Consider the following 59,096-nt stretch of genomic DNA (forward strand, 5'->3'; position numbering starts at 1 on the left):
ATAATATAAAATTTAATTTTTGAAAAACTTTTTAGAAACAAGAAAATTTAATATTTTAAATTTACATGTAAATGAACCATCTTGCCCCACCCATGGGGTAAGATGGGGATATTATTTTTATATACAAGATGGACAAATTAAAATGGTTAAATTGTCGTTTTCTTTAATATTGGCACAAGAGCAGTGTGCCCATTTATCACAATGGCTACATTTAGCTTAACTCTCTGTAGATGCAGAGTATATAACCCTCCACAATAGAGGCATTCTGTATCATTTGTCTTTTGTTTCTTGTTAGGCCTATTCTTGCTGATGCCTGTAACTTTTGATTTTACAGAATTTCTTTTGGTAAACAATGATTATTTTCCTGGGGGTGCCAAATTGCTGTTTATCGTTTTTGTTGTTCCATCAGCTGCTGCTTGTATGGTATATCTGTTAGGATTGCTGTTTTCCCTCTCCTTCTGCTATTTTGAATTTTTTTCTTGGTTCCAACATGTGGAATTGGCATTATTTCTATTGAAGAGACTTGAGTAAAAACTGAATTAGTAGGCCTACTTGTAAGTGGTGTAATCAGTGATCATTTCTTCACCCAGATTAGGCATACCTCCACCTTCATGGTTTTGGTTGTTTTAAAATAAGCATCCTGGATCTTACTTCCAAACAAAGAGAGCGATTCGGATGTTCTCTCGTTCCCTTTCGAGGTTGACATCTCAGTTTTCCCAAATAACAGCTAGATGAAAGCACGTTAACCACGAATAAACAGACGTCCCCATGGCCCCATCTTGCACCACCTTCCCCTACTCTAGTTTTCTGAATTAGCGAGACTAATTGATCAGAGTGTGTATTTTTCTTTTCTGAACAACGGGTGGCTGAAGTAGCTAGATTGCAGACTTTTTAGTTGGACTAACTTTTCTGGAAAGATGAAATTGAAGTGCCAAAACTGTAGAATAAAGATATGTAGATGTAGAATTTCATCACTCCCCTTTTTCCTCTTATCAAATATTTGTTAAAAATTATTTTTTTATACAAATAAATATTAATGTAAGTTAAATATTAAAAATACTAACTATAAAAGTATTTGGGTAAATGCCCAGGGTCCATTTAGAGTTCAGAGTAGGGTAATCCCCTATGAGCATCTCCACCTCCCATAAAATGACTTGGTGTTTAATTTTGTCGGAATCAGCCTACTAAAATTATCAGGAGTCGGAGTTGAGTGTTTTTTTTACCAATTCCTGCAGCCCTGCCGTGTAGTATATTCATATTCATTAGAAAAATCACCATGCTAACTTTCAAGTTAGACAATCTTCATCCTATATTAGTCTGAATTAGTGGGGGTTTACTGTATTTACTTTAACAAATTATTTGTGATCAGTGCTCTTTAATTTACCAAAAATAAAATTAACTTGAAAAATACTCAATTCATTCAGATGATTCCACAATTCCAGATGATCTTAAAGGGTACAGACTATATATCATATTGATAGTGGCTATACTTGAAAACTTAAATGTTTTATCAGTGTTTAAATAGTAGTCTAATGATTTTATTGGAATTAACTGTATGCCTTCCTTTATCACACCTAATGAATATCAAAATTTCTGAAATCTGAACTTTATGATAAACAAAAGAAATATTTTTTTCTGGAAATAATGTTGGTTTTAAAATGATGTCTAAATATTTCCAGAATTATATTTGCAGAATGGAAATGCTATATATCTCCTGCCAGAGTCATCAAGCACAGAAATATAATTTAAAAGTTTTTGCATTTTGATCATTGCATATTAGTTCTTTTCTTTAAATATAGATATTACAGGTATCCTTTGTACAACACAGTATCACTCTAACATGGTTTGAGAATTGGAGACATCTCCATGCAGAATGTCACAATTTTTAAGTGCAAACACTGTCATTTGATTTTTTATTATTCAAGCAAGCACACATATTGTCTCATATTTGCCCATGGATTTTAAAATGTTGAAGTTTTCAATGTTGTTTTGTGCCTTTTGCCTAGTTTTCTTTAATGAGAACTGATTGTACAACTTTTCTTCCTTGTCCTTGCTTCCTGTTCTATTGATGGCTTTCCTAGTGCTAGTTGTTGGTGATAGTGATCTAAATTAATCCAAAAGACTGTTGCTATGTTTTGTTTTTGTAGATTAAATTAAAAAGTACTACATAAAAAAACAATTTTTAAAGATCTCCTATGCAAATGCAAGCACATGATAATATCAGATTTTATGAAAAAAGTAGATAAAACTCAAGATTATTGATTCTTCAGATTACGGTCAACAGGAAAGTTTGGGTGATAATATTTTGCCAAAAAGATAGTATCCTCATTTAACAGTGTTTAGCAATGAAGAAAAAATTAATATTTATGTTCAATTTGATTGTGATTGTTATTCATATAATATTCATTGCTTTAATAAACATTTCTCTTAATCACAAAAAAGAATAGTATATTTTTGCTAACTTTTGGAACTTAGCCCTGTTTAGTGTAGCACAGATTTGCATAACACAGCACTTTTTAGGACGTAATTACTATGTTATATGGAAGATATCTAAGTTTATAATTTGATATTTAAAAATAAGGTCTGAAAATTAGGTGAGCCACTCTTTTGAAATTTTTCTTCAAGTTTTGTGCAAATCTGTCCATTTTATGTAAGGCCGAGACAAGTATCTGTATAATTTGTTGTATACAGATGTTTTCAAAATAGTGGGGCAAAGTTCAAGAGATGATTCTTCACTAGAAAATGAAAAAAAAAAAAACACATGTAAATATATGTCTGGAAATGTGCATGTTTTGAGAAATCAAACCTTTTATGACAGTGTCAGGTGCAAGACAGATTTTATTGCATAACTCTTGAAAGTTCCAGCTCAGTTTAGTATATGTCTCTCTCAATGACAGTGCAGACATGCTACTCCAGCACATCATTGACATCTGCACATTTGAAGGTTCCAAGCCCATTCACAAGGCTTGGAACCTTCAAAAGTATGTGACAGTCCATGCTCCAACGTCTACATGTGGATAGATGCATATGACTAGCATTCTAAGTATTTCTTACGAGATCTATATAACTCAGAGTTATGTAACGAAAACTCTCTTTCATCTGACACTATCATAAGAGGTTTTGATTTCTCAAAAAAAATGATTTCTTGATTTTCCTGGAAGAATTATCCTCCAAAGTTTGTCCCACCATCTGTATTATTATTTTGGCTTATTATTGTTATGTTAAATATCTTTTCCTGTAACGTCAGCATAATTTAGCAGAAACTGAACTGCTGATTGTGATATAAATATATCATATCAATATTATATTTCCTGAATAATATAATATTTAAGTTTTAGTGGAATGAATGATAACATGAAATTTCAATATTAATTATGATATGATCTGATAATTATATTTTTTGGTTCTAGATCAAAAATTAAATATCATTTGGATAAATTGATTATTGATTAGGAAAAATACATATTAAGTTAAATTGTGGTGCTGAACATCTTTGTTTTATGATGTGTGAATATTTGCTGAAACTATTTGTTACTAGGAGGCTATGACTAAAGAAAAGAGATATAAAAGTTATTTTATATCATAAATAATTTTGCGAATCATAACTTTACAAAATCAAATAATTATTGCTCAACTTGATTATGTAAAATTATCATCAGTAAGTTCTATTAATTACTTAAAACATTAATTCTATGTTGACAAGAAAGAAGAAATTCAAAAATGAAATGTTTATTCTGGAGTTATGACTACAACTTATTATAAATAATTTTAATTATAGTTTTAATGGTATATATTTTCTTACATGTCGCTCTCTCTAGAATAAACAAAATTTAAATGTATTGTTCAATATTAATTAATGTCATATTATTATTATTATAGAAAAGAACTCTGGGACATTTTCGTCATCGGCGAATGGCTCCAGCGGTAAATTTAGTCTTTCAAATTTATCCCGACGAGAGCCATCCCAGCAGATTGCGCCCGCAAATAACAATCAGCAAAATATCTTTAATAGCGGAAGCAGTGCCAAGTCGTTTTCTTTTACTTTAGCCGCAGCCGAAACGGAAACGGAGATGAATACTTTTTCAACAGACGTGCCGTCGTCAGAAGTTACTTTATTAAATAACTTCAACAGCAAATCCGAACAAGCTTTCGGAGAGAAATCGACTTCATCTAAGGATAAATATACAGAACTAAGTCAATTAAGCAAGATGGAAAAAGAACAGTTTATGGCACCAAAATTTGTTTTGGGTATGATTCCAACAAAACCTCCACCGATCGAATTGTGTTATTAAATTGAATTTAAAATCACAACGATGTAAAATGAATTCACTTTTGTTTATTAATGATTTAATAACTTCCGAATTTTACATCAACGAATTTGATTTATGTTTTAATTGATTTAAAATTATCAGTTGAATATTCTGAAGTACATGTTTTTTTTTAATTGTGTATATTCTTGTTAATAAATTTACTCGCAATACTTTATACAAAAATAAACTTCAAATTCTAATTTGTAATTTATTTTCACATATTAAAGAATTTATTAGAAAAATACATTTTTATTATTGTATTATTAATAAATACAGTCATATCCTGCAAGATTACCAAGACAAACAACTTTATTCACAAAACAAACATTCGAAAACTTGGAATTATTTTATAATTTATCCTAATATAACTTAAGTCCATCTTAAACTGGCGATGACCTCTACCCAAAATGAGATTTTTCCGTAAAAGTTTTGGCGTCGTTCCATACGTCTCAATAAATATAAAATTTGACTGCGCTAAGTGGCAATTTTTACCAAATGCTACAATTTTTAATACATTATTATTCGTATTTCAAAACATTTGATTATATGCTTAAATTAGTACTTCATTGGAAGTTTTGTTTACAAATTACACTGCTGTAATAATAATAAAGCACCTGACAAAACAGAAAGACGAATAATAATACTGCTTTTGTTAAAAATTGACCTGGAACACACATTACCATTCATAGATTTGAAGAACAATTATTCGAATTTTTTTTACTTTATATAGTGAAATATATTTGGAGTCTAGTGCCTTCTGAATAAATCTTGTTTTGCTACTTCATCGCTAAGTTTAACTGTAGACATATTTTTGTGGGATTTTTCTACGCACAACTTGTAAATTTTTGTGTTTCAAGTGGCCTCGCCCAGACGGCTGGCCACGTGGAGTTTTCCGAGTTTTCTCCGTGTCTGTTGTAATAATTTGTAATGAGTACCACAAACACGTAGTAACCGACCAAGAAATTTACTATTGAGAAATACTGCATGTCTGATAAGTAATCCTTTTTTAATTTAATATTAAATAAATTTTACTTTAAAAAAAGCAAAACATAGCAAGTTCGAATATTTTCTGAGTATTGCACTATTTTCAGTTAGTTTAATGTTAGCATTGGATTAGCTATTAATTAAAATAACGTTTTTGCCACAGAATAGATGGCTATTTACAGTTCGAACACATGACATAAGAAGAATTTATTAATCAAAATTAAGAAAAACAGATGAGATTTACTGTAAAAATGAATATGAAACATTTCTGTTCTACTCGATTATCTATTTTATTTATTATTAATTTAATATTGTTCTCTATGGATAGGGTTGCCAGGTACTGTACTTGGAGATAAAATCCAGGACAAAGTGAGTCCTTCCCGAAAGATATCCATAACATGCAGGATATGTATTTTTAATCTACCAGTGACATAAATACATTTAAAATGTTTAACGATTTTAAAATAAAGTCCTGTTTCTAGATGGCAGTCCGGACAATCCCGGAAAACCGGGACATCTGGTAAGCTTATTTATGGCTCCAAGAATATTTCATCTATCGAAAAATTAATTCAACAAAAGATTAAAATATTTCCGAAAAAAACTTAACTTTTTCAGATTTGATTTTGGTTACAATCGATAAAGAGAATTTCTACTTATTTGAAAACGAAACGATTTTCGAAACAAAGTCTATACGTTCAGACAAACAGTAGAATTTATATTCAAAACGAAGAATGGTCGAATTTTAGGTCTTGAAACAACAAAAAATCATGTGAATCCTGATCTTGGAGTAAGCCAGACATGACACCAATTATTAGGCACTCTAACGATTAGGAATGCTATCTAAAAGTTATAACTACAGTATACAACGAATCTGTAGGTAGCGAGAGTCATTGCTTATGTTTTCCTAAAGTTTCTACTATTAGTTCGAATTCACAAGCCGCCTCAAATATATAAATTAAATAATTTATTCCTACATATTACGAAAATAAACAATGGCTTCTAGATTGTTGTCAGGCGAGCAAAAAAAAAAAAAAAAAGTCAAAGACGATAAAATAAATTTCTGGTTTACAACATCATCAAACAAGAAAATAGCCTTAATATTCATCCCTTCTAGTTTATTATAATCTGATTTCTGCTTATTTTTTTCAACTATATTCTAGTTAAATTTAGTGCATGTTTTAGTTTAATTTTGATATTTTTTGATATAAAGACGCAGATGTTAAGAATCGGTGATTTAAATTTTGATAATAATAATAAAATAATTACTTTTATCACCGATAGATGGCATCGTAAATTAACAATTGTTCTCAATTATTATTATTGTTATTAATTTACCTTTAAGAAAACTTGAAATAATTTTTAATGTTATACTTTTGATATAAATATAGAATTTATAATAAAAAGTTTCCTCTTTTATTAATTATTTTAGATTAAAAATATTCTTATATGTGGATTATAATTGTTATTCTAAACATTGAATAAATTACTTTTATTATTTTATACTGTTTTATGACTTTGTTACTTGATAAAAAGCATTTTTCGTAATACAATAACAATCTGAATAATCACCAAAAATTAATCTATAAATATTTTTTACTTTTCTAAATGGATAAATAACATGTTAATCAAAAAGATGCATTTAAATATTTGGAAATGTAATTTTATTAATAACGATTAAACGAATAAAAATATAAGATTATTTTAAATATTAATTTTACAATTATGTTACAATTATTCAAAATGAAAAATTGTTGAGTTTTAGTTGGAGGAAGCAACAGATAATATTTTAATTACTTAAAAAATTCATTAATATTTAAATTTTGTTTTATCAGAATGATAATTGAAAATAAAAACATTAAAACAAATCCTGTTAATGATTAAACAAAACAAATAAATTTGAGCCCAGCAATGGCTGAGTGACTAATACCCCTAAACACTGATATTAGTCACTCAGCCATTGGTTGCGGGTTTGCGCCTGATGTGGAACGGGCTGGTCACGTGGAATTTTCCGGAAATTTTTTCACGTGTCTAACATCCGAATAGGGCCAGTTTCCCATAGAAAGCCCTCCCAAGGGGCATCCCCGCTTGGCAGATCGCCTTTGTGTTGCGTCACATTATCCCATCAAACCGAACTGAACCAAACCAAATAAATTCGGATTCTACTAAAAAACGTACAATAAATTATTTAATCATTAAAAATAATTTATTTACAATTATATTAATTGACCTAGTCGTGAACTATTATTGTTATAATATTACATTATAATTAATAATTTATAAGTATAATTTATAAATACTAAAAAAATTAAAATGTTAAGCTGTTAACTATGAGTATTTAAAATGCATAATATCGATTTTTGATTATTTGTACTAATATTTAATTAACGTTTACAAAAGTTTTACTCTTCAAATATATTTGGCCAGTCGCAACGATTATAAATAATAAAATTTACTTTTTTTATTTAATTTAATGGGATAATTATTTTTACTTTTTTTGGTCTAAAATGATTTGCCTGTTTGTTGGAATTTTAATAGTTATATTATATTGATGGCCATTTAAATATGAAGGTTTGCTCAGTCTTCGTTTATTTAGAAATACAATTAATCTTATTTCTGAAGATTAGTAACGTACTGCTCTATAATCAGAGGTGTGTCGTGGGGTTGCGGCGCCCGGAGACACAATATATAGGCCTACGTATAGAATAACTGTACCTGTTTCGACAATATTCAGTGATGACGAATAAAACAGTTTTTTTTTTTTTAATATTTTGAATATTAAGGTTAGCATAATATTTAACTTTTCGTTGAATTTTCTATATTATTCTCTATTCACAACGTTCTTCCTTATTTAGCACCCAAGGAAATATGTTCCTTTCTACTTCTTCCTCATTATTTTCTCTCCTGTGTACATTTAGTCTACAGCCACTATAATTTCTAAATTAGTAAATTTATTCATCAAATAACTAAACAACAGCATTTATTTAAGATGAATGAAATGTTATAGATTTTATTTTTGTATTTGTTAAATAAAAATATTGGATTTCCTTACATTTAAATTATAATAACTAATTAAAGCTAGATTTATATAATTCCTATTCCTAGATAATAATTCGTCATTATTAAAATAAATATTTAATATTATGAAACCGATATTTGGCGATTATAATTATCTAATTAAAGTAGAAATTAATTTTGAAAGTACTAATCAAAGAAAGACTGAAATATCTATTAGGAGTACTTCGAACAATAGAGTACTTTAAAACAAACAATTGCAGATTTGCTATGAGATTATATTCGTAGATAGTTTTGATTTTTGGAATGTTTTTGAGTATTAATGGCTTCATATTTGCAGATATAAAAGATTAGCCCGAATTTCTTTTAATATTTTACTCAGAAGCTAAGAATCGAACCATTATTAATTTTCACTATAAACAATAGATACTATATCTTCTTACATGTAGGCCAAATTATCTATAAACACGCACTTGAGTATCCACAATCAGTTTAAAATGGATTGACGTCTACATTAAGATCGTGAACTAATTCTTAAGAGCAGACAATAAATTATAAAATCGTTTGTTATTTATGATTTTTCTCGAAACAGAAAAGTTTATAATTAAAAAAATTACGATGGAGATTAAGAATAATCTATTGATCCTTACTTTAAAAGAAGGAAATCAGAAAAGGGGGAGGGAAATGGTTAAATGAAGAAAATTTCAAGGCATTTTCTACTGTCCGATTATCCGTAAAAGAGTTAAACGACAATTCATTAACCTTGACATGTTGCCAAAAAGGCAAACAATAAGACTTGTCAAGGCCGGAATATTTTTCATTACGTACTTCCTACTTTCCATTTTTCATTATCATCTTTAAGAAAGACAGTACGAATCATTAATATATTATTATATTAAATGAAAGTGAAGTTGCGTACGAATTTAATAATACCTTTTTACTCTAACTCTTTCACGTGTATTATTAAAATATTAACAATTAAACATGCTATAATTTAAGATAACTTACTGTTAAATGTATTTATTATAACGTACAAGTTAATAAATGTTTATATTATACTTATTAATCATTATAAACTAAAACTTGTTATTAGAACGTTTTTAATTCACTACAGATCATTAATCTGTCTTCAGAACAGAAAAACTCTTGTTCTGTATTCATGAGACGTTGCTCTTCTGCTCCTCCAAGCTAATTTATTTTTTTGTTATAATCCTAGTTTTTATTATAAATATAGAAAGTTTACGTATTAAAAAATAGCTATAAAATAATTTTATGTGTCGCCATTATTCAAATACACCTGCATAGTTAGGATTAAGTTTGGTAGGAGCTAACAAATAAATTTGAATTACAGTAGTCATACGCAGTATGCTCCTGTGTTTTATAAACACAAACGATTTTAGGTCAAAGAAATGATTTAAAAGAAGAAAAATGCTGTATTTGTATTATAGTTATATATACATATATAATTAATTTTGAATGCTATGCTAAATTAAACTGCAATAGAATGCGGAACGGTAAGCCTCAAAGAAATTCTCTGTAAAGGCGACGATAAATTCAGACTAGCGAAATCACTTTTTTTGGGTAATTTCTAGCTTACTCATTAAAGTGAAATGCAGCAAGCGAGTTATAAATGGAATAAACACTTCAAGAATTCATTCCTTTATAAAAATGATTTCACGCAATAATATAACAAGGACAGAAATGACCAAAAAAATTTGATGTTTGACCTATTTCTAAAAGCGAATGATAAGCATTTACAATTAAAAACATAACATTATGCGCTCGGTTCGTGTCATTCGACGATTGGTCGTTTCGTTTGCTTATCAAAAACGTTTTGCACTAATAGAACTAGTTTTTGTATAATTAAACACGCCCACTTAAAATCGACCAATATTCGTTCTCTATAGAATTCTTCGCTTCGAGTTTTAAAATTTGTTTATTTTCCTTGATCGGTGTGTGATACACTACTATAAATCAAAGTAAAAGATGTTTTACAGATGACATACGAGTTTATAAAGTTATAATGAATGCATTTCTGTTATACTTTTCCCTGTATGAGTGTAGAATGCTTACGAAATAAATAAAGCATCGTTTAAAATATATCTTTTAAAACTATCTATAATAATTTTTAGATTAATAGAATATCTTCAGTTAATATATAACATTAACTACACATAAGAGTATCTTATATAGAACTAAGATTTGGAGAAGATAGGTTTATAGGAGTGTCTTTTATAAGGATAAAATAGAAAAAAAATGATATTTTATAACTTTTATACTTTGAAATATTGTTATTATTATAATATATGACTAGAAATTAAATCTGTTCATTGAGTGAAAGCGGTTGAATCTAATTACGTTACTAAAATAATCAGCTACTGGCAATTCATGTTCGAATTCATTTTGAGTTTGTCAAGCTGTCAAATCATTATCATTTATCATTTTCTATAGAATCATTTTTTACGAATTTCAAAAATATAATCTCGAATTAAAACATAACTAAAACACTGCAATTGTCAATTTAAAGTGGTTAACTTAATTCTTTTTATAATATGTAAAAGTTAATTAAAAATAATAGATTATTAATTTAATATTAATGACTTACTGCTTTTATATTGTAATAATTAATTTTCTTTTTGGTTCACAGATTGTATCAATAAATTTAATGGCCTATCAAAGATAAATGGCTTAAATTTATGAATTTTTGTTGTTATTTACGCAAGAAAGTTAAAAATAAATCTTTAAACTTGATATAGTTTTTCAAATAATTTAAATTAATATTTTTAAATCGAATTTAATAATATTATGAGCTTGTTTCTTGGCACGAAAGAGTCATTTAACTAAACATAAACTAACTCGTATATTGTTTCTTTATGAAGCTAAATTTCAGTTAATTTTTATACCTATATCTGCATTTAAAAATTTATTATTATTATTGATATAGGCCTATAACTTTGCAAAATTACAAAGAGTTCATAAGCATTTAATATATGATGCTTATCTATTTATGGTAGAGTAATTAATTAAACGTAAACATATTTATTAATTAATTAAACATAAACATATTCATTAACAAATAAATATAAATATTTATTTTTATAAATAGAATACTCTATTAAATATTTACCTTAAATATTTTAATCTATTTTTTAAAATAATTATATAATTAAATCATAAAATTCTCATTTAGTCGATGAAATATCCCATTAACAATACTAATTAAATATAAATTAAATTAATAAATTTTTTAAAAATTGTTCTTATTTAAATAAAATTAAATATTTTATTTTATTTAAATTATTTTTATTATTTTATATACAATAAAAAATAAATTGTAATATTTAGTTTTATAATCACAATTATAAATTTAAATATTATAATTTAATTTTACAATTAACATCCTGGATGATGCAATCAATATTCAGGATGTTTTCAATTTTGGCAAATTTCCATTGTAAAAAAATTTTTAGAGGTTTTATCGGGAGTTTCTCATTTTTAAAAAATTGGAGCATGATTCCCCCCTTATCAGTTGTTTAATATTCACGCCGCTTGTAATTCTCGTTAGAATTGGGTGTGGAGGCGGAATTATTTATCGTTCTCTTGCATTCTCGTAATTCTATCATCTTTATCTACAGAAATCGGAAAAAATTGCTTATACCGTTGAATTTCAAGGACTTTAATGCTTTCTCTAAGGCCTTATTGAGATGTTCAGATTTCCTTAAAACACTTCTGGATATTTTGCAAAATGCTTTATTAACATAAATGCGAATATACGAATAATTGGCATAAATTTTATATATTTGCATAGTCGGTGGCGCGTATATATATCCTACAGGCAAAAAGGGCAATTGCTTAGGGAGTCTCAAACCAGTCTTTTATAGAAAAATTTTCCCTCGAAGTAAAATATCTGAAATCAACACTGTATAGTACTATACATGGAGCCCTAATTCAAATTTGCGTAGGTCCCATGAAGCTATAACGCACCACTGTGCATAGTACTAGAGTATTGGAGTTTATATTTATGTTTTTCTGTTGTTTTCATTCTATTCTGTGCAGGCTTGCAAATTAATGTGTAGGTATTCTGTACTATAGGCTACATAATGCGTTTTAGCATGTTTCACTTGTGCATAAGCTTAATTCTATTAGAGCTATGTATTTCATTGAATAAAATCATTTCATAAACATATAACTTACCTGTGCTTTATATTTATAATGACCTACAACTGAGTTTTAACTCGACTTCTAACCTTAAACTTTAACGAAAGTGAAAATTTAAGATTGTAATCTTAAAGGTCTCTCATTATTGTTTTTTCTAATAAAAATACGCCGATCATTACTACATTTTTGAGGGCATTTACATGGAAACTTTCTTTATTTTATAAAAATAATTGTATACACTTATTATTTTAGTGATGTTGATTTCATGTCAGATAAGTAAATTAACTAGGAAAACTTCATTTTTATGAATTGCTTATTTACATAAAATCAGCATTGAAACAATAATAATTGGTTCAAAAGTAGACCAATTGAATGCGGGAAATTCCTAGGAAACATCGGTAGTTATTTTAAAAAAAATTGTAGGATGGACATTGAAGTTCATCTGAAATCAGCCGATGTCACTATTGTCACAATGAGTTCAAGGTTAAGCGATAAATCGCAATTCATATTCAGAATTTGACAGGAGAGAGGGTGGATCAAATCTATATAAATAGGAGAGGTTTTCCTATGATGGCCACAGTGAACTAAATTCACTTAGCAATATGTACAGAGTAAGTAATTTACTTATTAAATTTTCCGTTTAGTTATAATTTTTATATACTAACTAAATTCATTTCGATTTAGATAATTTTACTTTTGGGTCTTGCTATTGCTGTAAGAGCAGAACCTCTTCCTGTTCGGCCTTATGGAACCCTTGCTCTTCAAACTGTAAGAATTTTACTTCATGTATAGACTGTGTATACTTTTATTGATATTTTGGTATATAATATGATCATAATTGTCATTCTTAGGCGATAGATGAAACACCCAAACCTTATCAATTCTCTTACCAAGCAGAAGCAATTGGAGGTGTCAGTTCTCGTCAAGAAACTGCCGATGGTGCTGGTACAGTTGTAGGTTCTTACAGCTTGTCTGATGAAGACGGAAGGTCTCGTGTGGTAGATTACGTAGCCGATGCAGCCGGATTCAGAGCTAGCGTTAAGACAAACGAACCAGGAACCAAAAACGAAAGTCCTGCCGATGTAGCGACTGTTTCTGATGCCACCGACACCTCCATTACTCACGTAGCTCCCGCTACTTACAGTCATCCTCTCCGTTACGGATCCCACGTCGGCCATCGTTATCCATACAACTATGGTAGCTTAGGATATGGATATGCCGGCCGTTATGGACTTCATGGTCACGCTGGTCGCTATGGGCTTTATGGTCACGCTGGTCGCTACGGCGCTTTGGGTTATTACGGTTCATACGCTCCCGGTTACGCAGGCCACTACGGTTACGGTGGATATCATCCATATACCCATGGCCACCCACACGGATATTTGAATAGATATATTTAATCATAAATACGTCAAAATGTGTATAACTTCTTAAGCTATGTATTTCTGCTTTATGTATGGTTACCTCTTAGGTTTAGGTTTCTTCTGCTCTCAACAAGCTTTATTTCTGTACATTTATATTAAATGTTTAAATAAAAAAAAACAATTATATGAATTATTTGTTGCAGTCAATCTCTTTTAGATTTAAATGTATTTTATGTTTTTGTCTTATTTCAGAAGACAGTACTTCTAGTATTCATTCAGTTCTAAAATTAAAATATATATATATATATATATATATATATATATTCTATTCATATTTATTGCGTAAAATATTGTGTTTAAAATGCAGTAGTTCATGCAAATTATTTAAAATCCTATTAACTGTGACATGTTCAAAAACACCGCCCATAACGGGCAAAATTGATGTCTGCCTGTTATAGTCCATTAGATTTGCTTCTCAAGATCCCTTTTTAACGTAAGCTGACATTCAAAGAGATAAAAGCAAAAATAAATTTTTTGGAAAAGTCTCATAATTCATCTCTACAAATATATAATTTTTCTTTGGCGCATGATTTTTTTCGCATTTTATTTGAAATAAAACAAAAATATAGACCTATTTCTATTTTTTAGATAACGTTATTAATACACGAGGACATAAATTAGGATCTACAACGGTGTCGTTCAACCTTTACCGAATAGCAGAGGATTCTAAACGTATGAAAAACTGCGAAACACGACAATTTTCTCAAACACTTCCTTTATAAATAGAGAAACATTCTGATATAAAACTTCATACGCGACAAAATTTTGTAAAAAATCAGCCAAAATATAGCCTACTTGTGGTCCTAATTTAAGAAAAGTCATTAGACTTAGTAATAGGGTGTTTGTGCTGTTTTCCCTTGTTTCTTTATTAACCGCTAAACAAAATGAAGACATCCAATAGCACAAGTAGAAATGAAATAATAATTAGTCAAGTTAAACAATTATAATAAATTTGTAAAACTATTACAAAGACCTAAATTCTTTATTTGAAATACTTTTGTATATTTTGTTAATAATTGTCGTATGCTAATTTGTAGTGAAATATATATGATAGGGCCGTATATGTATTAATGCAAATGAGTAGCTTATATCTCAGTAATATATTATATTACTGAGATATAAGCTACTCGTTTGCATTATATAGGCCTATATACAAGTGTATGTTATAGACTTGTATATAGGCCTATATTCTATACAATATAGATTTATATACTTTGTTATCTAAAATGAAATTTCCTGTATTTGGATAATGAGAAAATATAAATTATATTTTCTTCGTACTTGATTTGCATTTTCGTAGTTATTTTTTATATTAAAAATAAAATTATACAATAGAGTGTTGTTATATTCATTCTAGAAAAATTGCATACAGAATTATCATGAATTCTACGATTATTATATTGAAGTAATTTAAGTAGAAATTAAGAAATATTACATTAAATTCAATACCTTAGGGAGAAAATATCTGTATTGAGAGAAACCGTTTTCGGTTCAATACAACAGAAAGAATTTATCGTATTTATATTAAATTAAAATGCATATTTATCGATATCAAATTGATATTTCGAAAATCTTTCCCGACTCCTACAATTAAATATAATAATTTTAAATAAGATAATTGTTTATAGTAATTAGTATTATAAAATGTGATTATCATAGGCCTATATAAATAATAATGATTAATTCTTGACTATAAGAATAAATGAAACTATTCTAAATTCATAAACTTTCTTTCACTGGATCCTTTTCTTATCTTTGATTTAGATTTTAAATAAGTTATTAATGTAAAATAATATGTATACATTTAGCTATTTTATTTTATTTTTTAAAAGATGATTTTATATATAAAAAGTTATTGAATTTAGAGGCTAATACAAGCATTAAAATATTATTTATTATAAATTATAAGGTAATATGGTTATAAAATATATTTCAGTTAAGCAAAGATGAAGAATTTAATGTTTGACGACGATAACCAGCAATGTTTTTGGATATGAAACCAAAAAGATACTATAATTCAATAACATACACCATATTATGTTATTTTGTTATATAAATGAAGAGTTGAACACGAATTGAGGATAACTGAAATAACATTTTAATCGTAATTAAGTTTATTTAACGGTATTATAATAAAAAGATGGAATCCGGATTATGAAAATATGTATCAAAAGCGCACTTCTTCAGATCCGCCTAATTTTCACACATCTTAAAATTTGTTTAATTACCGTATCGAGGTTAAGCCAACCTTCGTCTCAACACCACAATACGAATCTGAGGGAGGACATCCCTCTTTCTGTCATCTCATGGCAACAAATTCGTTGAAAGAAGAATAGCTAGATGGGTGTTTTAACCGTGTGGGGTCAAAGGTTACTTAAAATATGCAAAACGGTGGATGTTCCTTTTAAAAGATAAACTTATTAGAATTCCAGACATTTAATTTAATATCCATTAAAATAGACTAAAGTCTTTTGATAAACTTGTTATTTACAAACATAAAAATATTTTGTCTTTCCAATTTTTATCTTCAGTCATTATAGGCTAGATACTCGTATACTTTGATAAACTGCAGACTTTTCTTTCATTCAAATATTCTACGACCTATCCCATTGTAATTTTGATTCATTAGTATGGAATTATAACCGATTTTCTTTATCCTCTATTCACTATTATGTTTAAAATTAGATTAAATCAATCATGCTAATTCATAAAATTCCGAAGTGAATTTGAGACAAGGATGCTAATTTTAAAATGAAAAGAAGGGGGAAAAAATGCAATGTTACTTTATTAAAAGAAATCTTGCCTTAGCGACAATTTTTTAAGGCCTTGAAGCTAGAGCGACAGATCAAGGAATTAGTTCAATCTTTCACTTGTAAAGATGTTATAAATCACTAAAATCTACGTGAGGAACACAATAAACGTCCGCTTTAATTAGAATATTGAATATTTACAAGATGAGGGGAAACCCCTTCAATTTTTAATTACCTTTTTTTTAAATTTTTGTACAAATTTATCAGTTGGATATCAGCTATTTGTATTGACAGAATTTACAAATTTCCAAAGCTAAAATTTAAAAAAAAATACTATTAATGTATTATACATTATGTATTCATGAATACAGAAATAAAATTGTATGATATATTATCGTGAATCATAAAAATATTTCGAAAAAGGAAAATTTCATGGTTATCTGCTTCATTAGAAGGATTCAAAATTTGACAAGGTGAAGTCTTATCTGTAAATTCTTATTTCAGATAGAGACAAACATTGACAGAATTGTCAATTGCTGCTAATTGAAAAAATAAATCGCATTTTCTATTCTTAACAACATTAATTAGCATATTAAAAAATAAGATGTTTCGTATCTCCGTTATGTTAGCAGACCATATTTGGATAAAGGGCGTTTGTGATGTTATTTTATCTCGAATTCTTTGGTTGTTTAGAAAGAGCAAGGACAACACGGAAGTAATGATAATAATTAATTCATTAGCATACAAGAGGGATTGGAAACATTGGACGAATTAATATATGGACAAAGTAGGACAAAAATAGGAGGGAAATACCAAAGTTAAAAAACTATAGGAGGATCCTGAAGGTCATCAAAAATTGGTGGACGGTGGTATTGTTGCAATGAGATCAGGGTCAGTTGTAAATTTTGTTGATTTTCTTTAATGGGAGGAGCCGATTCAAATAACTATAAATACTGATGCAGAACCGAAGGTGCATAAGCCACTCTGGAATAACACAATATTCGCTAAGATGTATAAGGTAAGCCCATTTTGTATTGTAAAAATAAGTATTCTTATTAGAATAAGCTAAATAGAAAATAAAAGTAAGACTCCAATATAGTTACATTGCCAAACTTATAGAGCAATTTGCTCTTGGTCTTAACAGTAAGAAAATTGTGTTGTACTGTACAATTATGTAATTGAAAATTGTAAATAATTCAAAATTTTAATTATTATTATTAGGCTATTATATTGTTGGGTTGCTTATTGGTGGTAAAGGCTAGAGTTCCTCATCACCCTTGGCATTACGGAGTTTCACCATATTACAGAGTGAGTATGGCAAATTTTTATTAATAAAAATTAAATATTTATAAATATAATAAAAATATATCTTCCTCCAGTCTGTTGTTCCAGTAGATGAATCGCCTAAACCATATCAATTCGCTTATCAAGCAGAAGCCATTGGAGGCGCCAGCGCTCGCCAAGAATCCGCCGATGGTTCTGGTACCGTAGTTGGTTCCTACAGTTTATCTGATATCGATGGAAGATCAAGAGTTGTAGATTATGTAGCCGACGAAGCTGGATTCAGAGCCACTGTTAAAACCAACGAACCAGGAACCAAAAGCGAAAGCCCCGCCGATGTGCCAACCATCTCTTCAGCCGGTGATGCTAGTATTGTTAATGTTGCATCTTCCGCCTACGGTGCAGGTTTGCACCATTATGGTATTCATCACCGCGGTTATGGATACCCACACGGATATTTAGGACATCACGGATATGGTGGCTTGCATGGTTACGGATACGGCGGTCTGGGATATCACGGAGCTTATGGGGGTCTAGGCTATCGTGGATATCATCCATACGGCCATAATTATTATGGTCGTCATTGGTAATTAATAAATGTAGTTTCTTGCTCTTGTCTGATGTGCTTGGATTGCTTTGGGTTTTTCTACGTTTACTTAGATTTGTTTTATTTTGTCTTGTATGTTTTAAATATCTTCCGTATCGCTAAAAATTGTTAAATGTCTGAACTGTAATTCTTCGTGTACTTGTAATGTGGGGATATCTTGGTATTATACAATATAATTTTTATGTATCTTAGCATTGCTATATATGTATATGTACAGTACAATACAGTACTGTGTTATTGCTGTATATTTTTTGCAAAATATCAATAAAAATATATACAATTTTTCAATATATATTAATTATTTGTGTCTTTATATTGTCAAATTTAATTCCGTTAAATATTAACTTTTTGAAAATAATAGTAAAAACATTAAACACATTTTCCTTTTAATAAATTGATAAAATGCAAATTCTATTATGAAATTTTAAAAAATGACAATTATTCCGAAAGAGTTGTTATAAATTACACGTTTGTTGAAGTATGCATTATCATGTTCATGGATGCTATTCGTACACGTGTGGCAAACAATCGAAACGTGACCTCGGTGGGTGTCACCAAGAATGACACCCATTGACCATAACTTATTAAAATGTTTAGAATATTCCATACCAACGATACTGAAATTTTTATTTATTTACTTAATAGTTACGCTTTATTACAATGTAAGAAATAAATCTAACTAATTAAATTTATATTTCTATGTAATAAATAAATAAAAAAAGAAATAAAGGACCCAGCTACAAAAGCATAAGAATCTTCAAATCACGTTTAGCCTTTTAAGAATCGTGTGGAATATAAAATTTAAGTACTGTATAGAGTACATAAACGTGTAATTTACTTAACATATAAATTTTGTACTTACTTAAAACTATTTTAGAAAAATTTAAATTACATTAAAACTTGTTATCTATAGAATAACTAAAAAGTACAAAACCATAAAAGAAATTTGACCATATTATTTACAGAATCATTTACAAAATGTGTTTAAGTACATCCACTTTTTATCTTGATACAGATTTGCAGAAATTTCCTCAATATATTTGCTTTGACAGATTGATTAACTTCTTTGATTTCTTACGGAAAAATGAGATATATTATTCAATTTTAACACCGTAAAATTTCACAGGACTAGACATTTATCTTAATAAAAAAAAAGGCCTTTCTATGCTCTAAGCGACTCTATTATTCACAACTATACTGAAAGGGTGGACGAGTGTTTAGAAAATTAAATTTCTTTAATACAAATATAAGTTAAACAAAAGGAAAATATTTTAAAATAATGTTATATTTAGTATGACAAGTAAATTACAGTTAATACATAAAAGTTATATCTGTATAATAACTATCGTTATTGTGTAATTGTCATTCAATGTTAATTTTGATGACAGAAAACAGGAGTAGAAGTTAAAATATTCTGAAGGAACGGGAAAATTGAAATGCAATTTAATGTCCTATACATCAAAATTTTACTTTTGGAAGTTATAAGTCTAACTGCTGATATATTTTCTTATTTGTTTAAACTCATCATGTTATTTTATACGAAAGGAGGATAGCAGCTGCCAGGCTATTGAATAATAAAACCACTTGACAGAAAAAATGATTATTAACAGATGAAAATAGACTTTTTATACGATGCATCGTGTGTGGCAGTTGACTTAAGTTACCATTTGATCACCTTCGACCTAGCTACAAAAAGAAATGTTTACGTGACTGACAATTGATATTATTACTCGAACAGAATTAATTAACATTTCAAATTTAGTTATGTTTTTGTTACATAAATATATATAATTAAAATGTAACCGATGATACACACATCTTAGCATAATTAGTCCGGTTTTATGCATATTAAAATTTAGCGTTAGATAAAAACAAATGCATTGATATATCAATTAAAAGACTTTGTAAATATTTATATTGGTATTTTATAACAGATATTGTTAAATTTCTTAGATTTGAAAGGGTAAGCAATGTTTTCGGGTCAATCGCCGTGATTTGTACACTGGAAGACAATAATTTTCGCATCTCTCGGGCGATTAGTTGTTGCACGACAACAATCACAAATCGTGATACCGTGGGCGTTGCTCCCGATCATAATTTCTTTGCTGAAGTTTCCAAGAAAACAAAAGTATAAAATATTACAGGACATCATACAGAGTTCTAATTTGTACTCTGTGCCCCGTGGCATTACATTTCTTCTTTACGGATTTCATTATCGTCGTTAATTATATTAATATTCATTTTTTGGCAATTTCGTCGCGACTCTATTCTGTTTTTTCATCGTTGCAACTTAAGCAAATATCTAATCTGTAATTAAAAAAACTGTGAAAAATGCAAAATAAAAACGATAAGTGTTATTAATTAATTAATTTTCTATATATTTTATATTAATTATTTACTAAATTTGAATAAATTCGATGTAAAATCGCATCAAAAAATGGTATTTACGAAATGTAGACAATTTGATTTTATTATATTTATATATTTTAAAGAAAAATTTGAAATTTGTGATTTCAAAATAGCGTAACTAAAGAGAGATTTATAAACGCCTTCGTTTGAGAAATGTTTGAAGCATATGCAAATTAACGGAATTTCCAAATGTTCATTAAGGGTTGAAAAATATTTTCATAAAGTTCTTTTTATATGCCCCATTAAATGGAGGATATTCACTTGACCTCGTAATATATCTACTAATGAAAGTAACCATTTAATTAAAGTTTAATATAACTTGAAGTAAATATGTTTATAGATGCAACATTTATAAATTTAGTTCAATATTTAATATGAAACACACAATGTAAAACTATTATTCATTTCGTCTTTAGTTATAGGATAAACATTATAATGCTATAAAACGTATGAAAAGTGAAACTTTTATTTATTATTTTTGAAAAATTTTATATTTATATAGAACTATGATTTATTTTTAAAATATTCTTTTGTATAACAAATTAACATACGTATATATAGTGGCGTATCCAAGGGAGTAGGCTATACTTTTGGGTGGATAGGTCTAATAAACCTTATACGACATATATGAGTTGTTTGTTTTAAATTTTTGGTTAAGTAGGAGCGTATATCGTATGAATATGTTTATTGTTACTCCCGTGTATGCTTGTTATTTTATCGGAATAAACGGATTCCTCGATGCAAATTACTATTGTATTAAAACTTTCGAATATACTGTTTCACAGATTTTTCGACAAATTTTAGAATTTTATGCGTAAAAAAACAATCCGAACTTATCATTAAAGCTAATTTAATAACATATAATTAATCTGCTTTTTTAGTATGTAAAGAAGAAATATATAAAATTAAAATAATTATGGAAAAATAGAAGTTAAAATCAGATGAAAATCACGAAAAAGTTAAAAGAACCGGATCAGATTTGATTTCGTGTCCCTCCCGAGGCAAGAAAACAAAGTTTATCATTTAAACAATTGGTAACTAGCACACGAATTAAACGAATGGTTAAAATACAGAATGTAATTTAAAAGTTTAGTATGTTAAACCCTAATTGTTACAAGAATATTTAGTGTTTTTTTTTTTTTGTTTTTTTTAGAAGGTAACAAAAGATGAATCGTAGTTTTAATTTATGAACTCTAAAACACTTTTTTAAATTCACGCGCAGCTAATTAGCTGTAAAATAGCAACTTGTTTTAATTGGATTCTTGTATATCAATTAGCCATTTGTATTCATTTTTAAAGTTGAAAAACCTGAAAATCGAAACGATCGATGACAAAAGGTTATCTTCGATCCGGAACTAAATAACTGAATCCAAATCGTATCGATCTGGAAATGAGTTCACGGTCGTTATTTATTTCGAAGAAGAAATCGTGAGATGAATTAAAAGATAAAGAAGCTATTTGTGATAATATTCAATTCAACTATACATTTAGTCTGCTTTTAATTTGTTACGTACTCGTAAACACATTTATCTGACGTGCATAGGAATGGCCTATTTTACTTTTTCTTTCAAATGTTAATTTTTACTCGATAATTTATTACGAGAAAGGTGAAAAACGTCAACAAATCAGCGATTGCAAAATTCAATTTACTAGAATATAGAAAAAAATAAAATAAATGAAAATTATTTTAAAACACTTTTAAAAATTTATTTAGCAGTTTACAATTCTGTATTGCTTATAATTAAATTCCGGAAAAAATTTTGCAATATATAATATTGCCTTTATTACAGGTAGATATAATATTGCTAGCATCGATATACAGAATTTATATTACTAGCTTATGTATAGGTATATATTAGTTATCTTCCCAAACCATTTAAGCTATAAAGCTCAAATTCGTAAAATTATTTTGACGAATTTTTCATTGCATTAGCAGTAGATCTATCAATAGTATGGTCTTGGTGGTTTTGGTGGTCGATAATAAGGTCTTGGTCGATAATAAGGTGATACGACTCTAGGCCTTTCTTCGACGACGGGTTTGGGTTCTTCAGTAAGACGAATCGGGGGTTTTGGTATCACTTCGGCAATACGAACTGGTGGCTTGTCAACTGGACGGCGATAAAGGTATTCGTCGGGGGGAGAAGCGTATAATTGGACACTAGCGGGACTTTCGTTGCCGACGCCAGGCTCGTTTGTCTTTACTATTGCGCGAAATCCTCCTTCATCGGCTTCGTATTCTACAACTCTCGAACGCCCATCGTCTTCCTTAATGGTATAAAATCCAACTACTCTTCCAGAACCGTCTGCGGTCTCTTTCCTGGTACTAACACCTCCGATAGCTTCGGCAACGTAATCAAATTCATAAGGCTTTGGAGTTTCGTCCGGTTTGAGCTGGAATATAGTTTAATAATTTGAGTGAAATCGTGTAGTAAATTAAATATTCCAGCTTGTGTTGAAACCGTTGTTAGCATGTTATTAGCCAAGACAAAAGTTACTATAAAAATTCTCTAAATATCTATTGTAATATTTCCTAAAATATTAGGCCCGTTCTTAAAAAGTGGAAAGATATACATACATAGTTATAAGGAGGCCGAACTTCTATCTGACTCCAAACAGAAGATAGAGATACAATTAACACGAGTACCTACAATATAATATTACATTAAAACGAATCATTTTTGTATGTTTAAATGTAAAATAAAAGTAAAAGAAAAACTTACCTTCAGCATGATGAAAACTCAAGAAGGAAATATTCAAAGTGAGGAAGATCAGAGATGAGCCCGATTATATAGAGAATCTGTGGTCTATGAATGTCTGGGAGCAATACTAATAAGTTCCTCGATATGAATTATTACTAGAATCAGGATATAATAAAACAAAAAGGAGCATTACCTTGACCCTGGATCATCTTTCTTGCGTTTTCACTTTGGACATAGCTGGACGTGTGCCCTACTTTAAGACACATGTCCGATTGTCTTTGTTCCAGATAACCTCCACTACTATTTATTAGTCCATTTATAATTTTCGTCGTAGTAGCTTGAGGGAAATTTAAATAATGCAAATAATTTAAGAAATTATAATATTTTTAAAACTTAAAATTATGGAATGAGGTCCTAAATCTATTATCTGTCAGTAACGGTCAACTTTCTTTTAACTTTGATGCCTAAGAAATAAAAAAATGTAACTGTAAAAAGAGAAATTATATGTCATTGCAACAAGTTTTATAAAAAAAAATATGATGTTTACAACAGGTTAGAAAAAATAATTACTTTAATTTGCATTTTCCATCTTTATATATCATAATTTCGTGAGTTAATATTTTATAAATTTAAAAGTAATTTATTTTATATTGATTTGTGCATAGAAGATGTAAATTAATGATTATTACTCTATTTATCTTCTTAAAAACTGTTTAAATAATTATTGACTGTTGATGGGATACGGAAACATAACACTTGGACGTTCTGCCGGAGTGCCTATCTACGATAAACTGGCCCCTATTTAAGTGTTAGACACGTGAAGAAAACCCGGCAAATTCCTCGCGGCTAGCACGTTGGCCAGGAGCGAACCCGCGACTACTAGTGTTTAGTAGTTTTATCCATTAGGCAACTGGTTGTGCTGCGGATATATGTTAAATAATAAAGTAATTTAAAATTAATGTATAATTTTAATGTTATATTTTGATAATATGCCCATTTCAAATTGTTTCAAGACAGAATTTGAACCTATAAAAATAATTAGGTAAAATCTAATTTCCAAACATTGATATGAATAAATATAAGTGATAAAAAATATAATAGAAAGAATAATCTAAAGTATTTTCTTTTGAGAATTCTCTAACTTACGATAATATTATTATTACATTTAGAAAAAGTCAGGTTTACGTAGAAAAATATTCAAACTTAGATATATAGTAATAAGCTTTTAAGTTTAAAAGTATTTTTACTCCCTGCGATATGAATATTTAATGACTATCTCATATCATATAAAATGCTTTTATCTTAATTATAGCCTATAATTTAGATAGATTTTATTAGGCTAACTCATTGTCTTCAAAAGTTTCCTGTAAATTTTTCTTTTGACAAACGTACTTTGTATTCTTCTTGAAACACTTTGAGAAAAATGCCATTTTTGAGGAAATGACGGATGACAAGAAATTTTACGTGTAACTGAATTTGATTAATAGAAATACGTGCAGTTAATGTTAATTATTACTTAAGAGATATTCTTTTGCATATTAATGGAAGATTGAGGATATCACGAAAAAAGCCTACACACAATAGTTGCATATTTTAGATATTCAGCGCATAAATTTTATAATTTAAATAATGCTATTGGCGCTACAAGTATTTTTGCGGATGCGAAATGAAAATAAAATTAGACAAAAGACAATTGTTATATAACTTTTACTTTTATTGAATGCTTTGTACTTTACCAATTTTCAGTTAAATTCCCAAATTTAAAAATACAAAAACTCTATACATGAATATTGGAGCAATACATACAGGCAAGCAAAAGATAAAAAATAGAGGCGATTAGCGAATCATTAACATCCAGGAATCACTCGAATATACATTTTTACATTTCCTTAATAGTACCAACGTCCGTAGTAAGCAGGGTGACGAGCGTAGAATCTTTGAGGAGTAGCAGCGTGAGCTACTGGGTGGTGAGGTGCAGCGTGGTGTGTTGGGGTACGGACGATGTGAGCGTGAGGTATATCTGGTGCAGAGGAGTAGAAAGCTACATCGGCTGGGTTTTCGCTCTTGGTTCCCGGTTCGTTGGTCTTGACGCTGGCTCTGAAACCTTCGGCATCAGCTACGTATTCGACTACTCTAGAACGGCCATCATCTTCGGCAAGACTGTAAGAACCTACAACACGTCCGGAACTGTCTCCTGTTTCCTTTCTTCCCATTCGGCCACCATCCAATTCAGTGTCGTAGGCAAATTCGTAAGGTTTTGGTGCTTCATCAGCATGCTTTGTAAATAAAAAAATAAATATTTAACAATATTTTAAATGATTTTAATCTTTCGATTAGAGTATCTATTTAATTTCAATAAGGAAAGGATGTGTGTTTGAAGGTTATACATTCGTAAATCACGCCCATCGTTGGTGTCATCTGCATTTTGACCCATATTTTCCTGTCAAGGACGATAGCAATAGGGAGGAGAAAGGTGGTGACGAATAACTTACTTAGTAGGAGGAGAAGAAACTCCCATAAAAACATAATGACTTTGATTTACATGTTAAAGATTTCAAGTTTCAACCACTTAAAATGCTTCCTTATGCTAATTATTAACGCAGTTCATTTTATTGTTTGTTCTACTTGTTTCTATACCAATCAATAGATTTACCGAAAGGAAATAAATAACTTACTCTGTAAGCATGTTGATCGTGGTATGGTGTATGATGAGCGGGTTGGGCTTGGATAGCCAAAACGCAGCAGATAAATAAAGTTAACTGTAATGAAATTATATCCATTATTTTGCAGTAAAAATAATTTACACGTTTCGATGGTTCGATCCAAAAAACAAGTGTTTAGATTTTCATTAAGAACAATTTTATCTTATGGAATATTTTTCTTAAAACATTAGAGAACCTTACAAATAATTGTATATAACTAAATGAATACTATAAGAAGTTCTTACCTTAAACATCTTTAGGGTTATCAGATGATTTGTGATGATGACAGTTCGCAACCCTCTCTATTTATACTAGTTGCCACCGATGTCAAAGGGTGTTTCTTTACGGCCACAGTTCATCCGACCTTGGGCCCTTCGGTGCAAACGCCTACCAGAAATGGCGACCTTTAGCCTTTTGTCACCCCGATGAAGGTGTCATTGAGACAATTCGAGATACACCTGAATATGGAGTTGGCCTAATTTTTTCAACGAAACATTGAAAATATTCAAAGAAACTATTTCGGGTGTGGGTATTAAACGGCATTCCATTTACAAATTAGATCAGATCTTCTGTATCAGTGATGATCTGATCCAATTTGTAAATGGGATACTACGGAGTATTCATAAACTCAGTCGATTTTTCAAAGTTCCATGAAGTTTTACATACAGAATCGAAGAGATCTGTTTTAAACGATATTATATCAAATGTGATAACAGATATTTATATTGCTTACTAATTTATTATACGTAATTTAACTTAACTACCCATACATAAATGTATATGTGAACTTCTTTCCATTGAGAGAGCATTCTTTCCATTCATTTCGAGTAATTATAAGATAATTGTAAGGTACTAGATATAGGCCTATATAATCGGGTACCTTACAATTAAATTTATAAGTGTTTAATTCGAAATATACTGTGTTAATAATAATAATAATTGATTTTTAATTAATTTTAGATTTAAATTACAGTAATCATTAAGTTTGATAGGACTGTCGAATGTTGTTTACAGGATTACATCATAAACCCAAAACTAAAAATGGGAGGAATAGAAAATACTTTCATAGATCAATCTGATAAGACTTATGAATATATAAATAATGATTTATTTATCTTCATTTAACTATTAGAAAATTACATAAATAAGTAATCATTAAATTTCTTTTTATGCATTTTACTTTATGTTTTTGGTTAAGGGGATGAATGCGGATCCTTCTGTCCTATAAATGTGTTTAAGTTCGTGACAATTATAAAATAAAACAAATAATTATAACTCAAAGAAACAAAAAAGAGCGATTTGTTTGTTAAAACATGGTTATTAAATAATAAAAAAAACAATTTTTTTGTCATTTTCCTACTTAATAGTATTTTTATTTCCAGGATAATGTTTACGTTATTTATATCTCTGTTCTCTAGCTTCAGAATTCTTCTCTTGACATGAAAACGACAAGAATGTTATCAAATTGATGAAGACATCTTTATATACTTGCACCGAAAATCTTCCGTAGATCTAACCTAAGTTTTACTTACTTATTTATTTAAATATACTGTAAATCAACTATCGTCGAATAACTTTTCAGATGTAATTCTGAACATGAGTCGCTGTTTAACTATTCATTTTTAAGAGTTAAATAGAGCATTTAAAATTTAAAATACTTATTATCAAGTAGTTGTGTAAACAAGCGACAAACTCAAGCCTTTTTTCGTGAAGGGTGGCTCCATAAGTTCTAATGACTAAGTCAAGGAGGGGAAATCTCTCGTTCATTTTTATCCACCCAAAGAAAAAAAAAAGAAATACAAACCTTGAATTAAGAAAAAATTTCATTTTTGTAACTAAATGGTTTTCTGATTTATACATAAATTATCATTTTATTCTTAGAATAAATTATTATAATTTAAAGGTGGATACATATTTTTATAATTTTTTAACTAGAAGTTTTAAATATCAAGTGATAATTATGCTAATAATTTTTTTATAGATAAAGTATAAATATAAAGCTCTCTCTCTAGATACCCGCACACACGGACACTCACACACAGTATATATAATCGAAACCAGAATCAAACATTCGGAACAAAAGAACATGTAATTCAAGTGTATAACAATGAATAATTCTTCGACGTGACTTGAAAATCCATCAGTCACATCACGTGGGCATTAGTCACACTTTGGTATCTTCTGGGTTTACACCTGAATTCCGAGAAATGAATTTAAAATAGAGAAGTGAAATGAGTAAACAGACAGACACACACACAAAATTCTCAATGAAATTATTTAATTTCGCCTTAGAAATATCAGTATCAATTAAAACAACAACAGAGTTATATATATCCACACTATATTTAAATTCTATTAAAATTATAAATATATTTAATTTGATAAATTAATATTAAATGTATTAAAAAGATATTAAATAATTTAAAGGTATGTAGTTCATATTTTATCTTCTGTAAGAATTTAGACAAGTGGAAAAATTTCTATATCTTTATATAAGAATTTTATGATTTTTGTTTCTTATTTGACAACATAGGGAAACAATGCAACGTTCCATTTCCTGCTTTTCTATTGTTCTTAAGATTTCTCTGCTTTTCACGATCTGTCACGCATTCTATAGTTATAAATATGACAAATATGCTGATAGTCCTACTTGAATACGCAAAAGCATACTCTGTGAATAATTTAGAATAAAGAATAACCTTATTACGTAACACATATATTCAAATAATATAAATCGAATATTAAAAAAAATACACTAGACAACGATCGGTATTACATTTATACACAGCTTGCTACATTTTGAAATATCACAGCTATATTATTATTTTCACAAATATTTATTTATTTATTCACGTTTTCTTTTACTCTAACCTCTAAACAACGTAAAAACTGGCCGTTATTCGGAGGTCCACTGTATATAAGACCTATATATATTTCGTGTTTAATCAGAAATAATGGTAACAGTTGCTCTCAATTTCAGTTTTAGCCAAGAATTTACATAACAAATTTCCTATCTTATGTTTATCTTTAATAGTAATACTACATAATTAAATTTAAATGCTATAAATTGCTTATAATTGGCTAATTTTGATTTCGACGATCACGATTAACAAATCGTGAAACCGGATTTGTAGTTAAAATAATTAACCTCATTCTCTTGCTATAAAGGACGACACGAACTTCAATTTTGGATATCGTTCTGTCAGACCGAAAGTGATTCGCCCCCCTTTAATATTCGAATTAGTAATTTTCTACGGGATCATATTTAGTTTCTCTTTTAATATAAGTTAAATAGCGTTAAAGCTGAATTTCCTGTAATTTTAATATGGAATTTCTATTGATATTTATTAATATAATTTATAGGGATAGATCATAACAATTGCAAGCTCATTCAGTTAATAACAGTAATACTAGACAATGAAGTGGCTCGTTACAAACGCCCAAATAATTATTGAAACGGGTTTCGAGTCCGATTTTAAAGAAAATAAAGATTAAAAATTGAAATTTTTAAAAACTAGTTTGCTTATGAAATAGTTTTACTAACGAACTAAGACCTAAATAAATATATTATTTGAATTATTTATAAAATAAAGACTTTATAAATTATATTAAATGGTCTATAATAAGCTATAAACTATATGTAATCTATCAACTGCTTATTGATAAGCTTGAAAATTTACCAATATTAATGCTCTATATTTCAAATAAATCTATATTACAAAATTAAATTTAGCATATTATAGTTTTGTAAATATTAAAATTTTCATAAATATTTACTTCTGTACTAAATTCATTAAATATGTATGATGCACGTTGTTAAACATTACAGTTATATATATATATATAGGGTAAGTAATATACATAAAAATCATTCATATGATTTAAACATTTTTACCTTTTAAGGAATTAATTATAATATGTTTTGTTAGGTAAATAAGCTTTAAACTTTAAAATTTAAATGGTAATACTGTATCTCGTGTTCCGTATACATTAACTTCCGTATACATAATGTTTCTCTTATTAACTTTGTATTTTTTTTTCTTGTAGGCTATCTTTTATTATAAACTATAATCAATTGATTCTGTTTTATACAGTAGATCCCCGCTTTTACGACCGTTAACAGAAACGTCGTAAATCGAATTCTGATTTTTCATATGCTCAATCATAGGCTTATTGAGAATAAATTTTGAACCATATAATATAATATCAAAGTAACAAAAAAATAATAAAAAATTAAATGTTTATTCCATAAAATCGTAATAGAATTTTTGTACTTGTCACAAAAACGTGGCTCTACTATACTTAATGTCTTTCCACATTAATCAATAGAGTAATATACTATTATCTTTCTATACACTGTATTTTTTAATATACTATTATCTTCCTCTATTTTTTTGGGAGGAAGATACACGAAGATTACTATTTTACATTAAAAAATTGATTATATCAATGAATTGAACTATATTAAAACGAAGCATGAAGTCACACACAAGTCATTTTTATTATCCTCAAACATATATTTTGTTGGGTTGTAGGTTGTTTACATATTATAACATACTACATACGGGGCGTTGTTTAGTATTATTATAAAGTGTTTCCAGATGACACGACTTTAGTAGACGGGACTGTTTCTAGACGACACCATTCTTTGGCTTTTCTATCATAGTTGTAATAGTTTCAGTCAACTGTACGAAAATAGGTCGTTCAACCCAAAAGCAGAATGGATTTTTCGTGTGATATTCACTCTTATAGAACCAAAATTGCGAGAACTGTCATCATTGTGAGGAATGAAAACACAAATCCGATTCAAACTACTCATGAAAATTCGTGAGGGTCTGTACCGAACTTGAATCTAAATCCTTCATAGAGTACAGATGCTCTTTTTTTTTAAAGGAATCTGCGACCTTCTAGTAGATCAAGGTAGATGAGCTACGTTAGTCAATTAACTTAAAACCAGACATATATTGCTAATGTCCTACGGTTCTAATGTAAGAAAGCTAACATCATCTGGTCAAGGATTCTTAACCTGGACTCTGTGGATAGGCTTTAGAAGGATCCACGAAATGACTGATCCAGAAATTACTTATTTCTATTAATACGTAAATAAGTTTCAATGCAATAAATTAAATCCATTATTTTTTCAGATTTACATATGCATTTTTCTATGGGAGGATCCTTAGCTTTAGATTCTTAAAGGATCTGTGTCTTAGAAAAGTTAGGACTTGATCTAGATTCATTCTAGATATTTAGCACGTATCCATGTATTACTCACTACATTCTGCTCTATATTCATTATTTCTTATATAGCATAAATTCTATCTGTAATTATTACGTATAAAATAGCAATTTTTTTTATTAATTAAATTTGAAAAGGCAGATTTTAATCTGTACAAAATTTCAAAATGCGAATGTAGTTCTCACATTAATAATTAATGGGGCATAACTAAATATTAATATTTTGTGTAGAAGTTGTAGGCACTTCTGTAACAATTTTTCTTAAATAACAGCTTTTCCGTATGTATAGGAAAAGGAAGTCTATAATTTTCCTCGATTGTTTCTCGATAAAAATATCGCGATTTCGACTCGTAATAAAATAAAATATACTACATTATAAATAACTTATTCGTTGTTAATTTCGAATGTCATATTTCGCTTGCAGAATAAACTTTAACAAAATAAGATTTAATAGTAAATTTTCCTGTATTCATTAAAAACATTAAAGGAGAGTGTATATATTTTTCAATTTATTGGACATATTTCAAAATAATTCTATAACTTACGAGAAACCATATGAAGTAAATGTCAAATATTTAGAAATTATTATATATTTTAATATATAATCGGTTTATAAAATTATTTTAAGATAGGAATTCGGTTAGAAAACGAAGGTTGGACATTTTCTTTCGAGAAATCGTATTGATCTGTCTGTCAGTGTGTATGTGTGTTTTGCTTATAACATCTAACAAACGTTAGATGTTATAAGCAAATTTTTAAAAACATTCTTTACAGGATGATCAGAAATATACCATTTTACATAACGTTATTAAGATAACTTATGGTTTATAAAAAGATTGTCCTTACGTTGATATATTTCAACCCCTCGCCCCCATAAGCATTAAAAGTGTTTTTCATGCCTTTCAGGGCTGTTGGTGAGGGATGGGATCCGACGTATTCGGGTCAATCTACTCATGAAAATTTTTAATCCGATCCAAACTCGAACTCAGGTTCTCCAGAGCAATAGACTAGGTTATCGTCTCGAGTATTCGGCCATCTCGGGTTTATATTTATAAAATATTTCTGAAACGTTTTACAGGACTAATAAAGGTTTACTGTCAACAAAATAGGCAAATTGACATTTGTTTAATTAGACCAAATTTCCCGTTGCTCGTTAAATTTGCTGGTTTATTAATTCTTTAACATGTTGCATTTGATGAGATGTTTGAAAAGAACTGTGCGTGAACCACGCAAGTTGTTTAAGTATAGTCCGTACTTGAAGAACCAGTTTTAAAATAGCAATGAAATAAAAATAAATGTAGGAATGATTCGAGACAAAAGTTTAATTAATTGTTATGTTTTCTTTTTTCATTATCTTGGGATGTATAGAATGATATTTAAAGCGTAAAAACGGCACTTTCTGGCCTCTGTCGTATTGCGATTTCAATCTGAAAGTTTTCTAATAGTATTTTTACTAAAGTAGGACTTCTCGAAAGTCGAGACAGGTTCAAGTCACTGACAATTTTTAACCCCTCAGTATTTAATTAAAAACAAACAAAATATCTTCAAAATTGTGTTCTATTTTTTTAAATAATAAAATTTGACAAAAAATAATTTCTGTATTCTTAAATATTAGGTCCAGAATGTAAGTAAGTGTACAGAAAAAAGTATTGAAAATAGAAGAAAATTCTGATTGAGTGCCTAATGGAGTTTTTATTGTTTTAAACAGGAAAAGATCAGATTGAAAAATAATGATTTGTATTTTGTATTGTTCGACTTCTCTTTGATTACATACGACGTCAGAAAACTTTCAGATCTCATCGAGAAGATTCAAATATGAAGAAGTGTTCGTATGTTTTACACTAATCATCTTGCGCTTGTTTTGAAGACCGTTTTTGCAAAAGAAACAATAGATTTTAAGGTAAGATGTTGTTTATGAAGTAGAAAAGTTTGTAAATTTAAAGTTTTGTCTTGCTTAAATATGGAACAGCTTAAATATATAGAAATATCTAAATAATGTTGAATAAACGACAGCGTACATTATTTGAAATTTTCATATTGTTTGTTGAATATGAATTTAATTAAATAATAAGTAAATATTTTGATTGGTTTAACCACCAAGTAAATTATGTTGTGATGAAATTTCATTTAGGAAACCAAAAAGAGAAATATATTTGTATATTCCAAAGCATCTTTATTCAAGCATTTAAAATTATACATATTTTGTATTATCACAGATGATTATATGAGTATTTAAACATATTTTTGTACATAAAACATAAACGATAGTGGGAAATAATCACAGACACAATTGTAAGCAAATAACACGAAAAATGACGATGCTTGACATATCACGTAACGTTTCGCAAAAAAAAACCAGAAAACCCCGACAGACCACTAGTTAAACTGAACAAAAATTCCCATTTTTCTATAAAAGTTACCAAGCCCTCCCATATTTACCAGCTCCATGATGTATAGAATTGCTATAGCCTGATGCCGCAGCATTATACGCATCAGGTGCATATCCTGTCGCTGCTGCTGCTGCTCCGGCTCTTCCATAGTGTGGATAAGCATGAGAGGGTTGTCCGGCATATCTGCCACCAGCACCACGTCCAAAAGGAAATCCTGGCTTAAAGGGATCGAGAGCGGTGGACTGGAAATCGACGTCAGCTGGGCTGTCGCTTCTTGTTCCTGGTTCATTGGTTTTTACAGATGCACGGAAACCTCCTGCATCAGCAACGTATTCCACAACTCTTGAACGTCCATCGTCATCGTTCAAAGTGTAAGATCCTACAACTCTTCCCGAACCATCTCCAGTTTCTTTTCTAGTACTCTGTCCTCCAATTGCTGGAGCAACGTAAGAGAAATCATAAGGCTTAGGGCTTTCATCAATTGGTCCTGAATAATAAGGTCTAGCAACCTGTAATCGATAGAAAATAAATTAATATACATATAAATTTTCCAAATAAAATCTTTTATCTTAAAGAAACCCACAGCAGCTGCGCCATGGTATGCAGGATTATAGCCAGCTCCTCCAGGATGATAACCTCCTGTTTGATATCCTGCTTGGCATCCAACCACCATAAGAGCGAAAAATAGAGGTAGCTGAAAAACACAACGTTAGCGCTTTATTATATTTTCTACATAAAAATAATTAAATTTGATATTGTATTAAAAATAATAGTATATAACGAATGCTGAAAAAATGTTAAAGAAATATTGAAAAATTTACAAATTAATATTAAAATATTCAAGGAAAATATTATATTATGAATTTTCTACGTAGTTTTCTTGAAAGCATTGCTGAACTCACCATATTCATGATTTCTTTCTTCCAGAAGCTTCTTCGAGTGTGTTTGAAACGGTCGGTGAGCAGTCTTATATACTGTCCACTCTCTCATCGTGGACATTATCTGATGATTACCTTGTACCTCAATTAAGCGTGCAACAGATAGTAGCGCACGGTTAGATGGGATGGGCTGATGAAACCTGATTTTTGCAACCTTGGTTTGACCGCGGGCATTATGGGATGTCCTATTTCCGGTAAATACACGAAAGTAACAAAGAATGGAAAGTCCACTTGTCGGCATCTCTAATCTCTATGATGGAATAACAATATAGATTAAGATTGAGAGATATGTTACGAAATGAATCGATTTAATGAAGATTTATGAAGGATCACAAATGGGTTTAGTAACTGGAGGCAAACCCTACTAGTTTTTTTGTTTATTGAAGAGAACCCGTTCCATTTTTTATCAGATAATTTTATTGAATGTATATTATATTTGCAGAACGATTAACTTACTGTTGTAATTTCGGAGTACGATTTTTAGGTAATTTAATTTAAGAAAAGATGAAGACGATCAAATTGCGTAACAGATTTTTTATTAATATGACACAAAATACAAAGAGATTGCCCCGTAATTGTGTTCATCACATGCACCGGCTATCATTATATTTGATTCGAAGCTTATTTTCTAGAGTATGATATATAGGAAGCATTGTGATTTGTTTCCAAATGGAATTCTTTAATCTTTTTGTTATTCAGAATGAAAGTGAGAGTTGACGATGTTTAGGTAAGCTTTTACTTTGTTCCCTCGGGCGTATACGTTGTTTGAATTAACAATAAACAGCTGCGAAAATGAATCAATAGCTTTCCCCCCTTCTTTTCTAAAAAAATTACACTTTTATGAAAAGAATCTCGTTTAAAGAGAATACAAGATCATAAACTACAAAAGCACTTAAAATTAAAAATTAAAAAATAAAATATAAAAGTTTAAACCTTTTTTACTGTATATTTATTTTTTAAATTTACAATAAAAACATTTAAACAAATTTTTTAAGTGTTTAAGAAATTCATTAAATAAACAAAAAAGAAGATCACGAAGATGTATCTAAATTACGTGGTGTGATGTTGGGCGTTTTAATCTCACTTGGCGTTATTATTAGGGAAGTGTTGTCAAGGACACGGAATGGAATGAGGGCATATGACCAACAGTTTGAGAAAGGCGGGACATCCCAGCCCTGACCGATAAGGTGATGTTAAGTATCACGTGTGAGACATTAGAGTTCTTTTCGTGGTAGTAAGGGGGTAGCACTTGCGTGCCTTTTGTACATTTAGTAGCGACTTCTGTAGCAAAATGAAAGACTTTCAGAGATGGCATCATTGGATAAAAGGTATTTCGGAATAAGTAAGAAAATAATTTCTCTTAACTCGTGACTATCGTGGATGATGGAATTCGTAAAGAGCTTGCTATTGTTCTATTTCGTTATCAATATCGGCGAATAAATTATCAAAATTAAATTTGCGTGATATAAAAACGTTAAGTTTTACGTAGAAAAACAAAATAAATAAATAAAATTTAAAACCTGTTCGTGATAAAAACAATTGTTTACACGAAATTACAATTCTTTATTAGCATTTTGATTTAAAAATAATATGTAATTAAAAATATTCTTTGCCATCACTGCTCGAGATTAAAATCGAAAAAAAAAAGCGTGGAAGTTAATGGGAATTTCTTCAAGTTTGCCAAACATTTCATAAAACATAATCATACGCTCAAACATATAATCACGAGAAACTGTTGTTCCGTAGTCATAACAATAAATCATACGAAAGAAGACAAGATACAGGCCCTACAATTTTTACGCTTTCGTTTGAAGGAATTACAAGTTTCGAGAAGTAATGTTTATTTTAAATGAAGCTTAGTCCTAGATCAATTATTTGAAGCGAAAACATCAATCAGTAAGACTTCAATTGTTTTAATAAAACGTGATGTAGAACATCAAGATATCACGTGCCATTACCGTACCTATACCGATGTATTAAAAAGTATATTTATGATAATGTACAATATTTTAAAGATGTAACCTTGCAAATCAGATAAAAAAATTGAATAGTAGTATTTTCCAAGTAAAATCTAGTTACGAATATTCTCTCCAACTTGTCGCAATATTTTGTTTCGTCGTTGACTTTTGCGTTTTATCAATTTTATTATAAATTAATTTGCTTTAAATAATAAAAAATAATAATAATTTTAAGATAGAATTGTGTTTTATACGTATATTGTATTCGAGTGACAGGTCACAGAAAATGAGATTTTTCGAAAAAAAACGAGCTCAGTTTTTATGGAAATTGAAGTTGTCTGCTCGACATTTGAGTCCTTTATTGTATACTCTACTTGTTTTCCTCTTAACCTAAATACTATCAGTATGCTAATTTAAATAAGAATAAATTATAAATGCTAATTAGAATAGAAAGTCATCAATATGTTAATCTCTTTCGAAGCACTAATGGTATTGTCAAGTCGTTAGTCACAATTAAAAAAAATCTATACTCGTTTGATTATTTTGATTAATTCCTGTGCTTACTTCCTCAAAAATAAATATAATAGTAATAATAATAACGATAATAAATAAATGCTAATGATAAATGATATTGAAGAAACGATGAAAATTTTCTCAGAAACAATAATCATTTTCGTAGAAATAATTATACTGTAATATTACTGTGATAATTGAATAATTAATTATCATTCTGTTAAAAAACAGCAGCATTACAGATTACTACGATAATATATTTTTTATTATTCAATTGCTAAGTATGTAATTCTAGAAATTTAATTGTTATAAATTAATTTACTTTATTAAAAATTAAGTTTATTAAGACAATAAAGTTTCTAGAAAATAATATTAGAAAATAAACAGAATATATAATGAACTGAGATTGAAGCAGAACTTAACACAGGTCCTACGAATGTTTTTTATATTTGATAAATGTATAGTGTTGCTAATTAAGAATTGATGGTAGTTCAGTAGCTAGTTATTCCTAAAGCTCCTTGAAGGATAATTTGTGAAAATGGATTTAAACGCACGAATCGGTAATAACGCAGTGAATTCGCAGTGAATCTAAGGGGATTTTTTCTATACACCTGTCAGGATGACTGATGATTCAAAAAATAAATGAAGATGTCAAGAATGGAAAGTTTTAATAAGAAAGGCGGAGTCATTTTTTTTAAGACGTCAAGAGCTAACTTAAGAAGTCTTCCGAACACATCCCATAAAGCCATATAAATTTTAAACTCGTATTGAAAAAATATTTTAAACATTTTCAAACGTCTCCGTATAATTATTACGCCGTTGGGTTTTTAAAATTTTAGAAAATAGCATTATTTAGACGCATCTGCGCATTCAAATAAAGTTAATTATTTCAACAGAAAACGTAGAATATTTCCAAGAAAAGATATTAAAACCGGGGAATTAAAGATGTTTTTTTTCGGCTTTTCACGCTAATATTTCAAAAGAAGAAATTTTAAAATTAATCCAGATTTTTTGGCAAAAGTAGGATAGCAGCATTCACGTCATTCCGGTAGAAATCGGACGAGAAACAATAGAGGAACAGCTGTTGGTTGAAAGTGGAGCAAGTTAGATAGGTGACGATACGCAGAGATGAAAGTAAAGACTGACAACTCCCTATTTTTATGACCAAGAATGCGTAGGACGAATGTGAAACTCTGCACTATATCAGTGTTGAGATCTGTAACACGCGGCACGCGCTAACTTGCACTTCCTGCCCTACATACTGTGTCTCGGAATGAAAGGTTTGGAAGTCTTTCGCCCACAGCGAGTTTGAATGGTGGGTGATGCTTTTGCAGACTGTGTGAACTGGAGTTTTGTTTTGGTAGTTGTTTACCTTGAAGCGCCTGAATACCTGAATCATACAAGATATTTAATCTAATGAAGCACTTATTAATGCATATTTATTTTTAAATTAAAAACGCGTTACTTCTTATGAAATTTTTAATTAAATTTTAAATTTTACTTATTTGTTTTAATTATATTGTTATCGATATTGTTTTAAAAAATGATTTAAATATTGAAAAAAATATATATTCTTAAAAAATAAAAACACAATAGAACTGGGATTATTAAGTGTTTAATGTAATAATAATAATATAAAACATTACAGAAAAATAATTAGGTGATTAATTATTATAAAATTCAGTTTATGAATAACATTGGAGTATATTTGTTTTATTTTCGTGCTTTTGGAAGATGATCGTATCGAGGAAAAATTAAATCAGGTAATGTTGATCCTTGATTACTGTCTAAGTTTTTCGGATAAGTGGGTTTAAAATTATATTGATATGAGTTTGAAGGAAATAAGTATTGATTAGGATATTGGAGTTGTCCAAGATTATTTACTGGCATGCCAGGATAGATTATTGGTGTAGGTAATTGTTGGCTTTTGTATGGCCCGTATGGCCAGTAATATGGCCAGAAACAGATATAACATGATGGTCGCATCAGTGTAATACTTTTACTAGGAGGTGCAGGTGGTGGTGGCGGAGGCGGAGGTGGAGGAGGAGGAGGAGGAGGAGGAGGAGGTGGTGGTGGTGGTGGTGGCGGCGGCGGCGGAGGGGGAGGAGGAGGAGGTGGTGGTGGTGGTGGTGGTGGTGGTGGTGGTGGCGGCGGCGGAGGGGGAGGAGGAGGTGGTGGTGGTGGTGGTGGCGGCGGCGGCGGCGGCGGAGGGGGAGGAGGTGGAGGTGGAGGTGGTGGTGGTGGCGGCGACGGCGGCGGCGGCGGCGGAGGGGGAGGAGGTGGAGGTGGAGGTGGAGGTGGTGGCGGTGGCGGCGGCGGCGGTGGCGGTGGCGGTGGTGGTTGTGGAATAATAATACTTTTACGAGGAACTCTATTGTGTTTTCCTATCTACGTCTCTTTTATTTCTGTGTAATGGTTGCTGCTGGTTTATGGGATTATAATAGGATTGAACTGTAGCCGAGGCAGGACTTTCGTTACTTGTACCAGGCTCATTTGTCTTGACAATGGCTCGAAATCCTTTTTCATCAGCAATGTAATCAACTCTTCTCAACTGACCATTCGCATTAATTGTATAACTACCCGTCACTCTACCGTTTGGTTCTCTCATTTCGTGTCTTGTATGATATCCATTTCCACTTGGTGCAACATATGAAAAGTGATATCCTTTTTGTTTATTTTCGCCGTATGTATCCTTGGGTATTGGATCAGGTAATAAAGAGGGATCAGGAGGAGTCAAAATTTCTCTTTCGAGCTGAAATATATGTAATATATATATATACATATATATACCAATAATATAATCTATACATTATTTTACATCTTAAATATTAAAATTAAATATTTGAAATCAATGATAAAACCTCCGAATAACGGCCACTGACTGGAACATAAAAATGGCCACTGTTTAGAGGTTATTTTGTATACATTTTTGAATTACAAAAAAAAAAAATACTGTCTGGAGTTAGTTATTATTGGATGTTCGACTGTATTTTATATAATTTTTACGAAAAATAGATATTTACCGCTTGACGATCATTTTGATCCTGTCCATATGGATAATCCTGTCCATATGGATTATTTTGTCCATATGGATAAGCCTGTCCATATGGATTATTTTGTCCGTATGGATAAGCCTGTCCATACTGAGCAGTAACTAACGTAACGCATGTCAAAAGTCCCTGTAGGAACAGGATCTGGAAAAATAAACATTAAAATATAATTTTTAAGTTAATATACCTTAACACACCTTACAATAATTTAAGACATAAAACATTTATTTGAAATATAATATTTTTATACTTAATAGTATAAGAATATTAAATATTAAATTTATTAGAACGTCAATGTAAAATATATAAAAATATTATACTTCAAATAAATATAAACTGATAAAATATAATAAAACATGTTTAATTATTTCTAACTTCATTTCTGAAGCTAGAACATTACTGTGTAATAATATTTTGCTGTTAATAATAATAACTATTGTATTTTTAAATAAAAGTAATTTTCATTAGAAAGAAACATGATTAAATCTTTAATGCAATTAAAATTATTTTATAATCATAACAAAACTAATTCTATTACGGAACAAAGTAAGCTTTGTTCATTATAGAAAACCCTATGATAGGATATACAGTACTTTAAATTTACTATTATTATTATTATTTTTAAATATAAATTTAATTATCTATAAAACTATAAAATTTATTTTTTAAATTATTCATAATTTTTAAAATATGAATATGATTTTCAATTTAAAAATTTCAATATTTTTCCTAATAAAATTTTTATGTATGCTCTAATTAATATTTTATAATGATATTATAAAAGATTATAAATAGATTATAAATAATATGTATTATATTGTATGATCCATTTTAAATAAGAGACAAATTGTTAATTATCAATAACTGTGATGATATATTGATAGTAAGCTAATTAATTTTATTATGTTTAAGTAAAAAAATGCCTAATTTAAATCTCTAAATTAATAATTAAGTATATATAAATATTTAAATGAATAATTATAACCATACCTTAGACATGATTAGAGGTAACATAGTTAGACTATACCATGCTAGTGTTATAATATCATATTTAGATTCATATCTGTATATATACATATTAAAATTGTGCAAATCATAATTAATACTTGAAAATTAAGTATCTAAAAATTACATTTGTAATGATTATAGTGATATGATTTTTATCGTTATTGCATGAATTACATTTGTTTTATTATTATTAATCAATACAAAGTATGACTTTCAAATTTTTAAATTGTAAGTAAAAGGTTAATAAAATTAGATATATATAATCAGATTTGTGAAAATTTACAGTAATAATTTTGAATTTAAATCATTTTTGATATTCTTTTGTAGAATTCATGACACAGGAACTCATTTACAAAGGTGTAAATGGCTCAGACGTGTAGACTCAATAGTAAATCAAAAGTAGAGAAGAGGGCCACTATAGATAAATGACCCATTTGATATTCAATTAGCGTGACCATTCGGATCAAAGAAAAACAGACGAGCAAAGGATTTAAGTGCAGCAATAAATTAACGTTGACAAGAAGAATAAGGTCATTACACCATGCAGAAAGTAATCTAGATCTTATTCATATATTAAAAGATCAGAAGAAGACAGATGGAAGAAGCTTCAATCTTTCTAATATTATTAATTTATTTCTAATTTCTGTAAAGTTTGCACTGATTAATTAACACTTCAATTAGTAAATATAAATAAAATATTGTCATTTGCATAGAAATATAAATCTTAAAATGATTCAAATGAGAAATTTTTACCTTTGAATTAATATAAAATTTAATAAAATGACAATGTTTGAAAATTTAGAAATAAAACTTTTGTTAATGAATATACAAGTTTAAAAAATCACTTATAAAATATTTTACATTAAACTTCATTGATTTAATTTTATTATAAAAATAAATAATTTACAACAGCAAAACAAAGTCTAAGGATGCAAAATTTTTATTTATTCAATTTTTAGGATAATTAATCCATTATAAGAATAAAATTAAATGAATAGATTTTAATGTAAAATATTTTTCATTATTGGGCTGCGATTTGAAAGAATTATAAACCTATAAATTTCCACTCTCGTCCGTCTGTACGTCTGTCTTTCCTTAATCTCTAGAACAGAGTTATATAGGTGAAAAATGATACAGATATGGAAACCTTAGGGGCAGAAGGTCCCGATAACTTTATACGAATTTCTAATGAAATCCCGAATTCACGTTATTTCAATTCAAAATTTTTCCGTGGAAGGTGTTACATAGATGACCGGCACGACTCTATTGTTAAAGGAAAAGTATGATGTACAGGGGCAAGACACTACTAATTTGAGGTGGAGAGCATATATTTTGAATTAAATAAGTTAAAATTATGATTAAAAATTACAGATGTTATTGTGACGTTGTGACGATGTTACAAAAATAATTTATTATTTAGGTTATTTTACGTTTAATATTATAAAATATTTCTTATAAACTATATATATATTTTTTTATAATTTATATATTACAACCATTTCATTGTAAGTTTTAAAAATATTTATATAAATAAAAATTTTATATGGATTTTTACAGCATAATTATACAAAATTTCTCAGTGAAGTGAGACTTAATATAAATGATCGTCAATAATTTGGGATTTTCCAGGATCAAATGATATGCCACGTAATGATTATCTAGAAAATGACCTCAATTCTAAAATTAAATATCAGTGTTTACTGTATTTAATTTAAAACATTGTGAAATCAGCAATTTTCAAAGTAACCGAATAAAATTAATTTTCTTTATTATATCATCAATTTAAAGGTAATTATGTTCATTATGAGTTTTACATCATTTCCTTTCCTCGTGTTAAATAAAGAACTGATTAAAGTATAAGTTTAATGTTTAATTATGTTTTAATTACTATTCTTGCATGTACAAAAATTATTTTTTGAGTAAGTAAGCGACGTTAAAACTTGATAAATTCCCAAAGGTATTATTACAGTATAATTCGGCTTATAAATATATTATCCAGTATTTTTAAAACTTTTTATATTTATTTAAAATAAAGTTGAATAAAAATTATTTTTAAAAATTGAGTATAAAATTACCCGACAAGATGTAAAAAAAGAACTAATACTGCTTTATGAAAATATACAAAAATCACTAATTTTTTATTTTTATTTTTTAAATGATAAATAAAATGTAAAATGTCTGCCATACTGTATATTTTAGATTTTTAATACCTCGGCACGTCAGCTGGTCTATCGTAGAAACTGGAATTAATATTCTCATCATTTTACATTCCTCAAAATTACCCGTGTTCTAACCTCTTCGTTTGATGAGATTTTTGTAAAACGATTTACAAAAATGACTCGGAACAGGAGTTTCGAGATGAACTTTTTGCAATTTCCGGAGTTTGCTTTTTTTTTAGGAAAAGGGTAATTTTTAATCTTGTCGAATTGTAAAAGCTCTTCAAAGGCTGAGAATTAGAATCCACGTTCCCGAACTTGTTCATCTCGCTTGCTGGGCATTTACCTTACACTCCCCTCAAGTAACGCTAGCGAGAAAGGTCGTTTTCAGTTTTAAAGAGAGTGAAAAACAACATATGCAGCCGTGGCCGTCGAGAGTTTATTTGGGGACTGCGAATCCAGAGAGTTCCTTTTGCCCTTTAGCGAATTTTTTTTCTTTTTTGAACAAATAGAAAACATAGAATGTTTCTTTATTAGTAAAAATAACATTAATTTATAAGTGTAGGAACCACTACGACTCCCAAGTTTTCACTGGTTCAGGGAAAACTGCCCGCTTCCCTCTCGACGGCTCTGTGTGAAGCACAATACGACAAACTCGCCTAATTTCGCTTCTAATATTGTCTGTTCGGACGGATATTATAAAAACCTCCGAATAACGGCTACTGACGGTAATATAAAAAACGGCCTTTGATCGGAGATGGCGTTACGGAGGTTCGACGGTATAAACAAACACAATATACAGTAGACTACATTGAATAATATAGCGCATTTCATTTCATTATTATAACTAAAATATATATATTTTGAATATTTATGAATAAATATATACAAAATTATTGCTTATGATTTTCCATATTAAAACATAAAAAGCATAAATGGCATTAGATCTAAGTATATAATTTATAGTCGATGGAAGGAAATGGATATAGTATATAAAATTTTCCTTTAGTCAAGTGTAGAAGCGGTAGTGATATGATTCTTTTCATTTAAATTCTGAATAGACAGTAAATCTAAGTGGATGCATTGTATTGTCCTTAGATGTCAAATATTTCCAAATAAAAACAAGATGTCTCATTATAACATTCCTCAGCTTTCTCCACGCTTTAGGCAAACATCTATTTTTTATTATCCAAGGTTGTATCTTTAATTTGTTATATTTTCAAGTAGTAATAATTTAGATTAAAGTCGAATACGTTCTTTTTAAAGCGAATGACCTAATTTCTATTATTTTTTTTTTCCCCGATCTTTATCCAAAACGTTAATTTATAATAAACATAAATCATTTGTTATTTTAAATTTAAGAATAATATAATTAGTTTTCCGATTGAATTTATTTTTATTTTTATTTTTATAATAAAATGCATTAAAATTAATAATGTAAGCGAATACCCGCAGCAATTTTACATTCTCGAAGTAAACAGGTGGCAAATTTTCTGCCTAGACGTTTGTATATATTTAGGACGAGAATAAAATGCGCACCCTAAAAAAGGAGAATTAAATCAGGAAAATTGTGGGAACAACGATGAGACGGTACAGAATGACATAACAAATACGGAACTATGGATTAGTGTGAGGATTCATCAATCATCATTAGTAAGACGTGTGTAGGATGAGAGGTGAGCACGCTGCTGAACGAAGAACTGATAAGGATTCAGTTAGAAGAGAGTTACTCGATCGTCCCTTTTCATTATGATTCTTAAATATTCACATTTTCAAAATAAATACAAATGTGCTATTTACTATTCAAACTTTATGTCTTGCATCACCTTTAATAGTAAAACCATGTCTAAGCGCGTTAAACTCCTGTCTAAGTTCTTGGTTAATGATCTGTAAAAATGAGAGTTTTTCTATAAATCTTAAAGATAGATTGGAAAAAAATTGAAGTTATCTTTTCCCTCTCTTGTTAAGGCGTCAGAGTAAGTGATAATGAAATAGGTCATGACATATTGTAAGAATATTCAGAAGTAGATAGAAGATAATAGAGCCAATTCATCATTGGTATGTCAACACTTTACATTGTGAAATATAATATTACGTAAGGGATAATTTTAAATTGATTGAGCACTTAGAAGTATTTTATGCAATGGATAACGAGCCTATTTATATACGCAAAACATCCAGCTTATTGACTGTATTTCAAATTGATTTTATTATTTACATTAATGATTACGCCTATCATCGTTTTATGTTTCGTATTGTAAATCGACTCTTCGAATGATTACGTGCTTGGAAAGTTAATGAAGAGTTGACGTGATTCCTCCCTTGTGAATGATTGGAAAGTTGTGTACTTGTTCTCGCCCACAACATAACTTACATTCATTACTTTTGTTACCGGAACTGTGTGGTAGGCAACTATAGACATATCTGAATATGGCTATAGTTTCATGGAAATTAAATGTTTACGGCTTTATTAATGCCAGAATTAAAATAATAAGTTTTATATCTCAATTACAATTTAGTTAAATGAATTCATTTTAACAGTTTTTCACGGTTTCGCGGAACAAATGTTTCTTTCGTTCACGAATGTCATTTTTCACCGAGCTATTTCTTAGAAAATTCGTTATTAAATTAATAATTAAAATAAATTATATTTTTTAAACAAAATTAATTCTAGTTAATTAATTTACATATAAAATATTATTATTATGTTTTAAATTCATGTCGTAAATCATTGTATGATTTTATTCATTTGACTGATGCGCATTTATTCTCTAACAATTTTAATTATGTGAAATTTGATTCGTATTTAAAACACACTCTTTTTCATTTTTATGGCTTCTAGCTATCCAGATGAATAATTTCGTAGACTAGAATTATACAGATTTCATTTTATCTATTGTGTTGCTTTGAATGCAGCTCAGGAGATTTATTAAAAGACGTCAAGCTGATCTCCTTTTCAACTATAAAAACTATTTTCCCCCCTCTCTGATTAAATCAATAAATCAAATTTCGTATATAATAGTTTACAAAGGGACAATTTCAAAAGTTAGACAGACGTGAACTTAAATATATTTCATTCTATCCATTAAAAAGAATTATCGAGTCGCAGTCACAGACAGAAACAGAGAAATTTAGATTTTTAAAAATGATTTATAGAACGGTTAATCGAAATAAAATTTTTATTAATTAATTACGGGTAAAAATAACATTTTTATTCAATTTAAATAGTAGAAAATTAATGATTAAACTAAATAGTAGAAAATTATTGATTAAACTAGCGATGTGATCCCATTGTTGTTACTCTTGCCCCCGAGGCAATCAATGATAACAAAGCCTTTACCGAAATCAGTTATAACCTCATTTTATATCCTGGAAGAAAAGATTATGAGTAATAATGATTCGTCAATATTCATACGCGTTGACTACATTGTTACTGACCGAAAAATCTTTCCAGCGTATTTTTTTAATAACATATACACGCATTGTCATACGTAAATACACATAAATCAAGTTTTTATTGGCATATATATTTTATTTATTTAACTTGTACAAAGACGAAATCTTGAAGAGAATCTAGATGCACATTACCAATTAAAATAACAATAAAACTATATTAAAAACGAAGACAATTAAGAACACATCGTTTTTTTTACAAGAATAGTTTAAAATTAAAATTAAAACAAATTATATATACAGTAGGCCCTCTGTTTAATGGACAAAAATTCCTGTACTGTACAGTTCATTATGTTTTTAATAGCCTTCATCCTGTAAGTTGTGCGTTATTAACTTATATTTATAAAACATATTCGACTTAATAATTTTTAGCAATCCTTTTAAAAGAATATTTGATATTTGCCCTTTAAAATTTCGGATCAAAACGATATATTAGTAATTATAGCAATGTTTTAACCAAGAGCAAATCTTTGGGAGGCAATTTTTAATTCGTGTAATGAAATAATACAGAAGTTTTAACGCTTTTATAATTACTTAAAATACGCAATATAAAAGTGTAACAAAGTTCAAAAAGTATGTAATAAAAGTATTAAAATATAAAGCTCTTGCTAAAATTTTAAGGGCATTCTTCTAGATAATAAGCTTAAAAATATTTACTGTATAGGAAATATAATTAAATTGCATTCAATCAATAATAGCACATATACTACAATTTTAATTTGACAATTAAAGGATAAATATTGATTTTATTCCGTATCCGCTTCAATCGAATTGGTGTCCTATAAAGAAATGATTAAAGTAAAAGGTTTAATTTTATCATTTATTTAATATTTTTATTTAAAGTTTTTAAAATATTAATATAAAAATTAGTAACTACAAGTAATAAATGTCTTAAAATTTAGTTTTTATAAAGTCAAACTATCAAATGACAGAAGTTAAGGCGTTGTTCCTCGTCGTTGGATCATGATTTTAATTTGAAGTTTGTCATGTTTATACGTTTCGTGTCCGTTTTGATGGGAATAATTGTTTAAGGAGCGGTCACAAAACATGCAGCCATTCCGTTTAACAAAACAATGCCAAATAGAAAATATAATGCATTGGAAATTTTAGATATGGTTCCGCCATCTAGTGACCAAAATTAGAAACATGGGAAATAAATATTTTATACTTCATTGAACCAGAATCTCTGTAAGGTCGAGAAAGGCCTCTGCCTCTTACATTTTAAAGATCTTAATACATTAAGATAAAACGTGGTTACAAATTATATTATATTATTAAATAATAAAATTTTTAAAAAAAATACAGTGTTGCATCAAAGCGTCCCATGGTCCAGAGTGTAAGTCTCAATCACTTTTACAATTATCATTCATGGAATTTTTTACTGGATCTCGGAGAGTGAATACCTCGTTCGCCCCTTTCTGCGGGCGCTCATGTTCTGACTCGGATGCATAGTTTATTGGCCATGAAAAGAGTTAAGTCTCAGCGGCAGCAAAAAATATTCCATGCCTTGGAATTTTTCTTGGCGGCCAATAGATGTCCCATGGAATTTGCTTCATGCGACAGTCTGAAAATGAAGATCGGGTAGGTTCCTGTGAAAACTGTTCCATTCATTTGATATCCAGCCAAAAAGGCTACGACTGTTTAGTGTACTTCAGAATGTGCAAAACTCGAATATATCAATATTTGCTTTCAATTTTCTTGGTTCACCAGTGGCCGAGCGGTCTTCGTTTCCTAAACACTGGGAGTTCTGTCGTGGGTTCGCGCCTCGCTCGGACTGGCTGGCCACGTGGAGTTTTTCGGGTTTTCTTCACGTCTGTAACGCCTAAATAGGGGCCAGTTTCCCTTAAAAGACCTGCCCGGAAGGCATTCCCATATGCAGATCGCTTAAGTGTTGCTTTGCCATAACTTAAAACAAACAAATTTTCAATTTCTAGCTGGTTGCATTGATGGAGTGATTGACGTTATAACTAAAACTAAACAAAACGATGGATTTAACTGGAAAGAAAGAGAGAATAATTACAAGAACGAAAATAACTTAATATTGTGACAAAATTGTTAGTTTCTTAGGATCGAATTTTGTAGAATGATCGGTATTAAACGTTCTAAAACGAGAGGCACGGATGATCACATGACCGAGGGAGACACTATGAGGACCGAGATGGGAAAATATGGAAAGGACACGTGAAGATAAAAGTAAAGCCGCTTGCGCAAAGAATTCTGGTATTGATAAACTGAAAACAACACGTGGCGATCCGGGAGTGAAAGGTCAAGTGCCGGTCTCTTGCAGGAGTTTTGTAAATTGTCGGGGTTACATTCAACATTCAATGCTATAGTCGTATAATGTGCTAGGATGGCAAATTACAAAATGTTAAAAAATGTTAAAAATCCATTAACTAATTACGTAACTTTTTCGGCTGTTATAAGATTTTATTTTAAAAAATGACTTTTATATTATTAATTATAATAAATAAAATTTGCGTGTGACGCCATCTGTTCAGAGATTTTTATTATAAACACTTTTTATATTATTATTATAAAAGGCAAAAAGTTTAATTTTCAGGATAGAGATGAATTTTATAATAATAATAATAATGTAAATGTTAATAACATGTAAATCTTAATTAAGTCTGACTCTTCTCGAAATATGACACATGATTCTCCTCCATCTCTTCACTATGTCGACTTTTAGCTACGAAAATTTAACAGCATCAATGCCCCTCAAATTTTCAAAAAACTCGGAGGGTCAAATTTGACTCGATTCCAATACTCTCCCTCGTTATTCGTACTGAACAGCCGGGAAAGTAAAGAATTAATTTTCTTAATTAATCTACATAGAATTATTGATAACGATTACGTTGTTAATGATCCTATCCAAGCAAGTTGTGTAATTCATATTCTTATTTATTGTTACTCCGTTATATTAATTAATACCGTACGTACCGTGAACAGAATACTAACTATAAAATATCAATATGGAATAAAAAACGAATTTGTACATTAACATATTTTCGGATGCTTCTGCCGGGTGAAGTTAGTTACAGGAAATGAATTCCATTAGGAGCTACGGAACCATCGTCAAGGTCTCACCCTTCTCCGTGGGTTTTTTGTTTGTCCAGAAACACCGCAATGACTAGACACAATCGGTAAGAACTGCAATCGCGACAGTTTCCGATATAGATCATTGCCAATACATAAAAGTTCTATGTTTCAAATGTGATTAACGATGTATATTGGAAGATGGTAAATGAATTTTTGAAATAAAATATTAAAATCTTTCAACCTGTTTAAACGGAAACATTGAGAAAAGTAAATGCAATTGGTAAGCTCGCATTCGTTCCAACTGAAAAGTTACACGAATTTGAATTAAGCATAGCCTATCAATATTCAGCTATCAACTGAAATTATTTAGGATTCAGTATTGAAATAAACTCATAATGGTGTCAATACCGAATAATAAATAAAAAGAGTCCAAATATTTCTTCCCGACAAATTTAGTATAATATAAAAACAAAAAACTGATGAATGCACTAAAAGACTTGAAATTCATATTAAAAAATGGATAAAAACGGTAATGACAATTAGAGGAATAATGCGAATAAATTATCCAAAGTAATTTGAAACGATAAAGAAAAATCTTGTTGGAGAATTGTTATTTCCCAATTTAATAACTCTGTTCCTAATTAATACATTTCAACAAAACCTTCGCATTTAGTTTTCTTTTGAAATTTTAATCTTCAGATTTCACAAACTAAGAAAATGGACGGAATGTCATGTATTGCGCTATTTTTTAAGGTTGACGATTTTCCGAATGTGGGTCATCTCGTTGAGAGCTGAGCCGAACTGCCATTTATCCACTACTTGCATTACACAGGGTCGACGATCAAAAGGTAAAACAGGATGGCGTGTATCGTCAAAGTACTCTCGATTGGTTCGCTACCTGAAATAAAATTGGAATTATGAATAATCAATTGATACAACTTCGGTACTATAAATCCTAAAATTGGAACGACGCAGAGAAGAGTAGCGTATCCCCGGGCAAGAACGATATGCAAAATCGTCAAACGTTCCATGTTATTATTTACTCTTGGGTCTTGAGACTTGTTGTGTAGTTGGATAATACTGCTCGTGATCTTTAAAAACTGATAATACTACTACTACTGATTATTGAAACATCTATTGTTCACAATAAAAGACTTATAACAAACGAAATTCATTGTTGAGCCTTCTTATTTCAAACAACAAATACAGCTTAAAAATCTCATCGATCTATAATATTAATTTAAATTTTTCTTCTAATTAATAACAGCTACGTTCGTTTTGTCCAAAAAGTGTATATTTAACGACAGTTTGACGTCAACTCTTCAGTTTTACAATGAAAGAGCCGAAAAAATGACGTCAAGTCATTCCGGACGGAACGAACTAGTAACTAGTCTAACATACTAGATAACATAGTTGGAGAGCAGAGCAGAATTTTGCTCACCAGGATCGCTGCGGCTAAGATTCGACGGAAAGTGGGCCAAGTATATACAAAACACATAAAACTGACACGGTAACTAGACTTCTGAACATGAGGGATTTTTTAAGTATCATCGCACCTTCAGCTTGCAAACTAGTATGAGCTGTTGACCTCTTCTTCCTGTTTCCTTGTTTATTATAATATAGCAGTGGAAGCACCGCTTCACTTGTATTTTCTAAAATATAAAATACATATTATGCGATTATTCTCATATTTTAACGTACTTTGAATTACTTAAAAATAATACAGTAAAACCTGTCTATGGCGACCACCCACGGTTCCTTCAAAAAGTGGCCTTATAGACAGGTGGTCGTCCAATACAGGTGGTGCGCTGTAATACTGTATTTTCGCACGTATTTTGCGCACAGATATGGCTAGAAGCCATATCTACTAAGCAAAACTCGAGGTGAGCAAAAATAAGCGAATTTTTTTAATGATAAAGCTATATTGATATTCTTATCTGATAACTCGATTAACAGAAATCGTCGTGATTTTATAATATAAGACAGATTTAATACCAGAATTTTAAAGATTAATACAGTATTCGTGTTTTCTCGATTATAATGCACACTTTCTTTTTTCCAATTAATTAAATTGGAAAAAAGAAAGTGTGCATTAAATTAATTAAATTTAACTTGGTTCTTTTCGTTCGCTCCTCAGTTACGTGTATTACGTCATCAATATAGAAGCGCGTGTATCTCTCCACCACTTTGGTTTTGGTTTTCGTTAGTTTAATCTTATTTTAACTTTAAAAATGCTGTATTTTTAAAAGTATTTAATATTTTCTTAAGTACAATAAAAAATCATCAATTAATAAAACGATTTTATTATGTCTTCTTATAATACGGATTTCATTACATCAATGACAATTGTGGAATCGAAAAAGGAAGGTTGCCTGTAAAACTGATTTTTGCGTTAATGCGTTTATTGTTTTTTGAATATTTTGCGTGCGAAAATTACTTGGATATTATTTTTTTTAAAAGTATCGTAGAAATCAGGTAGGTTGATACAGAAACTATTTATCGCACATGTACTGTATTTGAGCTTCCAAAAAAAAAAAATAAATTTTATCAAACGATGAGATCAGCCGATTAATTGTATCCTGTACAATATTTTATAGCCCTAAGGAAAATACTGTAGTTCTACGGTAAAATAAATTGCGTTTTTCCACAATTAAACTTCGCTGCTAATTGCCGTTAGGATAAACCATTTTCACTTTCTCTGATAACTTTTACATGGCAGCACTTCGCATTTCTTTCGTTTTTCGAACAATTTCGAACAAACAAATGAATTTCCTTTGTTGCTAGACTAATTCATTAACACCTGCACACCTAATTTCAAGGGTGGAAGAAGTGCCCGAGGTGGGTTCGAACAAGAGTTTAGACCAGATATATTCGCGGAGGTGGTCGCTTATTACAGCTCTTGTACGTTGTTTCGGACCAAAAATCGATGCCCGCGGTCGCGTTACACAAGTGGCCGTTTAATACGGGTAACTTATACGAAGACTCTATGCATAAACTATTCCGTGCCAAAAATTTTTGCCCGTTTTGACAGGTGCCCGTCGAATGCAAGTGGTCGCCTAAGCAGTGTTTACTGTATTTTGTTATAACCGCATTATGTATCTTATTACAAATTTCTATACATGTGAAAAAAGGTGATAAGATTACTATTATATATTCGAATATAAATTTGTATATGCATATTATCAATGGAAGCTCTGTATTGTCGAATACGGGACGGCTTCCACGGCCAAAATATCTGAATCGTGCAAAGAAGCCAGATTATACACATTCGCGCATGCGCTTTACAGAGCACCAACCTCTCGCGGTTTAGCTGGTGGATGCTACGCACCAAAATATCGTATAACACATCCAATGATTCTACCCAGGGCCGGCATAGCTTCCCTATCATCAAATGTCACCCCACGCCACTTTATAGCATGCAAGTAGTTATCTCTCCGTACCCTTCGTAAGCTTCATTACTTATTTCACAAATTGCACGGACATCTTTGCATCAGAATCCACAGAAATGGGCTGAACTACACTATTTTTCACGCATTACACAGAATCTTTTTACGTTGTTATTGTCAAACAATCGGTCTAGACTTTCCGATGGTTTCACCGCCACGGCAGTAGCTTCATTTCCGGAGGCACCCCCTGCATTATAGCATCCTCGATTTTTTTGTTCGACGTTCTTAAGGTTTTCATCTGTAAGTAACTTATTGACAACCTCTCTGGACAGATTTGAGGTACTCAGCCCCATATTTGCTTTGCAGCCAAACATAACCGGTTTTCCTTGTACCAAATTCAGTTCAGGCCATATGTTCTTTAGTCCATTTATAACTTGGTTCGCAAATTCTCTCCCATTATCTGATTGAAGCACACTTGGAGCACCTGTAGTGGTGAAGATATCAAGTAGCTGGTAAGCAATTTCTGCTCTTTTGCTTTTCCGAGGTCGAAATAATATAAATTTGGTTAAATGTTTTTGATAATTGAATATAAACTTGTATTATTTATAAATATTGCTTTTTTCTTGCTGTGGTTGTGTATTACCGTAAGTTAGGGTATGTACAATTTTAAATAAACAAGTTTAAAGAATGCAAACTTTATAACAAAATAATTTTGATTTTATCAGGTATAAAAAAAATAAAAATAACGAGCAATTATTATTGTGACGATGTCACAATAGCAGGCTCCAATTTTTTAGATCTTGATGCACAATGCTCTTGATTTTAGTAGTGTCTTGCTCCTACTCATTATACTTTTCCTGTTAACAAGAGAGTCGTGCCGATCGTCTATCTAACTGTTCTTGAGAAATTTTTGAATTAAAATAACATGACTTCCGGTAAAAACCAGAAGTTCGTATGTAATTAATCGGAGCCTTCGACTCCTAAGCTTTCCATACTTGGTCTCTACAGATCTGGAATTTTAAAATTACAGTTACAATTAAAATTAAATAATCCAACAATTTCTCTATTGATCTACATTTACAGATTTTATATAGTTTCATTGAATGCATTCCATTTTTCACCGAGAATGTTATGTCATTTAAAATGAACACATTAAGGGCTTAAACAATATTGTTTATTTTTCAAATAAGATACACAAAATGTCTCTTCACTTTTTCAATAATAACATAATATTGTACTTAAAATGATAAGTTACTTGTGTATTATACATTTATTTACATTATGCATATACAAAATTCTGGTTGATACCGGTATAATCTTTTAATGCATCTTAGCTTTTTACTTTCCATGATTCATTTGCTGGTATAAACGAACATCGACAATTAATGAATTAATGTTTTTAACGCCGAAAAATGATTTCAAAATAAAAATGAAACAACTGATATATCCCGAAAAAACAATAAATTCAAAACATATTTTTGGATGCTTCTGACAATTAGAGGAATAATGCGAATAAATTATCCAAAGTAATTTGAAACGATAAAGAAAAATCTTGTTGGAGAATTGTTATTTCCCAATTTAATAACTCTGTTCCTAATTAATACATTTCAACAAAACCTTCGCATTTAGTTTTCTTTTGAAATTTTAATCTTCAGATTTCACAAACTAAGAAAATGGACGGAATGTCATGTATTGCGCTATTTTTTAAGGTTGACGATTTTCGGGATGTTGGTCATCTCGTTGAGAGCTGAGCCGAACTGCCATTTATCTACTAATTGCATTACACAGGGTCGAAGATCAAAAGGTAAAAAAGGATAGCGTGTATCGTCAAAGTACTCTCGATTGGTTCGCTACCTGAAATAAAATTGGAATTATGAATAATCAATTGATACAACTTCGGTACTATAAATCCTAAAATTGGAACGACACAGAGAAGAGTAGCGTGCCCCTGAGCAAGAACGATATGCAAAATCGTCAAACGTTCCATGTTATTATTTACTCTTGGGTCTTGAGACTTGTTGTGTAGTTGAATAATACTGCTTGTGATTTTTAAAAACTGATAATACTACTACTACTGATTATTGAAACATCTATTGTTCACAATAAAGGACTTATAACAAACGAAATTCATTGTTGAGCCTTCTTATTTCAAACAACAAATACAGCTTAAAAATCTCATCGATCTATAATATTAATTTAAATTTTTCTTCTAATTAATAATAGCTACGTTCGTTTTGTCCAAAAAGTGTATATTTAACGACAGTTTGACGTCAACTCTTCAGTTTTACAATGAAAGAGCCGAAAAAATGACGTCAAGTCATTCCGGACGAAACGAACTAGTAACTAGTCTAACATACTAGATAACATAGTTGGAGAGCAGAGAGGAATTTTGCTCACCAGGATCGCTGCGGCTAAGATTCGACGGAAAGTGGGCCAAGTATATACAAAACACATAAAACTGATACGACTTCTAAATATGAGACCTTTCTGAATATAAGAAAATTCAGAAGAAGGAACCGTCGACTCTTTTTTCAAAATGCAGGGCTTCCGAATAAATGGCAAAAAGTAATTGCACAATTAATTTTTATTTTTTAAATAAAAAAGTATTTATTTATCTTCATTACTTTAAAAATGCACTTTTTATCCTTCCTCAAAAATAATTTTGTTTCGTATTTAAAAAGTTGGTTTGGCCTAAAATGATTTTCTAAATGAAAATTCAGAAGCTTTTGCAAAATATATTTTTTCAATAAAATCATTAAAAATACCTTAAATTAATTCTTACAAAATAATATAAATTAATTGTATTGAAATCACTATAACACCAATTCACGGTATAAGACAACGAACGATCCACAAGACATCAAATTGCTGTCGGTGTTCACCAAGTTGGTCAAATGTGCCGCTGTCAGCGTAAAGAAGCATAAAAGGTCGCCCAAACCTGATGAAACACACTTTGCAGAATAATCAACACGAAAGTGAAACCAACTAGTTTCTCTACTTATGAATACAGTGTTTATGTTAATTGATTGATTAAAAGTGGCATCGGATTTTTGTTAAAACATTTCTTGAAAAATTACTCTGCTTAAAATGATACTTATATAATGTCCCATAAAAAACTGGTGAAACCAGGTTGAAAAAGTAAAGCTCAGCAAAAACATCTAAGTAAAGGAAACTTTTTAAAGTTGCGGCATAAGAATATTTGATTTGACGGTAAGACTCAACGTGTGAATAAAATTACACATTACACAGACTACAAATACAGAAAATTTTGTATGAAGCAATGTCCCCATGATAATGAATCGGAAAAATAAGCATCGTCACAGAAAAAGGCTTCAAGCTTTACTTTGTGCCTTAAAGTCGTTGCACGTACATGATGAATTTGACAGAACGTTAGAACATTTTTAAGCAGTATCAGTGAAAAAAGATTGAGGCACAAAGTAAAGCTCGAAGCCTTTTTCTGTGACGATGTTTATTTTTTCTATTTATTATCACTGGGACGTTGCTTCATCCGAACTTCCTGTAGTTGTAGTCCGAGTAATGTGCACGTGACACGTTAAGTCTTACTGTCAAATTTGCTTCCAATATTCTTATGCCATAACTTTCAAAATTTTCCTTTATTTAGATGTTTTTGCTGAGCTTACATTTTTAAACCTGGTTTCACCAGCTTTTTAATGAGATTTCAAGTATTTTTCAGTCATCAATTACTTTATACAGTCAAACCTGTTTTTATGCGGTCTTTTTTTGTGCGATTTTTTAATGCGATTTTTTATTTGTGCGGTATAGTTGGCGACTAGTCTCGTGAGATTTGTCATGTCTCACGTTGACTTATTATAGCTAAATAAACTTATTATAGCATAAATGAACTTATTATAGTAATATTATTGCATGAATATGAGAAAAATGAAATAATTTATTTTTTAAGTCAACAAAATACCACCTGGACAAAAACATGTAAAACAGACGATAGACGAGACGATGCAGTCAAGTGCTGACATCTGTTGTCAATAAATTCTATTTCATACGGTTTTGAGTTATTTTCTATGTGAGACTTTTTTTATGCGGTCCCTATTGTCCGCATTAAAAAATATTTTTTTAATTGTGTTGCGAAAACTATTTTTTATAGCCACTCGTAAAGTTTCGTGCGAATTTTTTTATACGTTTTTTTTTATGCGGTTCCTATCCACCGCATAAAAACAGGTTTGACTGTAATAGAATATTTTTTATGATAATTCTATATTCATCTGACAGTCACGTGATAGCCTGTAGAATTTCCTCAGGGTCCCAAAAATAAGTATAAAAAATTTGATAATAAACGACGCTTTTAGCCCACGACTATAAATTAGAGTTAGATAACCTAATAAATAGGATTAACAATTTGGAGGGCTTATCACACCAAGGCCAACAGAAAGAAGGACCAGATCTTTTACAAAAAAGTTAGTTTTTAATAATCACATTTCAAATTTTGGTAAGGATGCATTTCGGGTACAAGGACCCCTCATCAGCTTACAAACACATGGCACAAAACATAATAATTATAACACTAATAGTTAACCAATACAAAGGAATATCTAATATATACAAGTGCATTGTATTTATAATTTTTAATGTAACCCATATACTAAAGAACTATAACTATCGAGCATAAACTTTTTCAATACAATGACAATGTGATATATCATATTATTTGGGACCAGTAAATGTCTTATTTTCTCCCACATTTTCCAAATTCTGGTAGACGGTTCCACTATTAATAATAAGTATTGTTAAGTATATTAAAAACCAAAAAGGGAGGGAAACTAACAATGAACTCACTATTATTAAAATAATTGGTCCAGACTTTAAACAAAAACAAATACACCTGATCCATAAGACTGTGAAGTCAACTGCCTTGTTACAATTTATTTTACAATGTGAGAGTATAGTCACATCACATCACCTTTGATAGCTTTTGTTTTAAACAATCAGTGTAACGCTTTTCAGCAAAATGTCCAATGTATTCAATGTAACTAATGGAATCGAACAGATTTGCGCGTACAGTACTATGCCTTGTTGAGATAAAGTGAGAGGTCCATTCTCTTTGGACTGGAACGTTGTCTGCAAATGGGTGTTAACACAACTAACTCTTTGAAAATTTTATGGAAATCCGATATTTACGATCACTGTTGATAGGATTAATATTAAAATTTGTTTCTGCACATTCTCACGGTATCTCTCGTCCTCTCCGGCTTGCTCACACTGCGGGGAACGAGACTATATACCAGGGATCGCAAAGTCAAATGCAGCAAAAAACCATTCAAATAGATGTATATCAGATGCGGGCCGTATTCAATATTATTCAGTAAATTAAAACATACCATAATTTTTTTTTAACAGACTCTAACAAATGTCGTTTTGTTGCCAGGTCTTTACGACTTTGTAAACTGTTAGACGTTTGAATTTTTTGTTTTAATCCCCGCAAGATGTTAAAAACATTGATTTTTAGAAAAGAAATCACCAAGGTTGCGGGCCGGATATGAAACTTTAACGGGCCGCGGGCCGCCAGTTTGTGATCCCTTCTATATACCGTTACTGGTTTGTCCCTTTAAAAATATATATTATTTTTAAAGTAAAATTGTGGTAAAAATTATATAAATT

At 29.8% G+C, this 59,096-nt stretch overlaps 5 protein-coding genes and 2 non-coding genes across 7 annotated transcripts; 4 read left to right on the forward strand and 3 right to left on the reverse strand.

Moving 5' to 3' along the window:
- The first annotated feature begins 12,933 nt into the window (after nt 1-12,933).
- LOC136985491 (cuticle protein 18.6-like) lies at nt 12,934-14,018 on the forward strand. Its single transcript, XM_067282783.1, has 3 exons — nt 12,934-13,075; nt 13,149-13,232; nt 13,316-14,018. The coding sequence occupies exons 1-3, from the start codon at nt 13,067-13,069 to the stop codon at nt 13,862-13,864; spliced, it is 642 nt and encodes a 213-aa protein (XP_067138884.1). The 5' UTR covers nt 12,934-13,066; the 3' UTR covers nt 13,865-14,018.
- Nucleotides 14,019-17,249: 3,231 nt separating this feature from the next.
- LOC136985423 (cuticle protein 14-like) lies at nt 17,250-18,729 on the forward strand. Its single transcript, XM_067282702.1, has 3 exons — nt 17,250-17,656; nt 17,860-17,946; nt 18,018-18,729. The coding sequence occupies exons 1-3, from the start codon at nt 17,648-17,650 to the stop codon at nt 18,507-18,509; spliced, it is 588 nt and encodes a 195-aa protein (XP_067138803.1). The 5' UTR covers nt 17,250-17,647; the 3' UTR covers nt 18,510-18,729.
- A 3,888-nt stretch (nt 18,730-22,617) lies between these two features.
- On the reverse strand, nt 22,618-23,765 carry LOC136985500 (cuticle protein 16.8-like). Its single transcript, XM_067282795.1, has 3 exons — nt 23,656-23,765; nt 23,511-23,579; nt 22,618-23,326 (listed from the first exon to the last, which is right to left on the reverse strand). Exons 1-3 carry the CDS (start codon nt 23,662-23,664, stop codon nt 22,880-22,882), a joined length of 525 nt encoding a protein of 174 aa, XP_067138896.1. The 5' UTR covers nt 23,665-23,765; the 3' UTR covers nt 22,618-22,879.
- Nucleotides 23,766-25,368: 1,603 nt separating this feature from the next.
- LOC136985492 (cuticle protein 10.9-like) lies at nt 25,369-26,802 on the reverse strand. The gene is made up of 3 exons (XM_067282784.1): nt 26,582-26,802; nt 26,310-26,393; nt 25,369-25,910 (listed from the first exon to the last, which is right to left on the reverse strand). The coding sequence occupies exons 1-3, from the start codon at nt 26,588-26,590 to the stop codon at nt 25,524-25,526; spliced, it is 480 nt and encodes a 159-aa protein (XP_067138885.1). The 5' UTR covers nt 26,591-26,802; the 3' UTR covers nt 25,369-25,523.
- A 6,921-nt stretch (nt 26,803-33,723) lies between these two features.
- On the reverse strand, nt 33,724-35,183 carry LOC136985484 (adult-specific rigid cuticular protein 15.7-like). The gene is made up of 3 exons (XM_067282772.1): nt 34,864-35,183; nt 34,545-34,655; nt 33,724-34,470 (listed from the first exon to the last, which is right to left on the reverse strand). The coding sequence occupies exons 1-3, from the start codon at nt 34,870-34,872 to the stop codon at nt 33,988-33,990; spliced, it is 603 nt and encodes a 200-aa protein (XP_067138873.1). The 5' UTR covers nt 34,873-35,183; the 3' UTR covers nt 33,724-33,987.
- Nucleotides 35,184-51,008: 15,825 nt separating this feature from the next.
- LOC136985508 (U6 spliceosomal RNA) lies at nt 51,009-51,113 on the forward strand. Its single transcript, XR_010882351.1, has one exon. It is a non-coding gene; the product is annotated as a U6 spliceosomal RNA (small nuclear RNA).
- A 4,237-nt stretch (nt 51,114-55,350) lies between these two features.
- On the forward strand, nt 55,351-55,455 carry LOC136985506 (U6 spliceosomal RNA). The gene has a single exon (XR_010882349.1). It is a non-coding gene; the product is annotated as a U6 spliceosomal RNA (small nuclear RNA).
- The last annotated feature ends 3,641 nt before the right edge of the window (nt 55,456-59,096 follow it).

The sequence above is a fragment of the Centruroides vittatus genome, unplaced genomic scaffold, assembly GCF_030686945.1.
Source record: "Centruroides vittatus isolate TY-2023 unplaced genomic scaffold, ASM3068694v2 contig_970, whole genome shotgun sequence".
Lineage (NCBI taxonomy): Eukaryota > Metazoa > Arthropoda > Arachnida > Scorpiones > Buthidae > Centruroides > Centruroides vittatus.

Coding starts and splice junctions, on each gene's coding strand:
- LOC136985491 (XM_067282783.1), top strand. Junction 13,233..13,315: donor GAACCCTTGCTCTTCAAACT/GTAAGAATTTTA, acceptor TGTCATTCTTAG/GCGATAGATGAAACACCCAA.
- LOC136985423 (XM_067282702.1), top strand. Junction 17,947..18,017: donor GAGTTTCACCATATTACAGA/GTGAGTATGGCA, acceptor ATCTTCCTCCAG/TCTGTTGTTCCAGTAGATGA.
- LOC136985500 (XM_067282795.1), bottom strand. Junction 23,327..23,510: donor TTCGGCCTCCTTATAACTAT/GTATGTATATCT, acceptor ACTATATTCCAG/CTCAAACCGGACGAAACTCC.
- LOC136985492 (XM_067282784.1), bottom strand. Junction 25,911..26,309: donor ACGATCAACATGCTTACAGA/GTAAGTTATTTA, acceptor TTATTTACAAAG/CATGCTGATGAAGCACCAAA.
- LOC136985484 (XM_067282772.1), bottom strand. Junction 34,471..34,544: donor CATACCATGGCGCAGCTGCT/GTGGGTTTCTTT, acceptor TATCGATTACAG/GTTGCTAGACCTTATTATTC.